Below are 72,089 nucleotides of genomic sequence, written 5' to 3'. Positions count from 1 at the left end.
CCCATTTCTCTGTAGTAAGCTTGGTTCTGCTCCCATATCTCTGTAGTAAGCTCCAGTCAGTTTCCTTGTCTACGTAGCAATCTTGGTTCCGGTCTCGTGTCTATGTAGTCAGCTTGCTTCTGTTACAGTATCTATGTAGGCAGCAAACTTGGCTCTGCTCCCATATATATATGCAGCTAGCTCCGTTCTGTTCCCATATCTATGTACCAGCCTGTTATTAAAGCCTATTATCTCTGCTGCTTTAATGCAGCGGCCAGAGATAAGCAGGGCAAAAGCACCGCAACTGAGGGCCACTGACTTGTGATTGCCCCCCAGGCTGAAAAGTGCCAGCCAGCCCCTGCCCCGGCCTTATTGTCACTAAAAAATTTTTTTAGGTTTTCCACCTGGTGTGGTTATCTCCTTCTGAAGACCAAGAGAAATGATGCCGAGAACAGCGGGACAGAAGTGAGTATGGAGATCTCCACTGAGACACCACAGTACACAAATACGCTGGGATTTTCAAAATTCCCCATTTCTGTAGTGGGTTGGGGTGAAGAAGAATTAGATAATGTGCTTCTTGACCATGACCATGACTACCACCCAGCAACACTGTTACATTAAGCGTAGTTGGCAGGATGCGAAGTCCTCGCATCAAAATAACAGGGTGAACAGGAACAAGCAAGAAAATTCTGGATATGGACCTTAGCAAAAATGCCCCTGGCACAGGTGGGGTGCCTGAAGAATCAAAAATAATGGAATACAAACAAACCAAAATGGTGGATGACAGCAATGATCCCAAGATGGCAGCCAGCAATGTGGGTCCCAAGATGGCGGTGACTGGAAGTCTCAGTTGCAGAAGATTGACCTGTTGTCATGGTTCCACCCATCAGGGTGTCTGGGATGCAGTTACTAACAGGTCGGCCATCCAATGCGGTACAGGGGAGTGTTGAAGCTGTCAGTACTTTGATGGACAGCATGCCATACAATCTGGTTCAGGGGCGTGCTGAGCTGTCAGTATGTTGATTGACAGCTCAGCTAGCCAATCTGTGACTGGAAGGCATCGGTTGTCTCAGTTGCTCACTATCCCAGGTAATTGCAATGCCTACTTAACTGAGCAGCTTCTCCCAGACCACTGCCAGGTTTGTGCTCTGTGCTCTCCTGTGCATTGTGTTCTGTTTGCTTGATCTGTGCCTGACTTTGGACTTCGTTCTGACCATCCACCTGTTTAACCCCTTCAGTTTTGTACCATTAAGCTCCTGGTACTCTGACCTCGGAATGTTACCTGACTCCGCTTTTGTCTCTTCCTTCTGTTTATGACATACCCTCCTGGCTTCTGTCCTGCTGCTCTCAGGTGCCAGTTCCAAAGAGGCCTTTCCAAGATTTTCAAGGATGCTCTGGTCCTCCATGATGCCCCTTGTTCTCTGATGACTCAGGCCATACGAATGGACCACAGAATCCGTGAGAGATATGGTGAGCAGCAGGCCACATGTATTACTCCCCTGGAGCAGGTCCATTTACCCGAGGTTAGAGTTGCCTGTCTTCAAGTTGCAGAGAAAAGACAAGTCATCGCCCTTGACAAGACACGGTTAGCTCACAAAGTGGTCAAGGAAGCAACGGTGGATTTCACTCTCCAAGTGGGAGCACTCCATTCTGAATCCATCTCCTGTTTTGTGTTGGATAATTTACCTGCTGGATTGGTACTGGGGTTTCCATGGCTGCAGATTCATAATCCAGTTATTGATTGGTGTGAGAAGGAGATTGTGAAATGGAGCCCCAAGTGTTAAAAAAATTCTAAAACATGTACAAATATGCTCCACTATTCTGGAGGGTCTTCCATGGTACCTGAAGGACTTTGAAATGTGTTCTCAGAAAAACAGAAAAAGAGGTAGAGATACTACCTCCCCATCGTCCCTATGATTGTGCTATTGTTCTTATTCCTAGCGCCAAGTTGCCAAAAGCTCGCCTTTACAATTTGTCGGGGCATGAACGAGCAGCCATGAAAGAATAATGAAAGTTTACTGAAGCGTCATATCCGTCCTTCCTCCTCCCCATAGCTGCTGGATTTTTCTTTATTAAAAAGAAAGATGGGGGTCTCTGTCCTTGCCTTGATTTCCGAGAACTAAACAATATCACTGTTAAAAATACCCACTTCCACTCATCCCCGACCTATACAATCAGCTTCTGGGGCTCAGGGTGTGTTCTAAACTTGATATTAGAGGGGCTTACAATTTGATACACATCCGGAAGGGTAATGAGTGGAAAATGGCATTTTTAACATCTGAGGATCTTTTTGAAAACCTTATCATGCCTTTTGGATTATCTAATGCACCTGCTGTGTTTCAAAATTTTATGAATTATATTTTCCCTGATTGCATTGGAAGATTTGTTGTTATTTACCTCAATGACATTTTTAATTTTCTTGCCAGACTTGGACACTCACTAGGTACATGTCCGTGTTGTGTTACAGAGGCTAAGGGAGAACTGTCTGTTTGCAAAATTAGAGAAATGTGGTTTTTCTGTGCCAGAAATCTCTTTCTTGGGGTCTATTTTGTCAGCAGAACAAAAAGGTTTAAGATGGACCCTGGGAATGTGCAGGACATAATTGATTGGGTTCAATCTCGTGATCTTAAGGCTTTGCAGCATTTTCTGGGATTCGCCAACTATTGCAGAAAATGTATCAAGGGATTTTCACAGATTGCTAAACCACTTACTGACCTTACAGGTAAGGGGACGAATCTCAAGGTTTGGTCACCAGATGCTATCAGGGCTTTTGAAAGATTAAAAGAGTGTTTTATGTCAGCACTCATTCTGATCCAGCTTGATCTTCAAGAACAGTTTATAGTAGAGCTGGATGCTTCGGAGATCGGGGTGGGGGCAGTCTTATCGCAGGGGCCCAAAACTTTGACTCACCTGCGTCCATCTGCTTTTCTTTCTAAAAAAATTTTCACCAGCAGAGAGAAATTATGATGTGGGTAATCGGGAGTTACTTGCTGTCAAATTGTCCTTTGAGGAATGGAGGCATTTTTTGGAGGGGGCGGTTCATCCAGTTACGGTGATCACGGATAACAAAAATTTAGCTTACATTGAATTGCCTAAAAGGTTAACTCCTAGACAGGCCAGATGGTCCTTGTTTTTCTCTTGATTTAATTTTTCTATTACATTCAGGCCTGGGTCTAAGAATGTGAAAGCTGATGTTTTATCTCGCAGTCTAGATTCCATTTCTCATCCAGAACCCCCATCCTCCATTTTGTTTTGTGGTGTCTATGGTAACCTCGGAATTGGAAGAGGAGATTCGTAAAATCCAGTCATTAGCTCCTTCCATTTCCCCGGAGTCCAAATTATTTGTGCCTGTGTACCTAAAATTCCAGGTGTTACAGGAATTTAATGATTCTGTTTTTAGTGGTCGTCCTGGGGTTACTGCCACAAGGAAAGCTGTTGCTAGACTTTTTTGGTGGCCGTCCATGCATAATGATATTAAAGATTTTGTATATGCTTGTGAAGTTTGCGAATGCACCAAAGTCAGTCATAGCCAGCCGGCTGGGGAATTGGCTCCATTGCCTATTCCTGAAAGACCTTGGACTCATGTGTCCATGGATTTCCTTACAGATTTGCCTCTGTCTGATGGGAAAACTGCTATTTGGGTGGTAATTGATTGATTCAACACACAAAGCAAATTTTGTTCCTTTGTCAGGATTACCTAATGCAGAGGCACTCTCCAGGTTGTTTATTTCTCATATTGTAAGGCTACATGGGATCCCTCTGAACATTGTGTCTGATAGGGGAGTATAATTTGTCTCTTTTGCAGTAAACTAGGGATTGACTTGTCATTTTTATCTGCTTTTCACAACCAAGCCAATGGTCAGACTGAGAGGACAAATCAATCATTGGAACAAATTTTAAGGTGCTTTGTGGGAGAGCGACAGGAGGACTGGTCTTCGTTTTCACCTCTAGCTGAGTTTGTTTTTTACACTCGAGTAAATCAATCTACTGGAACCTCACCATTCATCTGTAATTATGGTTTTCATCCCCATTTTGGTGAATTTTCTAGGATCAGTTCTGAATGCCCTGGGGTGGAGGTCACTGTACAGAGTCTTGGGGATGTCTGGAGGGAGGTTCAGAAGAATATTGGGACTGCTCAGATTCGCCAAAAACAAAAGGCCGATAGAAGACGTTCGGTGGGTCCTGTTTTTTGGATTGTGGATAAGGTTTGGCTGTCGTCTAGGAACATTAAATTTAAAGTGCCATCAGCGAAGTTGGGTCCAACGTTTATTGGTCCAGATGAGGTCCTAGAGGTGGTCAATCCTGTGGCACTTAGATTAAAGCTTCCTCCATCCCTTCGCATCCCTAACGTATTCCATAAATCCCTATTAAAGGAGTATGTCCTTTCTACATTGTCTCCTTCATCCCCACCTCCTCCGCTTTCAGTAGATGGTGGCCTGGAGTATGAGTTTCAGAGTGTTGTGGATTTTTGTAGGGTCCGCAATTCCCTCCAGTACCTCATCCACTGGAGGGGATATGGACTAGAGGAGAGATCCTGGGTCCCTGCTCGCGATGTGAAGGCCGATCAGTAAGTCAGGGCCTTCCATCTAAAATTTCTTGGGAAGCCTGGGGGTCCGGTGGTCCCCCTAGAAGATGGGGTACTGTCACAGTTCCACTCCTCAGGGTGTCTGGAATGCAGTTACTGACAGCTCAGCCTTCCAATCCGGTACAGGTAAAAGGAGAGATACAGGGCGCATCCACTGTGTGAAATCCGTATAAAACAATTAAAATTGTGGAACAGTAGGGAAGGTGCTCACCTATTGGGGTTGTGAGGAAGTCACAACACCCATGAACGCTTGAGAAGCAGCAGCAAGTCTGCACAGGGTCCTAGGACAGAATTGCAGAAATGACGTGGAAGTGCAATAAGGACTGCGCTTGCTTCTGGTAGAGTAAAGGGTTCTTTATTCAGCCAACGCGTTTCCTGAGCCTGCTGGCTCACTTCATCAGGGCAGATTACATTGGAAGACAGTGAAACATACTTATAGAGAAAAAGGGCGCCAATACAGGGTCAAACAGAATCAGCAAAGGTCAAAGAAAAAAAAAACAAAACAAAAAAAAAAAACAAACAATGAAACTTTATTACAAGCATAAAAAACACAACAATAAAAGTATATATAGAAAAGGAAAAAATAAAAATATGTAAAAGTACAAAAAATTAAAATATAAAACAGAGTGCTATGGATCACGGGGTTAAAACATGGCTATAGTTAAAAAAGGTGAGTCCTCAAGGGGTATTAGAACCTGGCTCATAAAATGCAAATGGAAGGTATTAGTCCACTAGACTATTAAGCTTGACTGTGGTGGTGTGAAGAATAAATTGAGGGGTTGTTTGTCACTTTATTTAGAGAAAAAAAAAAAAATATAAGTAAAGGTCAAAAATGGTAAAGAATAAAAACAATGAGATTTAATCACAAACATAGAAAACACAACAATAAGAGTCTATATAGAAAAGAAAAAATAAAATTATGTAAAAGTGCAAAAAATATGAAACAGAGTGCTAAGGATCACGAGGTTGAAACATGGCTATAGTTAAAAAAAGTGAGTCCTCAAGGGGTATTAGAACCTGGCTCATGAAGTGCAAGTGCAGACTACGAAGTGCAAATATAAGGTATTAGTCCACTAGACCATTAAGCTTGACTGTGGTGGGGTGAAGAATAAATCCTTTCCCCCTCTTCTATCAAATAAAAGCATCATTGATAATATGAGAGTTCATTCTACAGTGAAGGATGCACATGATAACTATCAGGCCAACTTTATCACTACTTATAACTCCCAACATAAAGAGATAAAAAATATGTTAGGTGACCTCTGGTATATTATCAAAAAAGATCCAATACTCAATAAAGTTCTGCCTGATAGACCTACTGTCACTTTTAGGAAGGCCAGATCACTAAAAAACCATCTGGCCCCTAGCAGATTGACCCAGTGTACTCCTGATAACTGCACTGGCTTGACACCAGGCATTTTCAGATGCCTGAAACCCAGGTGCAGCCTATGCAGTAATATTGCTCATAATACATTCATCTTTTCACATCCATTCACCTCAGAAAAATTCACCATCACTAACCACCTGTCCTGTGTGTCTTCCTTTGTCATCTATGTCATCCTTTGTCCTTGTCCTAAACTGTATGTTGGCAGAACCACACAACCCCTTCACTGTAGAATGAACTCTCATAGACACAACACTAAAACTGGGTACCAAAAACACGGTTTGTCACGTCACTTTGATTTATTTCACCAAAGAGATTTTTCTAAAGCTATCATTTTTCCTATAGAACACATCCCTGAACACGTTTCCAATAGAACCCAAGCACTGAATAGAAAAGAGGTCTATTGGATTTATAAATTAAAGACAATTGGTCCCTATGGCCTCAATATTATCAATGATGCTTTTATTTGATAGAAGAGGGGGAAAGGATTTATTCTTCACACCACCACAGTCAAGCTTAATGGTCTAGTGGACTAATACCTTACATTTGCACTTCATAGTCTGCACTTGCACTTCATGAGCCAGGTTCTAATACCCCTTGAGGACTCACCTTTTTTAACTATAGCCATGTTTCAACCTCGTGATCCTTAGCACTCTGTTTCATATTTTTTGTACTTTTACATAATTTTATTTTTTCTTTTCTATATAGACTCTTATTGTTGTGTTTTCTATGTTTGTGATTAAATCTCATTGTTTTTATTCTTTACCATTTTTGACCTTTACTTATATATTTTTTTTTTTTTTCTCTAAATAAAGTGACAAACAACCCCTCAATTTATTCTTCACACCACCACAGTCAAGCTTAATAGTCTAGTGGACTAATACCTTCCATTTGCATTTTATGAGCCAGGTTCTAATACCCCTTGAGGACTCACCTTTTTTAACTATAGCCATGTTTTAACCCCGTGATCCATAGCACTCTGTTTTATATTTTAATTTTTTGTACTTTTACATATTTTTATTTTTTCCTTTTCTATATATACTTTTATTGTTGTGTTTTTTATGCTTGTAATAAAGTTTCATTGTTTGTTTTTTTTTTTTTTTTTTTCTTTGACCTTTGCTGATTCTGTTTGACCCTGTATTGGCGCCTTTTTTCTCTATAAGTATGTTTCACTGTCTTCCAATGTAATCTGCCCTGATGAAGTGAGCCAGCAGGCTCAGGAAACGCGTTGGCTGAATAAAGAACCCTTTACTCTACCAGAAGCAAGCGCAGTCCTTATTGCACTTCCACGTCATTTCTGCAATCCGGTACAGGGGCATGCTGAAGTTGTCAGTACTTTGATGGACAGCATGGCCATCCAATCTGGTACAGGTGCATGCTGAGTTGTCAGTGTGTTGACTGACATCTCGACTAGCCAATCTGTGACTGGGAGGCGTCGGCTGTCTCAGGTGTTCACTATCCTGGGTAATTGAAATGCCTACTAAACTGAGCAGCTTCTCACAGATCACTGCAAGACATACATTCATCTTGTGAGGTTTGTGCTCTGTGCTCTCCTGTGCCATGTGTTCTGTTTGCTTTTTCTGTTGCCTGACTTTGGACTTCATTCTGACCATCCACCTGTTCAACCCTTTCAGTTCTGATCCGTTAACCTCCCCGTACTCTGACCTCAGAATGTTACCTGGCTACGCTTTTTTCTCTTCCTTCTGTTTATGACGTACCCTCCTGGCTTCTGACCTTGGACTCCTTGACCACTCTGACTCATAGCTTGGCCGTGAGAAATGACTTGTGACACACCTGTCATGGGTCAAGACAACCGGTGCAGGGAGGAACGAAAATACCCACAACTCTGTGGGAGGCTGGTCCTAAGAAAGGGATCTCCAGAAGCCAAGGTTCGGCCCAGAAGGGAGCTGTTCAAGATAAAGAATGTCCCACTGAGTAAGAGATCATGTGTGCATGGGACGTGGTCAAAGGTGAAGTTGCTCAGAGTGAAGAGTGACACAGTGACTGTGCCAGCTGGTTGGCCCATGAAGAAGTGGAGTCTAACTCACTGGAAGTAGACTCTGAGATACCAGGTGCTGCCATTCCTGCTTCAACACGTGAGGGAAGAGGAACACTGTGGGTGGACTTCTGACAGCATGGCACGCTACATGGAAACCTCGAAGAAGGGGATCGCAGTCAAGTATCTGACCATCGGTCAAGAGAACGTGCTGTACCTCAAGATCCTAGGAGTCGTGATGGAGAAAGGGGTTGTAGATGCAGTAGATTGAGGCTGGGAAGCCATGATGATCGTATGAGAATACTGGTTATACTCTGGGAAGAACCAAGTGGCCCCAGAAAGCTACAGCCCCCAATGGATGACAGAAATGAGCTTAGGTCCTGTGTGGAAAGAGCCCCCTCATCCCCCTATCCCTCACACAGGAGTGGGTGCGGAAGTTATGGGGAGCCCCGAGGCATACAGTGGAGAGAAGGAGGTAGTGGTTCCTGACACTAGTAAAGGGCCAAAACTGCAAGACCTAGGACCTAATCTGGGACCCACGCAAGAGCATGGGTGGGAGATAGCAGGGATATAGATCCCCAGTCCCAGTATGCTAGGTGATGGTGATTCAGCGACGAGCCAGATTTGCAGCCCGACCTGTGCCCTGAACCTGCTCATCCCAAGACCTGGCCGTTCGGTCCCAGGCCATCAGAAATCAAGGAGAAGGCATGTTGTCCCAGTATACTTTAGAACCACTCCCCACCCAAGGTGAGGGTAAGGGAAGAATTACCAAGATGCATAGCATTCCTCCAGGTAAAACCTTTCTTTTTTTAGCTAAGAGGAGAAGTCTGTCCAGGGACCACGAGTCCAAGTTGGTCGGCCATGTGGGCATAGGCAAGTTCTCCAGAAACAAGCCCACCAAGTCCCTTCTGCCTCTGTCGGATACTTCTGTCCCTGTGGTTCTTTCAGATGTATTTGAAGTGAACGAGTTTGGCTATGTAGAGTGTTCTGAGACGTCTGTCGAGAAAATTTGTGACCCTGCCCTGGCTTGTTTTCTCATCCTGTCTATTCTCTACACTCCTGACCTTGGCTTCATATCCAGAACCAGTGCTGTCATCTCTGACCATGAACAATATGGCTATGCTTCTGTCTCACCCATCTGTACCTTGCATACCTGCTCTGACTCGTGCTGCTGCAGCTCTGGACACTATCCAGGAGTGGCATCTGGTGGATATCCTGCCAATCAAGCCTATCTTTGCAATCAAAGTTGCTAGTGAAGACCAGATAGCAGCTTAGTCACAACCCTCCAGGGTAAGTCTGGCTAGTGGTAGAGTGGGTTCACACCTACCAGCGTTACAACGAGCAACCATGCTTATTATGGCTAATTGCAGCATGTAAAATAGTAATGCATTGCATTATAAATCTACGTATATATTTGAGGAGGTAGACACAGACGCTGTCATGGCCAGTATGGATTCGACAACAATCTAGAAAGTAGAAAAAGGGCGCAGTGTCACCAGATACAAGGTATATATAGTATAGTTTCAACATCCAAAATCTCCGTATTTATTTCAGGAGTCAGACACAGACGCTCTGAGGCCCAGTATGGATTACACAACAATATAAAATGCAGTAAAAGGGAATGAATCCCAAGCGTACTGCTGGATACAGTGTTGGGGTCATGGCGATCTACATATGTATTTCAAGAGTACTACACAGCCTCTCACAGGCTCAGTGTGGATCACACCATAATATAAAAAGAAGATCCGCAAGAAATAATCACACATGTGTGCCAATGTTCCAGGTGTCAATGATGCACTTTGAGTGGTGGGTGGAGGATGAATTTCAGGCACAAAGAGTACTGGATCAACAGATACAAGGTATATATAGTCTACTTAAAATACAAAAAATTTTCCATATGTATTTCAAGAGGCAGACACATATGCTCACATGCTCAGTATGGATTTGACAATAATGTAACAAGTTGAAAAAGGGTACAGTATGACCAGATACAAGGTATATATAGTATAGTTTAAACATTCTAAATCTCCGTAGACATTTCATGAGGCAGACACAGACGCTCTCAGTCCCAGGATGCATTAACCAAGAATATAAAAAGTATAAAAAGGGTACTGTATCACTAGATACAAGGTACATATAGTATTGTTTAAACATTATAAATCTCCTTATTTTTTTCAGGAGGCAGACACAGACGCTCTCAGGGTCAGTATGGATTACACAATATAAGAAGCAGTAAAAGGGTAATGGATCAGAAGCATACAGCTGCATACAGTGTAGGGGTCATTGTAAATCTCAGTATATATTTCCAGAGTCAGAAACAGACTCTCACTGGCTCAGTATGGATTAGACCACTATATAAAAAGCAGTAAATGGGTAAGGTATCACAAGCGTACAGTTGTATACAGTGTTGGGGTAATCATAAATCTACAAATATATTTCTGGAGTTACAGACAGACGTTCACAGGCTCAGTATGGATTACACCAAAATCTAAATAGCAAAAAAGGGTACTGTATCATTAGCGTACAGCTTTTTCCAGTGTTGGGCAAATTTTACATCTTGAGATCTATTTCCGTAGTCACCCTCAGACGCTCACTCACTATGGATTTGACCGTAATACAGAATGTCGATGAAAGGTACTGTATCACAAGATAGGAGGTGTATATAGTATAAGGTAAACTTTTTATCTATGTATATATTGAAGGACTTAACCACACACGCTCACTCACTATGGATTATACCGTACTAAAAAATTTAGAACAAAGGTGTAGTGAAACCTCCACCAGGGGGAGCTGGTGAGGGAAGAGAGGTTACACACTAAGAGCAGCAACCCTGAGCAACAGCACAGGTGCCACAGGTAACGAGAGAGAATAGTCAGACGAACCGAGTCAGAAACTAGCAGGAGCAAACGTACCAGAAGGAGCAGCAATACACGTAGTCAAAATACCAAGCCCAGAGTCAGAAAGCCAGAACATGAGCACGGGGTCCAAAACGTGAGGCGAAATACATGGTCAGGGTACAAGCCGGGGAGTCAGATGCCAGAAAGGGAACGTAACAGCAGAGACGAATACCAAGAGACGGGGTCAGAGATCAGTCCGGGTCAAAAACATGAATATCAGTCAAAGGCAGGAGGATCACCAAGGTACAAGGGTCAGAGGATCTAAACTGGAAGCTTGAGCTATCACTAACACTGGTCATCAGGCTGTAAGAGACTGAATTAGCCCAGCTAGCTCCAGAACGAGGCTGAGGAGATTAACCCCCGCATGACCAGTCCGGAGTGAAGACAGCAGAAGATAAACTCCGGACTGGACCATGACAGTACCCCCTCTCAATGGGGGGCCACCGGACCCCCAGGCTTCCCTGGATAATGAGCGTGAAAGGCCTGGACCAACCGATCTGCATGGACCGAACGCGCCGACACTCATGACCGATCCTCAGGACCGTATCCTTTCCAATGGACCAAGTACTGAAGTGAACGACGGAGCATACGAGAATCCACCACCTGTTCCACCTCGTACTCGGTCTGACCATCTACCATAACAGGCAGTGGGTGCGAGGGAGACTCATCAGAGGAAGGCACCGACGGCTTCAGAAGCGCCTGATGGAACACATTAGGAATCCGTAATGACGGAGGCAAACGCAGGCGAAAGGCCACAGGATTAATCACCTCTAAAATCTCATACGGACCAATAAACTGGGGACCCAACTTAGCAGAGGGAATTCTCAGCCTTATGTTTTTGGTGGATAACCATACCTTATCCCCCACCTGATAAGTCGGCCCCACAGAGCGTCGTTTGTCCGCAAAAAATTTATATTTGCCCTGAGCCTCACCAATGTTTCTCTGAACCTCCCTCCAAACCTCTTCCAACCGCAAAAAGGCCGAATCAGCCCCTGGACACTCCGAATCTAGTCTGGAGAATTCACCAAAATGAGGGTGAAACCCATAGTTGCAGAAGAAAGGAGAAGTATCAGTAGACTGATTGACACGATTATTGAAGGCGAATTCCGCTATAGGTATCACAGAGCACCAATCATCCTGTCTGGATGTGACAAGACACCGCAGGGTCTGCTCGAAAGACTGATTGGTCCTTTCAGTCTGACCATTGGTCTCGGGATGGTAGGCCGATGAAAAGGTAAGACTGATGCCCAGCCTTTTACAAAAAGCTCTCCAGAATTTTGCCACGAATTGCATCCCTCTATCAGACACCACACTGACAGGCACACCATGCAGCTGAATCACATGCTCAATGAATAGCTTAGATAGAGTCTCAGCATTAGGAAGGCCCATTAAGGGTACAAAATGTGCTTGTTTACTGAACCTATCCAAAACTAGCCAGATCACGGTTTTGCCATTAGAGGGTGGGAGATCGGTGATGAAATCCATGGACAGGTGAGTCCACGGGCTATCCGGAATTGGCAGTGGCACCATTTCGCCGGCCGGTTGTCGGAGGCTTTAGCGTGGGCACAAATTTCACAGGAGGACACAAAACCAGTGACGTCAGAAGTCAACGAGGGCCACCAGAACAGCCTAGTGATGGCTTTATGAGTGGCTGAGATTCCAGGATGCCCACTCAGAGCTGAGTCGTGGAACTCCCGAAGCAGTACCGGAGCAGTCATGAAATGTTCTTTTAACAAAGAAAACGCCGCCACAGCTGGAGCTTACCAGTTTTTGAGATCTGCCCCCTTTTGGGTGAGATCAGTGATGGGTTTGACCACTTGAGAGAACCCCTTGACGAATTTTCTATAATAATTGGCGAAACCCAGAAATCGCTGAAGACCCTTGAGATCTCTGGGTTGCACCCAATCCACAATGGCCTGTACCTTCCTAGGGTTCATGCAAAACCCCTCAGTGGACAGGATGACCCCTAGAAAGGACAATTCTTGAGTAAAAAATGAACATTTCTCCAATTTGGCAAAGAGTGAGTTCTCACTGAGCCTCTGGAGAACCACATGAAGAGGACCCATATGACTTTGTCTATCAGAAGAATATATGAGTATGTCATCAAGATAAACAACTGCAAAGCGTCCAATAAAATCAGAAAAAACATGGTTAATGAAATTCTGGAATACCGCTGGTGCGTTAGTCAAACCGAAGGGCATAACCAAATTTTCAAACAGACCCTCAGAGGTGAGAAACGCAGTTTTCCATTCATCCCCCTCCCGCATACGGATGAGATTGTACGCTCCCCTGAGGTCCAACGTAGAGAACCACCTGGCCTCCGACAATTGATTGTACAAATCAGGTATCAATGGGAGAGGATAAGTGTTTCTTATGGTTATTTTATTCAGTTCTCGAAAATCGAGGCATGGGCGTAAACCACCATCCTTTTTTTTTTACAAAAAAGAACCCCGCTACCACGGGAGAGACAGATGGCCGTATATGCCCTTTACGGAGGCTCTCAGAGATATACTCCTTCATAGCAGACTGCTCAGGGCCGGAGAGATTGTACAGCCGGGCTTTGGGCAATTTGGCACCGGGAACAAGATCCACGGCACAATTGAATGGGCGGTGTGGTGGTAGAACCTCAGCTTCTTTTTCAGAGAACACATCCTCAAAATCCTTCAGGTACTCCGGAATACCCTCAAGACTGACGGATGACATAGACACAGTAGCAAGACAATTTTCAGAACAACCAGGTCCTTATTTAACAATATCCCGGGACACCCAGTCAATAACCGGGTTATGCCGTTGCAGCCAGGGAAACCCTAACACCAGGCCAGCAGGGAGGTTAACCAAAACAAAGCATGACATGCGCTCCTGGTGTAGGGTCCCCACCCTGAGGGTGAATTCTTTAGAAACGAAATGGAGACCATCCTTAGTGAGAGGTGTAGAGTCAATAGCCACAATTTTTAAGGGAGTCCCCAACCTAACTGTCCCTAATCTACAGCGAGCCACCAGCTTAGAGTCAATCAGGTTCAGGGATGACCCACAGTCTACAAAAGCCGACGTATGGAAAAAGCCGTTCTCAACACCAAGTTCCACCTTTAGCGGTATCTTTGAAAATGAAGAAAAAGGTACCTGACAGTCTGGGTAACCTCCACGATTATCACCCAGACTTAGCCGCTTGTTAGTTGGAGGACAGGAGGGGCAGTCTTTTTTCCAATGTCCGGAATTTCCGCAGAAAAAACACAACTTTCCATCACGTCGCCGTTTCCTCTCCTCCTGGGGGTTGGTGGCTCCCACCTCCATAGGTTCAGATGGAAGCAAAACATCAGAGTTAGCAGGGAAAAACGGAAACCATCACTGAGTAACACCTCTCTCCCGCAGTCTCTGATCCATATGGATAGCCTGAGTCATAGCCTCCTCCAATGAGCTGGGAGGTGGATGGAGAGCCAGAGCTTCCTTCAAGCAATCCAACAGTCCCTTCCTGAACAGACATCTCAGTGAGGAGTCGTCCCAGGACACCTCAGTGGACCATCGACGGAATTCGGAGCTGTACCATTCGGCTGAGTGCTTCCCTTGCCCCAGACCCATAATAGTGTCCTCTGCCACCCTAACATGGTCTGGTTCATCATAGATAAGTCCTAGGGCCTCAAAAAACCTATCTACCGACATCCGTTCAGGGGCAGTAGGGGGCAACGAGAAAGCCCAGGATTGGGGCCCCTCCCTAAGTAAGGAGATAACAATCCCCACCCGCTGAGTCTCATCCCCAGACGATCAGGGTCTAAGAGAAAACCATAATTTACAACTCTCCTTGAATATGTGAAATTTATCCTTTTCGCCAGAAAATGTGTCACGAAGTTTAACTGAGGGTTCAGGAAAGTGCAAAATAACATCTACAGAGTCACCTGGTGGACAAACAATATGAGAGGTGTTTCCCTGCATGGTCTTAATAGTCTCAGTCAGTTCTTTCTGTAAGTGGGTATGAGACATGACAAGGGACTGATGATTCACAGAAAAGTCCTGCGCCATCTGCGTCAAACTGGACACTTGATCTGCCAAGATATGCAGCAGATCCATGACCAAAGAAAAAAAAGTGCAAAATCCCGTTTAAATGTGTAGGTTAGCGATAATGTAGTGAAACCTCCACCAGGGGGAGCTGGTGAGGGAAGGGAGGTTACACACTAAGAGCAGCAACCCTGAGCAACAGCACAGGTGCCACAGGTAACAAGAGAGAATAGTCAGACGAACCGAGTAAGAAACTAGCAGGAGCAAACGTACCAGAAGGAGCAGCAATACACGTAGTCAAAATACCAAGCCGAGAGTCAGAAAGTCAGAACATGAGCACGGGGTCCAAAACGTGAGGCGAAATACGTGGTCAGGGTACAAGCTGGAGAGTCAGATGCCAGAGAGGGAACATAACAGCAGAGACGAATACCAAGAGATGGGATCAGAGATCTGTCCGGGTCATACACGTGAATATCAGTCAAAGGCAGGAGGATCACCAAGGTACAAGGGTCAGAGGATCTAAACTGGAAGCTTGAGCTATCACTAACACTGGTCAGCAGGCTGTGAGAGACTGAATTAGCCCAGCTAGCTCCAGAGCGAGGCTGAGGAGATTAACCCCCGCATGACCAGTCCGGAGTGAAGACAGCAGAAGATAAACGCTGGACTGGACCATGACAAAAGGTACTGTATCATCAGATACCAGGTGTATATAGTATAAGTGAAAATGTAAATCGCCCTATATATTTCCAGAGTCACATACAGATAGTCAGCATGTATTTCTCCGTGATACCAGCCGGTACACGTTACTGTGTGAGGAGCATACAGCTGTATATGGTGTGTGAAATAATGAACATTCCTTCACTATGCAGAAAAAAAGAATAAAAGTATTAGTGCTGTGTAAAAAGCTGTCTGCACAGCAGTGTACCCACAGCAATACTGCTATAAGGCAGGCTAATAATCGGCGCTGCTGCAAACAAGAAAATCCTCCCCGGTGACTGCACCCTAGCTGTACCCAGCAATTGTGTTCAGCACAAGCACATAAGAACTTCTGTTTACAGGCCTAAGTGTCTCCCTAAAGACAAGGGCCAGAGCGAGCCAAACCCCCCTCCCTCCACAGAGGCATAAGTGGAGGCCCACATGACAGTGGGTTGGAGGGAGGGGGTTAACTGTCCCTGGGGGGTGGAGTATGGAAATAAGGGGGGTATTTTAAGTCAGCTTATGGGGCGGTTACCACAGTTCCCGGCACAGAGCCGCAGAGTGTCAGGAACACCACACTGCACTTGTTCACTGAGCCAGTGCGCGTGTCCTGAGTACAAAAACAGCGCTCAAAGATACCTGTGGAGCAGGGCGGCAGCAGTGATGATGTGTGCTTCAGACTATCAGGACCTGAAGCACGTGACTGCTGGGGTGTGGCCTAAGCTCCACAGAGCTAGGAGCTGCAGGGAAACTCCTAGAAAGGTAACTACGGGACAAGTTACCAAGGGGCATAGACAGGGACGGATCAAGCCGGGGTCAAAGCACGAGATAGCAGGACAGTATCAAAGGGTTAACCAGAGTGGATAGTCAGGACGTAGCAATAGATCAGAAAACCAGAACGGGCAATAGACGGTACAAAAGGGGCAAACGGTAATGGAGTAACAATAGCCAAGCCAGGAGGTCAGAACCAGAGAAGACAATACCAAAGCGTGAGACAGAGAACAGAGTGAGGGGACAGACCGGGTCATACACAGGAATCAAACATGCAATGCAGTATCCACGCACACCAGGGGGATCAGTCACACAGCCAGAATAACAGTATAGCTGACAGGGAATCCTAGTCTGGAGTGAGTATAAATACCCCTCCCAGATCAAAAGAGAGGCCAGCAAAATTAACCCTGAGCACCCAGGACATTAACCATGTCCTAACCATTACACAGAGACTGTCCCACGCCCAGACGGCATGGAGTCCATATCAGCTGGATTGGAGAGGCTGCGCACTGCAGCGTAGTTGAAGCCTGTCGGCGTGGATCGAGGAGCAGGTCGCGGGGATCATCAGGGAAAGCAGCAGGTCGGCCGCTGGTGTCTCTTCCTGTGCGAGGCGCCGGTCAAGGGCCACGGAGCGTTTCTTCCCCGACGTAGATCGCAGGACCCTGCGCTGGCAACAGAGCCCCTTCCAGGGACCCTCCGAGTCGGGTGCCTGCTGGTAAGCGTGCGGGCAGGCCCCGTGCTGGGAGGAATCCAAGAGCCGTGCTGGGTCCCGTGGCGGTTGCAAGTCCTCCCCAAGCAGAGCGGGAGGCGGGGCCTGCACTTGCCGCGTCGGCGATGAACAATGACGTCACGGCAGGCCGTCATGGAGCCGGGCGATCTGCCTCCTCTTCTTGGGACGGTGGTGGGAGTTACCCGGAGGGGGGGTCGTCGGGCAGCAGCCCCCATCACCCGAGGCTGTCAGCTATGCCCAGTACCTCGGTCACCGTGACCGGAACAACGGCGGTGGATCAGCATGGATGGTGAGGGTTGCAGGGGGTGGGTGTCCGCAAGCGGAAGCCCCCGTGGCTGTGCAGCCCGCTTGCCTCAGCGGGGGACGGAGAAGCAAACAGACCTGAACGTAGTTCCCCGTGAGGGCAGTGTCGAGAAAGCTTGTTTCACAAGGTGGCAGACCTCTGGGGACAGAGGGTCTGAGGGGAAGCTCCGTAGTCGATGCCAAGCAGGATACGGGATTGGCGGCTGGAGGAGTCAAAGCGTCATCGCCACCCAGTGAGTATGGCTCCATGTCTTGTTTGTCCTCATCTCTAGTGAGGTCCCCTGCAGTCGGGAGTGGGTTGGGGTGCCGGCCAGTGGCGTTAGGTCAGGGAGTTGTGGACCAAGTTCCTTCATGGATTGGGGGCTGGGGGAGATGTTGACTTCCATGCGGGATTTGTTGTCTCGGATGGAGTGATTTGGAGTGCACCCGGCGCATTTAGCCGCTTGCGTGGGGTCGCAGGAGCGAGGGACCAATTTGTCGGGGGTGGTTATCGGGGTGTCAGTTGGCCGAGCTGACCCTGTGTCTGTTTCGGGTCAGACTGAGAAGGAAAAGGAATGTCAGATCAATGTAGATGACAGGGCACATGGGGAGGTATATGTATGATTTGAGGGCCCACTGGGCGCTCATCGTAAGAAGGAGGTGCGAGAAAAGATATAGACGGACGAATATGTCACGATTTTGTCACTGCTTCCTTTGGAAAAGTTGAACTTGGACAAAGGGAAGAAGGATGATAACCAAAAAGAGGAGGAGGAAAAATGGAGATGGCGATTGATTCCGCACAAATTATCTAATTGGCTACAGGCATTTGATATTTTGGCTAGCGTGTTAGGAGAGAAGGTGCCTGAGAATTGTTCTCTTTTCTGTTTTTTGGATTCGATTGGGGAGGCTTATAGGGTGCAGGGGGTTCAGGTTTGGCTCCGTTACGACAAACAGTTTAGGCATAGGAAGGCGTTTCATGCGGCAATTCGGTGGGAAGAGAAAGACATACGTCTGTGGTTGAAGGTTATGACGCCGACTAAGTTCGGCCATTCCTTTCCTGGGGGTGCCGGTTCGTGAACTGCACAAAGCAGTGGACAAGGGGCAAGGGGGTCAGTCGGGGCAATCGGTCAGCCAGAAACAGGGTCTCTGCTGGCAATTGAATGATGGCCAGTGTAAATTTGGGGCTACATTGCTGCAAATTCAAGCACCTTTCATCCCATTGCAAAGGAACCTCGCATGGTGCTTCCAGATGCTTTAGGAAGCAGAAAGGAGAAGCAGAGTGAGAGCGCTAAATCAAAAGGGGTATCCGCCATTGAACCTGGCCGCGACGGTCCCTTATGTAAGTTGGTTTCCGGATGGGGTTAAGTCGGAACTGTTGTTGTCCGTTTTCAGTGACAGGTTTAACCTTCCCGCCCCTCCTTTTGAGATACCACTGGTGATTAACAATCTGAGGTCGGCTGACAAATATGCTGAGGTGGTGTCATAACAGTTGGGGAAGGAGGTTAAGTTGGGAAGGAGATCTGAGCCATTTAGAGATCCTCCGTTTTATGATTTGGTAGTCTCGCCCCTGAGTGTAGTGCCTAAGAAACAGCAGCATAAGTTCAGGCTCATTCATCTTCTGTCTTTCCCTTGTGGTAGGTCGTTGACTGTTGGAATTGACCCGGAGCTGTGCTCTTTGTTTTATAAGTCATTTGAGGAGGCAGCAAAGTTTGTCCGGAAATGTTGGAAGGGGGCACTTTTGCCTAAAACGGATATTGAGCCAGCGTTTATGTTGATCCCTGTTTATCCTGATAGTGTTAAGTTGTTGGTGTGTTACTGGGGTGGTGTTTTTTGGGTTGATAGGTGTTTGACAATGGGTTGATCGGTGTCTTGTGCATTTTTTGAGGCATTCAGCTCTTTTCTCGAATGGGTTGTCCGTGAAGTATCGGCTTTTGATTCCTTGATTCATTACCTGGATTATTGTTTGTGTATCGGTTGGGCTAATTCTGGTTGTTGGGAGAGGTTACTTAGAGTGGCAGAATGGGTGGCGGAGCGGATTGTTGTACCGCTTGCTCCCATTAAAACAGAAGGGCCTTGTACGTGCCTAGCGTTTTTGTGAATCGTGATTGATTCGTTAAAATATGAGTTCTGTTTAATGGAGGATAAGGTAAAGGCATTGCGGGATGCGGTGTCTGGGGCAAGACAGTTGAAGAAATTGTCGTTGACATAGGTGCAGTCACTACTTGTGAATTTGACTTTTGGTTGTCACATTATTTATTACAATGGGTCGGGTCTTTTGTCGGCGGTTGGCATTCGCTACGGCGGGAGTGAGGGCTCCGCATCATTTCATTCAGCTTTACAGTGAACATAAGGCTGATTTGGAATTCAGGGACTATTTTTTGGAGCAATACAAAGGATGTTTTTGGCTCATGGAGGAGGCAGTTGTAAATGATGACTTGGAGTTGTTCACAGATGCGTGTGATGGAGTGTGTTTTTGGTCATATTTTCATGGCCTGTGGTGTGCGGCTGCGTGGCCTGAGGAGTGGTTTCAGCTGGACCTTGTTAGGAATATTGCTTGGTTGGATATTTTGCCTATACTGGTGGCTGTGAAACTATGGAAGGAGGAGTTTCGGGACAAAAGGATCCGTTCGTGACAACATGGGAGTTGTGTGTTCCATTATCAGCTTGACAGCGTCCTCTCCTCCAGTGATTCGAGTCCTGCAGCACTTAATTTTGACTTGTTTAACGCTTAATGCTCATGTGACGGCTTCTCAGGTGGCAAGTATTAGGAATTCCATTTGCTGCTTCTTGATCTCGTTCACAGTGGTAGCGTTTTCGGTAATTGTCCCCAGATTCGGAAGAAGCGGGTTTCTTGAAGTCCAGCCGGGCTTTGGAAGGTGGTCTCAGGGCTGCAGAACCTATCATACGGGCATCTCTGTCTTCTATTACTTGGTCGATCTATCAGTCAGTATGGATTTAACCGTAATACAAAATGTTGGAAAAAGCGACTGTATCAGCAGATCACAGGTGTTTCCAGTCTAGGGGTAATTGTAAATCTCCATCTATACTTCAGGCTTCATACAAGAATACTCAGAATTCGCAGAGGTGATGCGGACCCTCAATAACTTTTACAGTGGATACAGCTAAAACGCAAATTATTGATGAAAGGGTTGCTGTATCGCAGTAGCGTCGATCCCATCACCGTTACTCGTCTCCATCAAATTGTGATCACAGGGAGAGCTGTAGACATGGTCCTCACTGCCTATCATGATCTGTCTGGTCACTTTTGAGTGCAAAACACAGAAGCCAGAGGCCATAGGGGATTCTATTGAATTGCCATGAGAGGATACATTGAAAAATGGTGGCAGGAATGTCACACGTCTGTGACTATGAAAAATGTGAAAGGTGATCAAAAAGCACCACTGCATCCGATTGGGAGTTGACGTCCATTAGATATGTTAGCCATTGGTAATCTGAAGGTAGAGGCCAGCAGGACAGGACATAGTTGCATCTTAACCATCATCGATCAGTACACCAAATTTGTAGTGGCCGTCCCTGTGAAGGATTTAACTGGCCAGACTACACAGCGGTGAAGCAGGGAGAGGTAAGTATTGCAAGTGCTGTGTCCCTGAGCAAACAGGGGGGACCCACTCATGGGTGCCGGTACTGGCACAGGGCCCCTTATAGTACGCCAGTGTGTCTGACAGCGAGTGGGCCCTCCCACCATCAGAGACACTTTATTGTACTATGAGAGGCCTTTTGCCAGCGCCGTCACCCAAGGGTGGGGCCACACACCTGTTCAGGGCAACAGCACTTGCCCGGGTGCGGCAGGTGGTGACCCTGGTCCTGGGGTGCGGGGGCAGCTCATTTAGGGAGGTTTAAAAAATGGCTTATGTTGATGTGTAGGCTGGACTTTCAGCTGCTGCAAATGGAGGAATTGGAGAAGTCAGGAAGAGGAGGACAAAAGCTAGCCTTTTTTCTGGCAACCTATGTGTTATCAGGGGAGGGTGGGACAAAATCTTTGGAAACCCATGCATGGTTCATTTTTATAAAGGTTAGATCATCAACATTTTGGGTTGACAGATGGGTTCTTTTTTCTGTCAGGATTGATCCAGCAGCACTGAAGACTCTTTCAGATAGCACACTACCAGCAGGGCAAGCGAGCTCCTGTAAGGCATATTGTGTCAATTCAGGCCATGTGTCCAGTTTTGAGGCCCAATAGTCAAAGGGGAATGACCTGTCAGGGAGAACCTTGATATGGAAGGAGAAGTAGTTTGTAACCATAGTTGACAACTGCTGTCTCCTGTCACTTGCAATCGATTTTGTATTAGCTGTCGTGTGTGCGGGACTTGAGAAATCAGACCACAACATTGTCAGCAAACCCCTGTCTCCAATGCCAGTTTGGCTGTGTGCACCACAAACACCTCTTCCATTTTGCCCACTATGGCTCGTGGGAGAACCAGCTCCACTGCTGTGTGCTGGGAATGCCTCAAACAACCAGTTTACCAGAGTTGCTTGTTTGTTAGCCAATATTAGCTCTAAGTTCTCCTGTGGCATGATGTTGTGTAATTTGCCTTATAGTGTGGATCGAGGATGCTGGCCAACCAGTAGTCATCATCCCTCATCATTTTCGTAATGCGGGGGTCCCTTTTTAGGATCCGCAAGGCATAGTCACACTTGTGGGCCAATGTTCCACGTGTCAATGCTGCACTGCCAGTGGTGGGTGGAGGAGCACTTTCTGGCAAATCCACATCCCTACAGTCACGCACAAACCCTGTACCTGACCTTGGCACGCCCACAGTTTCTCTTGCCCCCTGAGAAGCATCCTCCTCCCCAAAATAATCATCCCCCTCATCTTCCTCTTCTTCCTCCACCTCGTCCACACCAGTTCCCTGACCAGACAATGGTTGACTGTCATCAAGGCTTCCCTTCGCCTCCTCCTCCTCCTGAGCTCCTCAGCTGCAGACACCTGATCCTTAATGTGCGTCAAAGTTTGCATGAGCAGATGCATAAGTGGTATGCTCATGCTTATGATGGCGTTGTCAGAGCTTACCAGCAGTGTGCATTCCTCAAAACACTGAAGGACTTTACAGAGGTCTTTCAGCTTTGACCACAGCACACCCGACAATTCCATGTCTGCCCTCAAACTGCCTGCCCGTGTATCCTCCCACAACTGCATTACAGCCTGCCTCTGTTCGCACAGCCTCTCAACCATGTGCATGGTTGGGTTCCATCTTGTAGCAAAGTCTATGAGTAGGCGGTGCTTGGGGAGGTTGAGTGATCGCTGCAGCTTCTGCATACCACTGGAGTGGATGCTTGAGCGACTGATGTGCGAGCACAGTCTTCGCACCTTATGGTGCTGTTGACTCCGGATAATTATTTAGGAAGCACTGCACCACCAGGTTCAAGGTGTGAGCCAGGCAAGGTATGTGTGTGAGTTTTGAAAGGGCTATGGCTGCCACAAAATTCTGCCCATTATCACTGACTACCTTGCCTGGCTCAAGATGTAGACTGCCCAGCCATGACTCAGTTTGTCGATGCAAGTAGTCAGCCAGTACCTCCGTGGTGTGTCTGCTATCGCCCAAAGACATCATTTTTAAAACAGCCTGCTGCCGCTTACCACTAGCTGTTCGATAGTGGGACACCTCGTGTGCAACACTGACAGATGTGGATGGAGTGCTCGTGCGACTGCGCTCTGTTGACGAGCTTTCGCTTGTGGAGGAGGAGGGTCGAATGACTACAGCCAATTGTTTCCTATACCGTGGGCTAGGCAGCACTGTTCCACCACTGCTGTCCCCTGTGGAGCCTGCATCCACCACATTAACCCAGTGCGCAGTGATGGACACGTAACGGCCCTGGTCATGCCTACTGGCCCATGCATCTGTTGTGAGGTGCACCTTTCCACTCACTGATTGTTTTAGTGCATGGACAATGCTGTCTTTCACATGCCAGTGGAGGGCAGGGATGGCTTTTCAAGAAAAGAAGTGCTGACTGGGTAGGTCATAGCGTGGGACAGCGTAGGCCATGAGATCTCGGAAAGCTTCGCTTTCTACCAAACGGAAGGGCATCATCTCTAATGAGATCAGTTTGGCAATGTAGGCGTTCAAAGCCAGTGTACGTGGATAAGAGGATGAGTACATTCTTGTCCTACTCAGACTGTCTGGTAGGGTGAGCTGGACTTCAGAGCTGCATATGGGAGAACTAGCATTGGACATGACAGACTGAGAAGGGGTCGGTGATGGTGAAGGTGTTGATGGCCTAGATTCAGTGTTTCCTCGCAAAAATATTGTGATTGCCTGACTGCTTTGGCCTAGCGACGACACCTCAACATTTCTTGATGGTGGTGTGCTTAGCGTTGGCCTTACAGTGGGGGAAGCGATGGAGCGTTGCCGGCTAACTTCAGTCGGAGAAGGTGCACATTTGCTACCTGAGGTTTTGTAGTCCGTCCACGCTTGAAAGTGCATGTTGGTTAAATGTCTAATCATGCAACTGGTATTCAAATTTCGTAGATTTTTCCCTCTGCTAAAGGTTCCTTTGGCACTTCTTACAGATAACCTTTGCGTCATCAGTAGGATTTTGTTAAAAAAGGGCCACGCTGCACTCTTCCTACTATGGTACAAATTTTCAGGGCTTGCACACTGTGCTAATTTGACCATCTGGCCAAGCTGTCCTGCAACTCTTTTAGTTTTCTTGCCAAGTTTTTTGACAGAAACGGGCCTGCCGGATAACCGCTGCTGCGATGACGATGCCTGCTGCGGATCCTTCTCCTGTTCTGACCTATTGTCACCAGCACCCTCTTTCCCCAGTGGATGCCAATCCGGGTCAACAACTGGGTCATCCATGACCTCGTCTTCAATGTCATCTGCACCTTCCTCTGTACCTTCCTCTGTGTCACTGTGTAAGGTGGTATAGTATGTGGGATGGGGCACCTGAGTTTCATGAGGGTCTGATTCGGGCTCAGTAGACTGCGAGGGCAATGTACTGCTGTTGGTGAATGTACCAGCAGATTCATCTAGTAGTGGCTGTGCATTAGTGCACTCCATGTCAGATTCATCTTGGACTGGGGAATTCAGGATTTGACTTGATAACCTAGGAATGGTATGTGAAAAGAGCTCCATGGAGTAATCTGAAGTGTGTGCTGCAGCATCCTTCACTTTTGGTGTGGGAGAAGGACACAAGGAAAGGTGTTGTTCCGGACCAGAGGCCTGCACTGACGACTCTGTGCTTGCAGTTTTTGGAACTTCAGAAGAGGAGGCAATAGAGCTGGAGGCTGTTTCGGCAATGTAAGCTAAAACCTGTTCCTGATGCTCCGGCTTTAGAAGCGTTTTACCTACTCCCAGAAAAGGAAACCTTAAAGGCCTTCTTGTGCCAGACAATGACGCAGGCTCAACACCTCCTGCCTTAGCTGCTATTGTGCTTTTGCCAGAACCAGTCGATGCACCACCACCACCATCAGTACCAGCTGCGCCCCACCACCCACGTCCGTGGCCTCTTCCACCAGACTTCCTCATGTTTGGGAAAATGTACCAAAAATACCAGCAGAGAAATGGTACTCTATTAGTAGCGTACAGCTATGTAAGGTGTATATAAGAAGTATGAATTTCACCGTAATCCAAAAAGCAGAAATACGGTACTATATCAGAGGTGTACAGCTGTATACGTTGTTGGTGAAACTGTCAATCTCCGTATATGTATTTACGGAATGTCACACACACGCTGACTCTTTGTAGATGTGACCGCAATAAGAACACCAGATATCTGATACTGTTTGAGAATCGGACCGCTCAATACGGTGTATAGAGAAATGGAAATGTCCGTATATGTATTTATGGAGTGTCACACACACACGCTGACTCTGTGTAGATGTGACCATAATAAGAACACCAGATATCCGATACTGTTTGATAATCAGACAGCAGCTCAATATGGTGTATGGAGAAATGGAAATGTCCGTATATGTATTTACAGAGTCTCACAGACACACGCTGACTCTGTGTAGATGTGACCGTAATAAGAACACCAGATATCCGATACTGTTTGAGAATTGGACTGCTCAATATGGTGTATGGAGAAATGGAAATGTCTGTATATGTATTTATGGAGTGTCACACACACACGCTGACTCTGTGTAGTTGTGACCGAAATAAGAACACCAGATATCCGATACTGTTTGATAATCGGACACCTCTATACGGTGTATGTATGGAAAAATGTTAATCTCCGTGTATTTTTTTACGGAATCACACACATATAGTATTTCTCCGTGATACCAGCAGGTACACGTAGTGTGTGGGGAGCGTACACCTCTATACGGTGTGTAAAAAATGTACGCTCAGTATCTACTGTACAGAAAAAAAAGGAATAAAAGGATTTTTGCTTTTAAAAAGCAGTCTGCACAGCAGTGTGCAAACAGCAATGCAGCTATCAGGGAGCCTTATAAGGCAGCCTAATAACCAACAGAGCTACTGCACACAAATATATTCTCCCCTGTCACTGCACACTATACTGTTGTGTTGTGCAGTGACATTCGCTATCAGCAGAAGCATTTTTTTTTTTGGCCTGCCTAAACACTCTCCCTATTGAGGACAAGCAGCAGCAACCTCTCCCTATGCTAAGATCGGCAAAAGTAAGATGGCGGTCACGGCCTTTTATAGGCCCTTCTCTAACATGATGGCGGCCGCTGCATATGTAATCACGTAGCCCATGGTGTGCGTCCTTGATGATTGGATGAGAAAAGGTGCTGGAAGCATTGTGGGTAATGCGACTTTGGCGCTCAAGTCTTTAGCCAAAGTTGGCGGATTCTGAATTTCGCAGACCCGTTTCGCTCAACTCTAATGCCTAACTAGCTTGATGTGCTACCTTTATATCAGACACACAGTGAGACATGACACCTACATTGCCCATCCCTGTAACACCTCCATATTATGATACCATCCAATCAGGTCGCAGTCTTTTTATTTCTCCAGAAACATGCATAGACTTTCCTGAAGGTGGTGTTCTTAGGTCCAGAATGCATAAGAGGGTCATGGATCAAATGTGATTGCAGAGGTCTTCATCTTCCTGCAGGAAAACACCTTGTATATAGCCAAAAGGTCTTTGTATCAAGTTGCCTAAAGACAGGTTCAAATGCATTTGGGTTGGAGATAAGAAGTCGAGTGTTGGTTTAGACAGGCACAGGCAGTGTAGGGTGGGAACTCCCGCTTGAACTAAGCATCTGCACTGAGTGTCCTCAGGCGTGCGTGCTAAAGCACACCGTGCGTCAGAGCAGGGTCAACCACTAGCTTAGTCTTCCCTGGGGGGTTAAGTCATAGGGACCCCAATTACTATATTTCTATACACCTGTGCAGTCTAACAGGGAATAGTCTTTTTGCTTTGCTTCATAGTACCGCTTTGTGCTGTAACAGAGCTTGTTACTGTTATGATTCCACCACACGGCAGGGGAAGAAGGTGCCACTGAGCTCCACCCACCACTGACCCTACCTACTTGCCGGTCCCACCCTAGCCGGTGGGCGACAACTGGGCGGCGGTACCTACCTCGGCGTAAGTGCAGGGAGCTACAGTGAGGGTAAACCGAGGGTGGAATGAGTGCAGGACAACCTAAGGGAGACAAGCAGCAGCAAGAAGGACTCCTAGAGTGAAACTAAAGAGTGAATGAACCTGAAGGGTAAAACCACGAAACCCCAAACTAACACAAAAAAATACTAAGATTTCAGCAAAGACAAAAGCGGAAAGCTGGAGTCCCAGAGGTACTCAACGAAAGAGAGACCGGGAGGCTGTCAGAGGTTGCACCGGACAGCGCTGTAGGGAAGACAGGAATCCGTACCACAGAAGAATCACCGGCAAGGAGTGAGAGCCCTGTGGAGTGCTAAATAGGAAAAAGGCGGAACATAAGCACAGGAAACAGTGAAGCAGCCAATCACCAGAACGGAGGAAGAACGATGAACGAAAAAGAACTAGTTGATCAGAAACTGTATATTAAGACTGGTTGTGTGGCACAGCCAGTAAGGCAGCGAGACTTGCTGTGGAACACAGACTAGACCCCGGTACGAATCCTGACATTACCCCCTCCTTTATGAGGGGCCCCTGGACCCTCACACAGGAAAGGCTTCTCAGGAAAATTGATATGGAACCTCTAACATAACCTGGGAGCATGAACCTCAGAATGAGACACCCACGACCTCTCCTCAGGGCCATACCCCTTCCAGTCCACCAGGTACTGCAGGACCCCACGAACTTTCCTGGAATCCAAGATCTTTTTTACCTCAAACTCGGGGTGACCAAGTACAACAACAGGAGCAGGAGGTGTGTCAGCCGGACAAACTGGAGGTACATAAGGTTTTAGGAGAGAGACATGGAATACCTTATGCACTCTCATCGCCTGGGGGAGATCCAATTTGACAGAAACAGAGTTGATTATCTGAGATATTTTAAAAGGACCAATGTACCGGGGAGCCAGTTTACCAGAGGGGACTTTTAGTTTCAGATTTTTAGTAGAAAGCCACACTTTCTGCCCAACTTCAAAGGAAGGACTTCTCCTCCTTTTCATATTAGCAAAGGGGCATTGTGACTCATGAGCCTTTTTGATGTTGCTTTGGACTTGCTCCCAAACTGACCGCAGATCAGAGGAAACAATCTCTACCTCAGGACTGTCCGAGGGGTCCTCAGAGAAAGAGGTGGATTTAGGGTGAAATCCCATGTTGCAGAAGAAGGGAGATATCCCTGTGGAAGAGTTCACCCTATTATTTATGGCAAACTCTGCCAGGGCAATAAAAGATGACCAGGTCTCTTGCTTATCAGCCACATAGCAACGTAAGAATTGTTCAAGGGCTTGATTGGCCCGTTCTGTCTGCCCATTGGTCTCCGGGTGAAAGGCCGATGAGAAAGCAAGGGAAACGCCAATTTTACTACAGAAAGCTCTCCAGAATTTGGAGACAAATTGGGTACCCCTATCTGACACAATATTAGAAGGAATTCCATGCAGCCGCACCACATGATTTAGAAACAAGGGGACCAATAAAGGAATAAAGTGCGCCATCTTACTAAAGCGATCCACCACAACCCACAAGGTAGTCATTCCCAGGGAGGAAGGTAAATCAGTAACAAAGTCCATGGAAAGATGGGTCCATGGCTTGGAGGGAACAGGTAGAGGACATAGTTCACCCAAAGGCCGTGAGCGGTTAACCTTAGACAGGGCACAAATGTCACACGCCTTGACATAGGCAGTGGCATCCCGGCGTAAAGTCGGCCACCAAAAATTTCTGGAGATTGACTCCATAGTACCAGAGATACCAGGGTGACCTGAAAGAGGAGAGTTGTGGTGTTCATTCAGCAGTCTCAAACGCAAATGACAGGGAACGAACCATTTATTATCAGGAGAGCCGGACGGAGACAAATGTTGAAATTGCTTAACTTCAGCAAACAAATCAGAGGAATTAGCAGCCAAAAATACTTTATCAGGTAAAATGGGAACAGGTGGGATGTTTGACGGTTGTTCAGGCAAGAAGCTTCTAGATAGCGCGTCTGCTCTGGCGTTTTTGCAGCCGGGTCTGAAAGAAATCACAAAATTAAAACGTGAAAAGAACAACGCCCACCTTGCCTGTCTTGGATTAAGCCGTTTGGCCGTTTTGAGATATTCAAGATTTTTATGGTCGGTGAGGATAGTAACAGGATGTTTGGCCCCCTCCAGGAAATGTCGCCATTCCTCAAAGGCCAATTTTATAGCGAGCAGTTCCCTATTCCCAATATCATAATTTTTTTCAGCTGGGGAAAACTTCTTTGAGAAGAACGCACAGGGTTTCAAATGAGTCAAAGACGAAGTTCCCTGTGAAAGTACTGCCCCCACCCCTGCCTCCGAGGCGTCAACCTCAACAACAAAGGGTCTCTCCTGATCAGGCTGGGTAAGAACAGGAGCAGTGGCAAAGCTCTCCTTAAGAAACGTGAAGGCGTCCACTGCATCTTTACTCCAGTTTACCAAGTCGGAACCTTTCACAGTAAGATCTGTGAGAGGTTTCACCACAATGGAGAAGTTTTTTATAAACTTGCGGTAAAAATTGGCAAACCCCAGAAATCTTTGAAGAGCTTTCAAAGATGCAGGACGAGCCCAATTAAGAACCGCTTTTACCTTCTCCGGCTCCATTGTGATGGCCTGGGGTGTCAAAATATGACCCAAAAAAGATAGACTTTGGACCCCGAAAATACACTTTTCTTGCTTGGCGAAAAGTTGGTTATTGCGGAGTACCTGGAGAACATCCCTTACATGATTTAAATGTGAGTCCCAGTCAGGAGAGAACACTAAAATATCATCCAGATAGACAATTACATAGCGGCCAATAGCATGTTGGAAAATATCATTGGTGAAATTTTGAAAAATCGCCGGAGCATTGCACAGCCCAAAGGGCATAACTAGACACTCGAAGTGGCCCTCGGGGGTATTGAAGGCGGTCTTCCACTCGTCGCCAGCCTTTACACGAATGAGATTATACGCCCCTCTCAGGTCCAACTTCGAGAACCATCGAGCCCCCTGAACCTGGTTAAACAGGTCCGGAATCAATGGTAGTGGATATTGGTTACGGACAGTTATTTCATTAAGACCTCGGTAGTCTACACACGGCCTAAGTCCTCCATCCTTTTTACTGACAAAAAAGAAACCTGCGGCCAGGGGTGAGGTGGACGGACAGATATGCCCCTTTCTTAGAGCCTCTTGTACATATTCACGTAAAGCTTCTCTTTCAGGAGGTGATAAATTATATAGGCGTCCCTTAGGGAATTTACAATTGGGAACCAAATTGATAGTACAGTCATAGGAGCGATGAGGTGGCAACCGCTCAGACTCCTTCATAGAAAAGACATCTGCGAATTGGCCCAAAAGATTCTGAAGAGAAGCTTGTACGGAGACGATACCACAAACGTGTGTTAACAAGCATTTCTGTGAACAATCTGCACCCCACTTCTCCAATTCACCAGAAACCCAGTTAATGTTGGGGTTATGGAGCTGGAGCCATGGAAGCCCCAGTATGACACTAGTTGGGAGGTCATGCATAACCAAAAATGACAGCTGTTCCACATGCAGTACACCAACCTGAAATGATAGCAATGGAGTACAGAGACTAATCTCCCCATTTGCTAGTGGGGTGTTATCAATACCAACTAATTTAGTGGGGTGAGCGAGTGGAATTAAAGAAATACCCAATGAGACAGCAAACTCATAACACATAAAATTAGCAGTAGCCCCTGAATCAATCATGGCAACGCCTTCTCCCTTAGAGGAGGTGAAAGCAATAGAAATTGGCACTAAGAGTCTCTTAGAACTTAAAGGAATTACCTGTCCACCCACAGGCCTAGGTGGTGTATTCCGAGAAGATTCCTGTGGAGTGCCAGGGCGCCGCGGGCAATCCTTTATCCAGTGCCGAGGATCTCCGCAGTAAAAACAGGTTCCAAGTGCGTGGCGTGGACGGCAAGGACTTGGATCTATGGTAGCTTGCATGGCTCCCAATTCCATAGGTTCGGCAGCTGGCAGATTTGGAACAGCCGGAGTGACCCTAGAGAAAACGGAAACTTGCGCTGCTGCCTGCTCCGATATCCTCGCCCTTAACCTGCGATCTATTCTGACCATTAAAGCCATCAGCTCCTCCAGAGACAGGGGCAGAGTGTAGTGTACCAATTCATCCTTTAGGGCTGGTGAAAGGCCCCACTGAAATTGATTCCGAAGGGCGGGATCATTCCAACGGGTAGCTAAGCTCCATCTACGAAACTGGGTGCAATAAACCTCTACCTCCTGATCACCCTGGGTCAGGGAGGTAAGGTTTGCCTCGGCCAGAGCGACTTGGTCAGGCTCATCATAAATATTCCCTAAGGCTTGAAAGAAGTTGTCTACTGAATAACGGAGATTTGAATCTGGCGGCAGAGAGAAGGCCCACTCTTGGGGTCCCTACTGTAAGCGAGAGATTATGATACGGACTCTTTGAGCTGGGGGGCCAGAAGAAATAGGTCGTAATTGAAAATATAATTTACAATTTTCTCTAAAAGAAGCAAATTGGCTTCTATCTCCGAAAAATGGCTCGGGTAAGTTAACTCTAGGCTCAGAATTAGTTGTCCCTGCAACGGCAGCTGCTTGAATTTGCTCCTGACGCTGGACCTGCGCAGAAAGATCTTGCACCAGCTGTGTAAGACCCTGCATTTGATTGACTAAAGAGGTCATAGCGACCATAGGGAAGGCCGGTGATTCTGTTATGATTCCACCACACGGCAGGGGAAGAAGGTGCCACTGAGCTCCACCCACCACTGACCCTACCTACTTGCCGGTCCCACCCTAGCCGGTGGGCGACAACTGGGCGGCGGTCCCTACCTCGGCGTAAGTGCAGGGAGCTACAGTGAGGGTAAACCGAGGGTGGAATGAGTGCAGCACAACCTAAGGGAGACAAGCAGCAGCAAGGAGGACTCCTAGAGTGAAACTAAAGAGTGAATGAACCTGAAGGGTAAAACCACGAAACCCCAAACTAACACAAAAAATACTAAGATTTCAGCAAAGACAAAAGCGGAAAGCTGGAGTCCCAGAGGTACTCAACGAAAGAGAGACCGGGAGGCTGTCAGAGGTTGCACCGGACAGTGCTGTAGGGAAGACAGGAATCCGTACCACAGAAGAATCACCGGCAATGAGTGAGAGCCCTGTGGAGTGCTAAATAGGAAAAAGGCGGAACATAAGCACAGGAAACAGTGAAGCAGCCAATCACCAGAACGGAGGAAGAATGATGAACGAAAAAGAACTAGTTGATCAGAAACTGTATATTAAGACTGGTTGTGTGGCACAGCCAGTAAGGCAGCGAGACTTGCTGGGGAACACAGACTAGACCCCGGTACGAATCCTGACAGTTACTTTCCGCTTTAAGTGTTTTCTCACAGCCTTTCTCTGCCATTGTGCTAGCTGCGGTTTCTCCATCACCGCACGGTGGACCCCAGGTTGCGAACACACCTTATTATAATTTTTTATTTGGTGCATTCCGCCAGTCCTAAGAAGATGTCTATCACCCATGTCAGTACTCTCTTTAGTCACAGAACAAAAGGCACCACACCACAGGACACACAATTGTCTTCATGCCTCACAGGTTTTATGACTCCCCACAGCACATGGTCTAACTCTTTGATGAATTTTTTGGAAGATCTTAAGTGCTATACAGAGTTTATTGAAATTGTCCATGTTGGGTTCCAACACCATGCATGAAAATTAAGTTTAGCAATAATATAAGTAAGCTTTTTCAGATCAAATTAAATATACAGTATAATTAATCTAATATATAAAGCTCAATGTGTGTGTGTATGTATGTGTGTATGTCCGGGATTGGCATCTGCACTGTCGCAGCTACAGCCACAAAATTTTGCACAGTCACACGTCTGGACCCCGAGAGCGTCATAGGCTATGCTGTGAGGTGAAATTTTAACCCCACATGTTCCAATTCACCAAACAATTTTGCATATTATTCATATCATTTCTATGGTGTTATCATCCTTCTGTAAAGCTGGAATTAACACAATTTATTACCGTGCCAACACAGACAACCCTCTGACACAGACTGCAGGGGGAGCCCAGTATCACACAGGATAGGATTAGATACACGGCTCAGCAGTCAGTATCACACAGGATAGGATTAGATGCACAGCTCAGCACACAGTATCACACAGAATAGTATTAGATACACGGCACAGCAGACAGTATCACACAGAATTGGATTAGATACACGGCTCAGCAGTCAGTATCACACAGGATAGGATTAGATACACGGCTGAGCAGTCAGTAACACACAGGATAGGGTTAGATACATGGCTCAGCAGACAGTATCACACAGGATAGGATTAGATACACTGCTCAGCAGTCAGTATCACACAGGATAAGATTTGATACATGGCTTAGCTGTCAGTATCACACAGCATAGGATTAGATACACAGCTCAGCAGTCAGTATCACACAGGAGAAGATTAGACACATGCCTCAGCAGTCAGTATCACACAGGATAGGATTAGATATACAGCTCAGCAGTCAGTATCACACAGGATAGGATTAGATACACAGCTCAGCAGTCAGTATCACACAGGATAGGATTAGATACACAGCTCAGCAGTCAGTATCACACAGGATAGGATTAGATACACAGCTCAGCACACAGTATCACACAGAATAGTATTAGATACTATACATGGCTCAGCAGTCAGTATCACACAGGATAGGGTTAGATACACAGCTCAGCAGTCAGTATCACACAGGATAGGATTAGATACACGGCTGAGCAGTCAGTAGCACAAAATAGGATTAGATACACAGCTCAGCAGAAAGTATCACACAGGAGAGGATTAGGTACACAGCTCAGCAGACATTATCACACAGGATAGGGTTAGATACACAGATACACATGTTGTTTATCAAAAGGCTCTTGAATGAGTTGAAAATAAAATACTATCAATACTTGGGTAATCGTTTAGTTAATTTGTGTTGCAAATCTGTAGTGTTGAATATATGATGTGAAATGTTTTTATGTGCAATATAATCATTATAATTTGTTATAACCAACCACAGCTGGTTACTATGCCCAGGGCAACGCCGGGGTCTTCAGCTAGAATAGAAATACAAATAAATGTATAATAATAGACAATGAATAGATAATCACCAAAGCTATGCTGATTTATAAAGTCAGAATATGGAATTTATAGCTAAAAATATTCGCTAAGGAACAAAAATATTAGAAAATATATAAATGCCATTTAGTATAATAAACCAGCTAATATATAACATTCATATTAAGTGTGTCAATTGCACTTATTAGATATACATGGGGCACCTGAATGGCTTGTACCTATATGGAGTTTTCAATTAAAATTGAGTCAGTTTCAAATATCTTATTTCATACCTCAGTGCTTTTGAATACGAAAATACTGTAGCATCGAGATTCATTTTGAGAGGAAGCCATGTTTTCAATAAAATTGCTATGTAAAATTTGCATAATTAGGTGCAGTTTCTTTACTTCAACAAAATATTCAGTATTTATAGGTGTCTGCAATTCACAGGTAGGATTTAATTCTCTGGATAACAGACAACAATAGTAATAGTAGCCATTTATTATTAGAATAAAAGTTTTTGATAAATGATGCTCTATTACTCAAGTCCTTCTAATGACTGATTTGTGCACTTTGTTCTATTTCTGCATACTGCACAATCAATAAATACACTATATACAATAATGAAAATGTCATTGTCAGTATCTCTATTGTTCACAAGATAGGTCGGGAAAGAAGTTTTTAAAAAAATGAAAAAAGAACACCATGACTAAGTATTACTAAACATAATCTATTTAACTTTGACATATTGCAAAAATATGCCTGAATCCTACTAGAATAAAATTCAGTAACCTTTACTAAAATATTATTTTAAGAAAAGACCCAAAAAAAGCATTACTCAAACAGTAATATTAAACAAATATTATGGACACTGAGCAAATAAAATCTTTGAAAGGATTTTATTAATATATTTATGTACACTCTTACTTTGAGATGTTACATAAAACTGAACATTTTCTAAAGTGCTATTTCATGAGTCATTTACACTTTGAGTAGGAGTTTTTAAAGGATTTTCTCTATATATATCTTTATGGAATGACATCTCTAAGCATTGTGCTAATTTACTTGAATTTATATGTGAGTAATAGATTTGAAGAGGGCTGGATTTGTAGAAAAAAATCAAATTGAAATAAATTACTAATTATTTTAATGATGACTTTTGCACATACTGAATTGTTAAGGACTTGATTTGGCTTTCACTGTTATCTTTAAATGAAAAAAAATAATTACAGACTATGGCAACAGAAAACAATAGGACTAAACAAATATTATATATACAGCACTGGCAAAAATTAAGAGACCACTGCAAAATTTTCACTTTGTCTGATTTTTCTCTTTATAGGTATATCTTGAGTAAAATGTAAATTGTTCTTTTATTCTATAAACTACTGACAACATGTCTTCAAATTTCCAAGCACTAAATTTTGTATTTATTTTCAAAAATGAGAAATGGTCAAAATACCAAAAAAAGCAGTGCTTGTAGACCTCAAATAATGCTAAGAAAACAAGTTCATAATCAATGAGAAACAACAATACTAATGTTTTAACTCAGGAAGAGTTCAGAAATCAATATTTTGTGGAATTACCATGATTTTTAATCACAGCTTTCATGCGCCTTGGCATACTTTCCACCAGTCTTTCACACTGCTTTGGGGTGACCTTATGCCACTCCTGGTACAAAAATTTAAGCAGTTCTTATTTGTTTGATGGCTTGTGACTATCCATCTTCCTCTTGATTACATTGCAGAGGTTTTCAATGGGGTTAAGGTCTGGAGATTGGGCTGCCCATGACAGGGATTTGATGGGGTGGTCATTCATCCACACATTGATTGACCTAGCTGTGTGGCGTGATGCATTGTCTTGCTGGAAAAACCAGTCTTCAAAGTTGGGGAATGTTGCCTGAAAAGAAGGAACCAACTGTTTTTCCAGGATAACCTTGTATGCGGCTTGATTCATATGTCCTTTACAAAGATTAACCTGCCCAATTCCAGCCTTGCTGATGCATCCCCAAACATCACTGATCATCCAAATTTCACAGTGGGTGCAAGACACTGCAGCGTGTACGCCTCTCCTGGTCTCCGTCTAGCCATTAGATGATCAGTTGTTGGGCAAAGCTGAAAATTACACTCAGCAGAAAAAATTACCTTACTCCAGTCCTCTATGGTCCAATCCTTATGGTCTTTGGCAAACTTCAGACTGGCTCTTCTTTGCTTCTCATTAATGAAAGGTTTTTTCTACCTTTACATGACTTGAGCCCTGCCTCTAGGAGCCTGTTTTGAACTGTTCTTGCCATGCACTTGACCCCAGCTGCCATTTCTTTTGTAGGTCACTTGAAGTCATCCTGCGGTTGCTGAGTGACATTCGAATAAGATGACGGTCATCCTTTCAGTGGAGAGTCATTTTCCCCCTCTGCCGGTCTTTAGCTTTGTTGTCCCCAGTATCTGCTGCTTGACCTTATTGTAATGGACTGCTGTCTTAGAAATTTTAAGGATGGAGGAAACATGACGCTCACTGTATCCCTCTGCTTGTAAAGCCAGAATTAAGTCCTTCTTTTCCTCACTCAAGACTTTCAACAACTTTGGCATGGTTGAAAGTTATTTTTTCATTCATATTACTTTTGGGATATTACTAGCACTTGTTTTGCCATCCAGCTTGTCCTATTGCAAGAGGATTGTAAACACCACAGCAGGGTTTTTTATACTTTCCTTCGTTAAATAAGATTTGGTTCAGGTGATCACCTAATGAGAAGCACATTAAGTAGAATGAGGTGTACTCTGGTTGGAATTCAACAGACACTGGAATGGAATGGCTGTCAGACATGTAGAGAAGCTAATTTTTATAAAACTGTGCAGTAGTCTCTTAAATTTTGCCAGAGCTGTACATGGTGACTAGGTTAGACACTGAATTTCAGTTTTTATAGGGAGAGGAAATTGACACAAAATAATTCAGGTTCAAACAAGGAGACTTTTATAAACAAGTGTAATTCCTCCATATTCTTTATCAACAGACCTTGTAATATAGGAAGGGAAAAATACTCATTTATATGACAAAAAATATGGCTCAACTGTATGAAACTCTCCATGTAACTGGAAAGATCTGTCCATCCCTCTATACCAATATCGCACACATTTTTTTGTGTCATAGTTAGCATGGTCAGCATGTTGTAGTAACCCTGGTCAAGTCACCTGGTAGGTAAAGAGACTTTGGAAAGAGGAGACAGCAGCCCAGCACTGGAGGAAAAGAAAGCTAAACATAAGGGGAGAGGCATATATTGCAATTAGAGATGTGGCTGAATTGCATATTTGGACTTTACGCTGCACTACATATTGGGGGTCACCTCACCTATCTAAACTGTTTTTAAAGGTATGTAGATCCGCTTATGGCGGCATGTAACCTCACTTGAGTAGAAGAAAAGTGGCTTAGGGCAACTTTCCTGTGCGCTCGTGAGGTTATGGTGTAATATGTACACTATTTTAATAATTGTAAAGTTTAAAAGATTTAAGACAACATATTGATATTGCTAGAATCAAAGCAGGAGTGGTCAGAACAGCCAGGCACAGCTGTACTACTCCAGGACTGTGAATGGATGCCAGCTCCGGGACCTCGGGTGCCACTCCACATAAAGTCAAACAAGCAAATCTCCAAATGCAAATGCGAAGAAGTGACAGAGGCACTCACCATTCTATTAATGTCCTTTATTTGGAAATCACATAAAAACAGCAAGAGAGTGTGAAGAGGAGACGCAATGGATGACGGCCGTTTCGCACTGGTATGTGCTTCAACTGGTCCACCAGTAGAAGCACATACCGGCGCAAAACGTCCATCGTTCGTTGCGTTTCCTCTTCACACTTCCTTGCTGTTTTTATGTTATTTCCAAATAAAGGACATTAACCCCTTTACCCCCAAGGGTGGTTTAAATGTTAATGACCAGGTCAATTTTTACAATTCTGACCACTGTCCCTTTATGAGGTAATAATTCTGGAACGCTTCCATGGATCATGGTGATTCTGACACTATTTTCTCGTGACATAATGTATTTCATTATAGTGGTAAAATTTCTTTGATATGACTTGCATTTATTTGTGAAAAAAATGGAAATTTTGCAATTTTCCAACTTTGAATTTTCATGCCCTTAAAACAGAGAAATATGTCACACAAAATAGTTAATAAATAACATTTCCCACATGTCTACTTTACATCAGCACAATTTTGGTACCAAAATTTTTTTTTGTTAGGAAGTTATAAGGGTTAAAATTTGACCAGCGATTTCACATTTTTTTTTAGGGACCACTTCACATTTGAAGTCACTTTGATGGGTCTATATGATAGAAAATACCCAAAGATGACACCATTCTAAAAACTACACCCCTGAAGGTGCTCAAAACTACATTCAAGAAGTTTATTAACCCTTCAGGTGCTTCACAGGAATTTTTCAAATGTTTAAAAAAAATGAACATTTAACTTTTTTTCACAAAAATTTTACTTCAGATCCATTTTGTTTTATTTTACCAAGGGTAACAAGAGAAATTGGACCCCAAAAGTTGCTGTATAATTTGTAATTTGTCCTGAGTATGCTGATACCCCATATATGCAGGTAAACCACTGTTTCGATGCATGGCAGAGCTCGGAAGGGAAGGAGCGCCGTTTGACTTTTCTATGCAAAATTGGCTTGAATTGAGATCGGATGCTATGTTGCGTTTGGAGAGCCCCTGATGTGCTAAATAGTGAAAACCCCCCACAAATGACACCATTTTGGAAAGTAGACCCACTAAGGAACTTATGTAGATGTGTGGGGAGCACTTTGAACCCCCAAGTGCTTCACAGAAGTTTGTAATGTAGAGCCGTTAAAAAATATATATATTTTTTGCCCCCAATTTTTTATTTTCCCAAGGGTAACAGGAGAAATTGGACCCTAAAAGTTGTTGTGCAATTTGTCCTGAGTATGCTGATACCGCTTTTGTGGGGGTAAACCACTGTTTGGGCGCATGGCAGAGCTCAGAAGGGAAGGAGCACTGTTTGACTTTTTCAATGCAGAATTGGCTGGAATTGAGATCAGACGCATGTCGCATTTGGAGAGCCCCTGATGTGCCTAAAGAGTGGAAACCTCCCAATTCTAACTCCAACCCTAACCCCAACACAGCCCTAACCCTAATCCCAACAGTAACCATAACATTAACCACAAACCTATCCCTAACACACCCCTACCCATTATCCCAATGCTAACCCTAATCCCAACCCTAACTTTAGCCCCAACCCTAACCCTAACTTTAGCCCCAACCCTAAACCTAACTTTAGCCGCAACCCTAACCCTAACTTTAGCCCCAACCCTAACCCTAAATTTAACCCCTACCCTAAGCCTAACTTTAGCCTCAACACTAACCCTAACCCCAAACCCAACCCTAACCTTAGCCTTAATGGGAAAAAGGAAATAAATACATTTTTTATTTTATTATTTGTCCCTAACTAAGGGGGTGATAATGGGGGGTTTGATTTACTATTTACAGTGGATTTTTATAGTGAGTTTTAATGTTTGGCAGCTGTCTCACACTAAAAGACGCTTTTTATTGAAAAAAATAGTTTTTGCCTCACAACATTTTGAGAGCTACAATTTTTCCATATTTTGGCCCACAGAGTCATGTGAGGTCCTGTTTTTTGCGGGTTGATGTTTATAATACTACCATTTTTGGGTACATGACATTTTTTGATCGCTTTTTATTCCGATTTTGGGAGGCAGAATGAACAAAAACCAGCAATTAATAAATTTCTTTTGGAGGAGGCGTTTATACCGCTCCACGTGTGGTAAAATTGATAAGGCAGTTTTATTCTTCGGGTCAGCGATACCTCATTTATATAATTTTTTCATGTTTTGGTGCTTTTATACAATAAAAACTATTTTATATAAAAAATAATTATTTTTGCATCGCTTTATTCTGAGAGCTATAACTTTTTTTATTTTTCTGGTGATGGAGCTATATGGCAGCTTGTTTTTTGTGGGACAAGATGATGTTTTCAGCAGTACCACGATTATTTATATCTGTCTTTTTGATCACGTGTTATTCCACTTTTTGTTTGTTGGTATGATGATAAAGCATTGTTTTTTGCCTTGTTTGTTTTTTGTTAATGGTGTTCACTAAAGGGGTTAACTAGTGGGACAGTTTTATAGGTTAGGTCATTACAGACGTGGCAATACTAAATATGCGTACTTTTATTGTTTAGATTTTTGTATTTAAATATTTATTTATTGATGGAATAAATATTGATTTTTTTATCTTTTTTAATATTTTGACAATTATTAAAAAAAAATTAATTTAATTCTATGTTTTATACTGTGTCCCACTATGGGACACTTATTTTCTGCAGGCTGATCGCTTATATGGCATGCAGATCTACAAGCCATAAAAGCTCTCAGCGCTGCATGTAATTTCTCACTAACCTCAGAGACTTCCTGACATGCACTGCGCATGACAGGAAGTCTCTGAGCTCTTGCAACCCGGATGTCGTCATGACATCGGGTTACCTTGGAAGCGATCGGGACACCACGTCATGCCGTGAGGCCTCCGATCCAAAGGCAGAGGGGCTGTGAGAATCAGCTGATACCCGGCTGCGATCAGCCGCGCTCCCCCCGTTAGCACGGCTGATCACGTATGACGTACTGTTCCGTCCATGGGCATTAAGTCCCAGGGCACATGGACAGAATAGTACATCCAATGTCAGAAAGGGGTAAATGGGATTGTGAGTGCCACTGTCACTTTTTCTTGGCATTTGCATATTGATATTGCTCTTCACTTACTTGTGCAGTGTAGCTTGAAAAGATGTTATGTAGTTACCCCAGAAAACACTGTTTAACAGCATGAAACCAAAAGAGAAACTGAGGTATAATTAATAGAAAGAACAGATGTTTCTCTACATGCCATGTGGATACTGAGCATGAAAGTGAGATTAGCTTGGTAAAATGACGGATTACTAGAGCCTTCTGCACATACTGAAGTGGAAGATCAGTCGTCTTTTCTCCCATAGGCTGTCAAATGTTCTTATTTCTCCACCATATATCAACAGTAATACAAATATGTATTTTAGAATCAGATGGAGATGGGATATTACAGTGACAGGCGCTGTCTCAACAAATGTAACTCTTCCCATTATACATTCTATATTTTCACAACTGTCAGGATGATATAAAAGACTGATTTTGGGAAATTCAGATGAGACTTGCAACTTTTCTTTTTGGATGTGCCGCAACTTAAGTATTAAAGCATATGAAGGAATGTATATTTTCAAACATGAAAAGTGACTATAATATTGAAGTTCTGTTTTAATTCAGTACAATTAGATTTCTTAGGCCACAACCACACATTCAGTATTGGACAGTATTTTATATTGGTATTTGTAAGCCAAAATCAGGAGGAGAACAGAGGAAAAGTATAATAGACACAAGCGCACCACTTCTGTATTTTCCACCCACTTCTGGTTTTGGCTTACAATTACTGACGTAAAATACTGATCAAATACTGAATTTGTGAATGTTGTCATAGGCTGAGACTAAAAGGTGATGTCACATGATGACATGTCTTACCTTGTGCTCTACTAGGGTAAATAATATAAAAGAGCAGATCAGGCAAATATTGAATTCATCTGTTTGTGCTGATTTTTCATTGAAAATCAATTAGCAGAGAAGTTATTCTACATATTTTTAATGTCCCTTACCATGATATAGGTTTTCTCCTGACCCTAAACTATAACAAATGTAATATGTAAAAAATGAAAAAAACCCTTATACTCACTTCACCGTTGACCTCGTTAAGTCACTTGTTCAATGCTTGTTGGATCTTCTAACTACAGGCGTGACCTTGCATGTGTATGTGCAGAACCATCCTGGGCCTCATTAGTGCCAGATGTTCTGGTTATAGTGAAGAGTAGAGGGGCCAGAGATGTGAGCAGTATGATGAGTATAATTCAATTCCACTAGAATCTTTTCATTCATCCTTAGAAAATAGATGTCATGGACATGATCCCCAGCTCAAGAGACTTTTCGATTAACCTGCACAAAAAGAAGTCAAGTACAAGAAGCTCCTGCTCCTTATAATCTGGTTCATCCATGCATTACAAGCTAAGCCATTCATTTAGAATACCATCCTACATTACTCTTCCAGTGGAAATGTATTAAGCAATTGTTGGAATGGTAGAATAGCTGAGGGCCAGAGGTTATAGAAGTTATTCTACATAAATTTAATGTCCCTTACCATAGTTTGGGGTCTCTCCTGACACTAGGCTATAAGAAATGTAATATGTAAAAAATGAAAAAAAATCCTTAAACTAACTTCACCGTTCACCTCGCCAAGTCACTTGTTCAATCCTTGTTGGATCTTCTGATTACCAGCATGACCTTGCATACATATGTGCAGAACTGTCCTGGGCCTCATTAGTGCCAGATGTCCTGTTGATATTGAGGAGAATAGGTTCCAGAGATGTGAGCAATATGGTGACGTCATGGACAGGATCCCCAGCTCAAGAGACTCCTTGATTAGCCTGAACAGAAAAAAGCTCTTGCTCTGGAGGATCTGGTTCATCCATGAATTACATGCTAAGCCATCCATGTTGGATACCATGCAACATTACTCTTCCAGTGGAAATGTATATAAATGAATGGCGAGCCACTGTTAGACTGGTATAATATCTGAGAGTCAGGTGTTAGAGAAGTTAGAGTGTTTATGAGAACCTGTATCTTTAATATTTGTACAACAAGAAGTTTAGCCTTGATATTTTAGGTGGAAGAGCTAAGGCTATATGCACACGATGCAGATTTTGCACAATCCGCAGGTCAAAAGACCTGCAGTTTACCTGCGGATTAGCCTGTGGTTTATCACCTCCACAATGGAGGAGATGGCAAACCGCAGCAGAATCCGCAGAAAAGAATGGCATGTCAATTCTTTCTGCGGATTTGAAACCGCATGCAATACCGCGTGGAAAAATCCGCACCGTCTGCACAGCGGTTTCAATTTTCCATAGGCTAGAATGGTACTGTACATCACCTGCAGTTCTGCTGCGGATCCGCAGGGCCAAATCCACTGCGGATCCGCAGCAGAATCCGCACCGTGTGCACATAGCCTAAAGAGTCAGTCCAATATTTTATTTTACCAAACATCCCAGCAACGCTCCAAAGTGTTCAGAATGTTAAAATATATATTCTCCAGGTTCCCAGCTAGTCCCAAAACCTATTTTTTCACTGTAGACATTTTGTTACTGCTGCAGTAAATCAACAGCAGTGAACAGCATATCAAAGCTGGTGCCACTGATTGGCTGCAGTGTTTGCATGTCAGTACAGATACTTACAATTCTGTGCAGACATGTGACTCCTGCCGTCAATCACTGCCCGCAGTGGTGAAGCTTTGTTCAGCGCTTCAGAAACTGGCTATTGCTATCATATGATGTTCCTGCGAGGGAAGTCATATAGACCAGGGTTCCCCAACTCCAGTCCTCAAGGCCCACCAACAGATCATGTTTTCAGGATTTCCTTTGTATTGCACACTTGAAACAATTATCACCTGAGCAATACTAAGGAAATCCTGAAAACATGATCTGTTGGTGGGCCTTGAGGACTGGAGTTGAGGAACCCTGATATAGACCATCTGGGAGTGTTAAGAAAAGGGATCAGCAGGTATTTATGCTGGACTGCGTGGTACTAAAGAAAATGCAACAGACAACTTCTTTAAGATATATATGTAAGCTAGTATGTTTGACCCCTTCATGACCGGAGCTTTTTTCGATTTTTTGTTTTCATTTTTCGCTCCCCTCCTACCCAGAGACATAACTTTTTTATTTTTCTGTCAATATGGCCATGTGAGGGCTTCTTTTTTGCGGGACGAGTTGTACTTTTGAACAACATCATTGATTTTAGCATGTCGTGTACTAGAAAATGGAAAAAAAATCCAAGTGTGGTGAAATTGCAAAAAAAGTGCAATCTTACATTTGTTTTTTGCTTGGCTTTTTTGCTAGGTTCAATAAATGCAAAAACTGACCTAACATTATGATTCTCCTGGTCATTATGAGTTCATAGACACCAAACATGTCTAAGTTCTCTTTTATCTACTGCAAGTGGTGAAAAAAAATTCAAAAGTTTGCTAAAAAAAATGTGCAATTTTCCAAGACTCATAGCGTCTTCATTTTTCGTGATCTGGGGTCGAGTTAGGGCTTATTTTTTGTGGGCCGAGGTGAAGTTTTTAATGATACCAAGTATGTGCAGATTTGTTCTTTTCGTCACCCGTTATTGCATTTTAATGCAATGTCATGGCGACCAAAAAACCATAATTCTGGCGTTTTGAATTTTTTTTATCGCTACACTGTTTAGTGATCGGGTTAATGCTTTTTTTTATTGATAGATCGGGCAATTCTGAACGTGGCAATACCTAATAACTGTATGTGTGATTTTTTTTTTTAATAGTTTTATTTTGATTGAGGCGAAAGGGGGATGATTTGAACTTTTAGGTTTTTCTATTTTTTTTAGTTTTAAACTTTTTTTTACTTTTGGCATAGTAGCCTCCATAGGAGGCTTGAAGCATGCACAACCCGATCAGCTCTGCTACATATGGGCAATGAGCAGATAGCCCATATGTAGCAGATTTACTGCAGTGCTTTGAGCGCCGGCCACCGGCCGGCGTTCAAAGCGATCTGCCTGCAACAACCATAGAGGTCTCTATGAGACCTCTGGTTGTCCAGCAATGCGTCGCCAACCCCCGATCATGTGACAGGGTCGGCAATGAGCTCACTTCCAGTCCGACGGCCAGAAGCGCTAGTTAAATGCCCGCTGTCAGCGCTTGACAGCGGGATTTAACTAGTTAATAGGCGCCGGCGGATGGCGATTCCGCTCGTGCCTATTGTAGGCACATGTCATGTCACCGCCGGAGCCCACCTCAAAGCAGGAGAATCTGACTGCTGACGTACTATCCCGTCAGCAGTCAGAAAGGGGTTAAGGTACAATAATTTAGGGTGACAATCAGCAAAAGAAAGTATCTTGACTCAAGGAAAATGATTATAACATAGACATCCGTTAGAAACATTACAAAATAATTACTGATTTAATTTTATTTTGATGCCAGTGCTACTGTCAACAATGAATCCAATAGTACATGAACCGTAAAAGGACGGAAATGTTATTTGAGAAATAACTACCGAATATGGGGCTAAACTCCAGCGACAAATTCTTCATTCCACAGTGAAGTTATTTTTGCTTGACCTCATGAGTGCTATTGTGGATAGCCTTGATAACTGTGTCAAAGGTAATGACAAGATGACTACCCAACACCTCTCCCTGGTGACAGCACAACTATCAGCACAGAAATCCATATGCCCTATCTTGGGCTTTGCTTTCCATATTTGTTTCAAATTAATAGTTAATGTTTTTTTTATCAAAATAATAGACAATGCTAAATAATACTATGGAAAATACGGATTTTAGGGTCATAAATCCTAATATAGGGTGAATGAACTCATAGCGCCCAATCACAGTGTATACTGTATTTAAAATAGCTACTCAAGACACTTGGTATAGCCATGCTAATTACAGTACAGTATGTTATATTGTTAAGTCATCAGTAAGAATGCATCTGTCCAATTTGTATTACTTCCCAGAACAATATAGGGTACTTAGGAACTTACAGGGTTCTGAAATTCTTTCTATATTGGCACATTTACTGAGACATCAAAATGATTAATTGAAGACTTTTCCGATCCGTGGAGACCCTAATTCCAATAATAAAAAAAAGAAAATGCCAAGTTTGCAAATTGTCAAAACACTTACATAGACTTCAGAAGTTCACACTGGATCAGTTAGGGATTATTGCAATTTAACTGAATTAAATATAGATGTTTATGGAGGCTGCAAAATATCCCAGGCTAATATAAAGAGAAATAATAATTGGTCTCGAACAAAATGAAAAATCTTGTCAAATGAGTAAATTAAAAGATATATTTTTTGTAAGCATACATTTTTATTTTGTTGTAATAAAACGCTGCAATCATTGTAATTGATAGCAGATTAAAACAATAATGAAAGAACATTTCTGTAATCCAATAGATACGTAATTATACCATTAAGCAGTACAGCACTTAAAGAACCAACAACCAAAGCATTACTGTTCGTCTCAATAAAATTAAAACTTTTTACAAAATTTGGAATACTTTGTTAAATTCAAATTTGTAGGAATGAGTGGACCCGTGGAAGTTTGGGTTCGTCGGGTTTGTCCGAACTTTAGCCAAAGTTCGGTTTGGGTACCCTAACCCGAACATAATATAAGTCAATGTGGACCTGAACTTTGGTGCTGTAAAACGGCTGTAAAATAGTCATAGTAAGGTCTGAAATAAGAAGCAAAATGGGGGTAAGAAAAGGGCAATTGCCCTGAAATCCAATGACTTAAAATAACATAGAATATAGAAAATAAAAAAAATAATATTCTTGAACCAGGAGAAAGAGGTCCAAGTGGAGGAGTGGAGCAGTCTTGCATGTGTATTTTATTGTACTTGTTAATAAAGAAGAGATGAAAAAAACAGCATGGAGCACCCCCCACACATTCTAATAACAAGCCAAGGGAGAGCACACAGCGGTGAGCTGGTTTTATTATGCTAGGAAGGAAATAATATAGACCTTCCCAGCCTATTAATATCAGCCCCCCAGCTGTCTGCTATGCCTTTGCTGGTAATTAAAAATAGTGGGACCCAAAAAAATTGATTTTGGGTTCTCCTATTTTCAATAACCAGACAAAGCAAACAACTGGGGCTGATATTAATAGGCTGGCAAAGGCCATGGATATTGGCCACATATCAGGATGAGGGCCATATGCCAGGATAGGGTCATATGCCAGGATGCATTCTATGGGGCCTTTATATTATGGAGCACGTTATACTATGAGTCACTATATGGGGCCATTATACTGTGGTACACTATATGGGGCCATTATACCCCTTATATTGTGAGGCACTATATGAGGCCACTATATTGTGGATCACTATATGGGGCCATCATACTGTGGTACACTATATGGGGGCCATTATACTCATTATATTATGAGGCACTATATAAGGCCATTATACTGTGGGGCACTATATGGGACCATTATACTGTGGTGTACTACATGAGGCCATTCTACTGTGGCAAACTATATGGAGACATTATATTGTGGTGCACTGCATGAGGCCATTAGTCTGTGGTCCACTATATAAGGCCATTATACTTTTGGGCACTAAATGAGGCCATTATACTGTGGTTCATTATATGGGAGTCATTATAGTATGTGGTACTTTATGGGGCAATTATACTGTGGGGCACTATATTGGCCCATTATACTGTATAACACTATATGAGTCTGTGGAACAGTATATGGTGCCATTATAATGTGGGCCTCAATATACTCTAGGGTACTACATGAGGCCATTATACTGGGACACACTGTATAGTGCCCATTATACTGTGGGGCACTATATGGGGCCATTATACTGTGGGGCACTATATGGGGCCTTTATACTGTGAAGCGCTATATGGGGCCATTATGCAGAGGGTTCAGTGACGCTGATGAGTGCTGTAGTTACTGACATCACCGCTCATCACATTCACTGGGACTCGTGGAACATAGCAGGACCCAGAGTGGCTCCTGGTACAGCCTATGGAGCTTCATTCTCTGAACAAGGCTAAATAGCCTTTGGACGCTGGGTTTGGGTATTGTAATGGGAACACCATGGACTACATTTGACCTACACAGGAACTTTTTGTTTTCTAATAAATTGGTGAACGAAGGAAGGTGTCTTTTCTTTATTTTTCTAGTTTTATTTTTTTCAGGTTTCCATTTGTGGACTACGGCGGATTCTCTGGACTATAGCAAAGCTGGCAGTTTTGTTTTATTTTTAAAAATGAATTGATGAACCAAGGAATGTATGGAAAGGTGTTTTTTAAATCAAATTTGTTTTTCTGTCTGTGTTTTTTTTCTCATTAGTGGGGTAGTAATTACTAATGTCAAGACTTGATGCCATATCTGATTTTTGACAATTCACAGCTGTCATCATTCCCAGCTATCATTACCCCAATTGCCACCGCACCAGGGCAATCAGAAAGAGCCAGGCAAAGAACCAGAATTGGCACATCTAATGTGGACCCAATAACCAGGGACCTAACCAGCCTGATTATATAAGTCCCTAGTTGTCAGCTTTACTTTGGCTGGTTATGAAAGATAGGATGGACCCCTTGTCTTTTTTTTTATTTATTTATTAGGGTAAACATTTTCAAGTATCACATGAAAGGCACTAAAGGGTGCAAGTTTATTATATGTGGGGGGCTTGTGAAATTATATATCTACAGGATGTTTATCTATTTTATTGATATATTCTTGTACACCACTGCTCTCATAGAAGTGGACAGAGCAGGGTTAAACATTTCTAAGGGATCAGTGATGTCATGTGTGAAACCGCTCTGTCCACTTTTATGAAAGCTGGGGTATAATGCGTGACCCCACTCTGTCCACTTCTATGTGAGCCGTGGTGGAATGTGTGACCCCTTTCTTTCTACTTCTATGGGAGTAATAATATAGTGGACAGAGAGGGGTCACACTACTGCTCCCATAGAAATAGATAGAGCAAGGTCTCGCATTACACCAATGCTCTCTTAGAAGTGGACTGAGCGAGGTCACCCATTTTGCTACTGCTCCCATAGAAGTGTACAGAGCAGAGTGACATTTTTAAGGGAGCAGTGATGTAATGTGTGACCCCGCTCAGTCCTCATCTATGGGAGCAATAATATAGTGGACAGAGCAATGTCACACATTACATCACTTCTCCCATAAAAGTTTCCGGAGTAGTGTCACACATTAACCACTGCTTCCATAGAAGTGGATGGAGCAGGGTCACATCTAACATACAGTAGATACCGAGTATCTAATCCTATCCTGTAACATAAACTCTGCTGATCTCAATATCTGATCCCATCTATGTGATAAACTACACTTAGCCCTGTATCTAATCCCAGCATGTGTTACTCTAAGCATATCTGATCGTTCATGTGATACACTCCACGTATCTAACACCAGCTTATGATACAGCGAGCAGCACCTACTAACAGAACTGGTGCTGCCGACCGTCCTCATTGATGCTGTCTACTTGTCAGTATCAATTTGTAGGCACAAAAAATGTCTCTGCACTGTGATCCTAAACGTCATCCTTTCTTATCCTGTTGCAAACACCCAGGAGGGGAGGTAGGTGTGACATTAGACACGTGAGCAGATTCAGCCTACATTTACTGCAGCCTTAATGTGAGCCAGTTGTACACTAGGTTTTCATGACAAATTTCAGCAGCTGATTCCCCTAGTGTTTAAAAGTAGAAATACCAAACCTTTTTAAAGAGAACCTGTCAGCAGGATTGTGCCTGGGGGGAGAGGTGTCTTCAGGTGGTTTTCTGATTAGGTATTCACCATTATGGCTTCTGACAGGTCACAGATCTCTTAGTGACTTGCCCTCTAGTTTACATAATGAATATTATACAGTATATATTTAAAAGAAAATCCCTGTCACCTATGTGACATCAGCGCGAGCGTGGTGGGAAACTTTCACACGGCTCTCACGCTGTCAGAAAGGTGAAGTGAGTTCATTGGCTGTGAACTCGCAAGACCTGTCAGATGGCACCGCCGCAAGCAGCAGAACTTTCTCACGCTCACGGTGCCCGTAGACAGGGAATAGCAATTCACAGGCAGACATTGAGCACATGGTGCTCAGTGTCTGCTGGATTACAGGCTGTATGAATGCATCATGCAACCATGCAGCCTGCCATATAGATGTAGCAGAGCTAGGCCCATCGTGGGACAAATGGATTAGCAGCATCTCTGCGGAAAGGTGAGAAATATTGTTGTTGTCTTTTACCTCTTTTGCAGATGACGAGGGCATCGGGCAATAGGCGAGGTCGTAAGTATGGTTTAATTAACATTATTAAAGGAGTCTGTGTTAGAGTTGAGCGAAACGGGTCGAAAAAATTCAAAAGTCGCCGACTTTCGCCAAAGTCGGGTTTCATGAAACGAAACCCGACCTCAGCGTGAGGTCGGCCACGAGGTCGGCGACTTTAGTGCCAAAGTCGCGTTTCAAAGCATGCTTCAGCGCCCTTTTTCAGCCAATGAGGAAGAACGGACACTGTGGGAAACGTGATGACATAGGCAGTGGTCCCCACCATCTTTGAGAAGGGCATGCAAGTGATTGGCTTGCTTTAGGGGGCGTCACAGGGGGTATAAAAGGGCGTGCACGCCGACATCCATCTTACTTCTGCTGATCTCAGTATAGGGAGAGATGCTGCTGCTGCAGATTCTGTAGGGAGAGCGTTAGGCAGGGAAGAAGAAAAAAAATCAGCTGCTGCTGCTAGTGATTTTGCCTGTACACACCAGTGCAAGGGGAGGCTATATTTTGGTGGATCAGCTCTGTTGGTTGTTAGGCTGCCGTATAAGGCTACCTGATAGCTGCATTGCTGGTTTCACACTGCTTTGCAAACTGCTTTTTTAAAAGCAATCCTTTTTTTTTGTCCTGTGAGATACTGAGCATGCATTTTTTCACACCGTACAGCGGTGTACGCTGCTCTCTCAGTACCGTGTAACGGCTGTTATCATGGCCACAGTGAAGCTAAGGGTGTGACTCTGTAAGGATAAGTCGAGGAGTTGTTCCGTTCTTACAGACCTCCACCTTATAGTTTTGTCTGTTTTTCAAACAGTCTAGTCTATTTGCTGTTTGATTACATTCAAAACTATAGAGAGACATCGTGTGTCAGTCCGTATACTAAAAAAACACGGAGCTTGACAATTTAACATACACCGGACAGCGGTGTACGTGCACGCTGCTCTCTCAGTACCGTGTAACAGCTGTTATCACGGCCACAGAGAAGCTAAGGGTGTGACTCTGTAAGGATAAGTCGAGGAGTTGTTCCGTTCTTACAGACCTCCACCTTATAGTTTTGTCTGTTTTTCAACAGTCTAGTCTATTTGCTGTTTGATTACATTCAAAACTATAGAGAGACAGCGTGTGTCAGTCCGTATACTAAAAAAACACGGAGCTTGACAATTTAGCATACACCAGACAGCGGTGTACGTGCACGCTGCTTTCTCAGTACCGTGTAACGGCTGTTATCACGGCCACAGTGAAGCTAAGGGTGTGCCTCTGTAAGGATAAGTCGAGGAGTTGTTCCGTTCTTACAGACCTACACTCTAGGGAGATTCCAATCCTGCCCTGTCCTATATAACATTTTTCACACCTGCCAAATTCATCCTGTCATACAGCGGTGTGATATACACTGGGCCTGACACAATACATCAGTGTCCAGAAGTGTGTAAGGACATTCCATTTCTCCCGTCCTATATAACATTTTTCACACCTGACAAATTCATCCTGTCATACAGCGGTGTGATATACACTGGCCTGACACAATACATCAGTGTCCAGAAGTGTGTAAGGACAATCCATTTCTACCGTCCTATGTCACATTTTTCACACCAGCCAAATTCAGCCTGTCATATAGCGGTGTGATATACACTGGCCTGACACAATACATCAGTGTCCAGAAGTGTGTAAGGACAATCCATTTCTGCCGTCCTATGTCACATTTTTCACACCAGCCAAATTCAGCCTGTCATACAGCGGTGTGATATACATTGGGCCTCACACAATACATCAGTGTCCAGAAGTGTGTAAGGACAATCCATTTCTGCCGTCCTATGTCACATTTTTCACACCAGCCTAATTCAGTCTGGCATACAGCGGTGTGATATACATTGGGCCTCACACAATACATCAGTGTTCAGAAGTGTGTAAGAATATTCCATTTCTCCCATCATATATCACATTTTACACACCAGCCAAATTCAGCCTGTCATACAGCGGTGTGATATACACTGGCCTGACACAATACATCAGTGTCCAGAAGAGGTAGGAGAATTAAATTCTCCCCTGTCCTATATACACCTTGTACCTTGTTTTACAGTTCCATATTGTTGGTGGAATTGTGGGTACATTTTTCAAAAAAATGAGGAAGTGTGGTGTAAGAGGCCGTGTTAGTGGGCGGGGGTTGCCAGCTGTTAATGATGGTGTTGGTGTTGGATCTGCTGGTAGTGGCAAAAGCAAAATAACACCTAATGCAGGAGGTGTTAAGCTTGCGTCATCGTCTGGCTCCACAAGGCCTCGAAGGCTCCCTTTTCTGGGAGTAGGTAAACCGCTTTTAAAGCCGGAGCTTCAGGAACAAGTTTTGGCCTACATTGCTGACTCGGCCTCCAGCTCTATCGCCTCCTCTTCTGAATTTGTAAAAAATAAAAGCACTGAGTCATCTTTGGAGGCTCATGGTCATGAACCACACCTTTCTTTATGTCTTTCACCCCAACCAAAATTGAAGGATGCGGCAGGCCACACAACAGATTACTCCATGGAGCTGTTTTCACATACCATGCCTGGGTTATCAAGTGAATTGGTGAATTACCCAGGCCAAGATGAATCTGACATGGAGTGCACTGATGCACAGCCACTGATAGATGATTCTGCTGGTACATTCACTCAGAGCACGACATTGTCCTCGCAGTGTACTGAGCCAGATTCTGACCCTGATGAAACTCAGGTGCCCCTTCCCGCATACTATACCACCGTACACGGTGACACAGAGGAAGGTGCACATGACATTGAAGAGGAGGTGATGGATGACCAAGTTGTTGACCCAGATTGGCATCCATTGGGGGAAGAGGGTGCCGCTGCCAATAGCTCCGAAGAGGAGGAGGAGCATCCGCAGCAGACATCGACATCACAACAGCTGTTATCTGGCAGGCACGGAGCAGTCCAAAAACGGGTTACAAAAAGCCAAAAAGTTGCTGGACTGCTTGGTCAGACGGTCAAAATAGCACAGCGTGCAAGGACGCAAAATGTCTTCCATAGTAGGAAGAGTGCAGTTTGGCACTTTTTTGAACAAAATCCTAATGATCAGGCCAAGGTTATCTGTAATAAGTGCGCAAAGACCTTTAGCCGAGGGAAAAATCTGAAAAATTTGAATACCAGTTGCATGCTTAGACATTTAAACACCATGCACTTGCAAGCGTGGACGGAGCACCAAACCTCAAGTACCACATGTGCAAATGCTCCCAAAGAAGGTAGTCAGCAACGCTGCATTGTTTCCCCCACTGTAAGCCCACCGGTTAGCACAGCAGCAAATGTTGAGGTGTCGTTGCAAGGCCAAAGCTGTCAGGGAATCACAATGTTATATCAACGAAAGACTGAATCTAGGCCATCAGAAAGAACACCAACTCCATCACCATCAGCCACCCTCTCTCAGTCTGCCCTGTCCACCGCTAGTTCCACCATAGGCATCGCTCAAATCCAGCTCACCCTGCCAGAGACTATGAGTAGGACAAGAAAGTACTCATCCTCTCATCCGCGTACACTGGGTTTGAACGCCCACATTGCCAAACTAATCAGTTGGCTGTAGGCGTTCGACCCTCCTCCTCCTACTCCTCTAGAAGCGAAAGCTCGTCCCCACAGCGCAGTCACAGCAGCACTCCATCCGCAGCTGCCAGTGTTGCACACGAGGTGTCCCCCTATCGATCAGCTAGTGGAAAGCGTCAGCAGGCTGTGTTGAAGATGATGTGTTTGGGTGACAGACACACTGTGGAGGTACTGGCCGACTACTTTCAATAACAAACTGAGTCATGGCTGGGCAGTCTATATCTTGAGGCAGGCAAGGTAGTCAGCGATAACGGCCATAATTTTGTGGCTACCATAGCCCTTTCAAAACTCAGACACATACCTTGCTTGGCTCACACCTTGAACCTGGTGGTGCAGTGCTTCCTCAATAATTATCCAGAGTTAACAGGCCTGCTCCAGAAGGTTCGAAAACTTTGCTCGCACATCCGCCGGTCGCCCGTACACTCCAGTCGTATGCAGAAGCTGCAGCGATTGCTACACCTTCCCAAGCACCGGCTAATTATCAATGTTGCAACAAGGTGTTACTCCACCCTGCACATGGTTGAGCGGCTGTGCGAACAGAGGCAGGCCGTAATGCATTTGTGGGAGGATACCCGGACAGGCACTTTGAGGGCAGACATGGAGTTGACAGGTGTGCAGTGGTCAAATCTGAAAGACCTCTGTAAAGTCCTTCAGTGTTTTGAGGAATGCACACGGCTGGTAAGCGCAGGCGACGCCATCATAAGCATGAGCATCCCACTTATGCATCTGCTCATGCAAACTTTGACGCACATTAAGGAGCAGGCGTCTGCAGCCGAGGTTGATGAAGAGTAAGAGGAGGAGGAAATCCTTGATGACAGTCAGCCATTGACTGCTCCGGGACCTCTCCTGGACGAGGTGGAGGAAGAAGAGGAAGAGGAGGAGGAGGGTGATGATAGGGATGATTATTTAGGGGAGGAGGATGCTTCTCGTGTGTCCAGAGAAAATGTTGGCGTGGCAAGGTCTGATACAGGGTTTGTGCGTGAATGGAGGGATGTGGATTTGCCAGAAAGTGCTCCTCCACCAAGCAGTCGCACTGCATCATTAACACCGGGAACATTGGCCCACATGTCAGATTATGCCTTGCAGATCCTAAAAAGGGACCCCCGCATTGCCAAAATGATGAACGATGACGACTACTGGTTGGCCAGCATCCTGGATCCATGCTATAAAGGCAAATTCCAAAACATCATGCCACAGGAGAACCTTGACCTAATATTGGCTAACAAACAAGCTACTCTGGTAAACCGGTTGGTTGAGGCATTCCCAGCACACAGCAGCGGTGATGGTTCTCACACGAGCCGTAGGGGCCAGGGGCAGCTTGGAAGAGGTGTTCGTGGTGCACACATCAGAAGTGGCGTTGGAGACAGGGGTTTCATGACCATGTTGTGGACTGATTTTTCAAGTCCCGCTCACACGACTGGTAATACTGCATCGATGGAAAGTGACAGGAGACAGCACTTGTCAACTATGGTTACAAACTACTTTTCCTCCCATGTCGATGTTCTCCCTCACAGGTCATTCCCCTTTGACTATTGGACCGCTAAACTGGACACCTGGCATGAATTGGCACAATATGCGCTACAGGAGCTCGCTTGCCCAGCTGCAAGTGTGCTATCGGAAAGAGTCTTCAGCGCTGCTGGATCAATCCTGACAGAAAAAAGGACCCGTCTGTCGACCCAAAATGTGTATGATCTAACTTTCATTAAAATGAACCATGCATGGGTTTCCAAGGATTTTGTCCCACCTTCCCCTGATGACACATAGGTTGACAGAAAAATGGCTTGCTTTGGTCCTCCTCTTCCTGGGACTTGAACAATTTCGCCTTTTGCATCAGCTGAATGTCAAACATCAACATATGCCACTTTCTAAAACTCCCTAACTGTGCTGCCTCCCCCCCCCCATGGCCGGGGTCACCACCTAGCGCACGAAACCGTGCGAGTGCCGTTGCCCTGGACAGGTGGGTAGGCCGACTCTTGGGCGCGGGCACTGGCACAGGGTCCCTCATAGTGCAATCAAGTGTCTCTGACGGTGGTGGTGCACACCCGCCGTCAGACACACCGCCGTACTATGAGGGGCCCAGTGCCAGTACCGACGCCCACGAGTGGGCCACCCTTGCTTGGGCAGGGCCCCAGCATTTGCAATCTTTACCTCTTCCTGCTCCTCCGCTGTGTAGTCTGGGCCGTCAAATCCATACTGGGCCTGATACCGTCTGAGCCTGCCTCCTGATCTATAGACATATATTTTGAATGTGTACACTATGCTATCCATACATGTTATCCGGTGATACAATACCCTTTCTCACCTTTGTGCAATCACGTGTAATCCATACTGGGCCTGACACCATCTGAGCCTGCCTCCTGATCTATAGACATATATTTTGAATGTGTACACTATGCTATCCATACATGTTATCCGGTGATACGGTACCCTTTCTCACCTTTGTGCAATCACGTGTAATCCATACTGGGCCTGAGAACGGCTGGCGAGCTGTTAAGCAAGCTACAGCACCTGTGGTTTGCACACGTAAGTTTTTCATTTTTTCAGGAATGACGGTTAGGCCTAATTCAGGAACTGCGGTTGACCTGCACTTACTGGGAAATCATCGTTCGCGGGTAATAATTGTAATCCCAGATCCCCATCACTAACGGTGTTCAGCGGGTTATCTGCACCTGTAAGCGACAAACGCTGGCCCTTTCAGTGTAGCGCACATGCAGCCACGGACATGTAAGGGCATGACACACCAGTTATTGGCCAATCTCACATGCCAGAGCCTCGCGTGTCCCTCTAGTAAGCCGGACTCGGACCGCGGGGCATGACGGAGTCTCGTTCGTTAACGGAATTAAGGTTGCAATATGTGGATCTTTTTTGTTGCTGGATGGTTGAGGTTGCCCGTGTTGAGTCAAATTACGCCGCAGGCTCCACTCCTGGTGGTGCCCTTCTGGACATTCCTTTAAGGTTCAGCTTTGCAACCATACTGCCCACGTAAAACAAACACTTTGCCTTCATGAACGCTGTTTGGAAGGTCGTGACTTGTGGGAATAACGCCGCCCAATCAGTTAACCTGCTAGAGAGATCCTTCGTTGCTCCCAAGCATGACATCACACTCCCTTGGAGGAAGGTAATGCCACTGTGGTGACCGTACTCCTGCGGGCGACACAAGTGCACTGATGCCCAGCCACTGCTCGATGAATCTGCTGGTACATTGACCCAGACCACTACATTCCCCTCGCACTCTACACGGCCTGAATCTGACCCTGATGAAACTCAGGTTACCCTTCCCATATACTGTTCCATCTTACACGGTGACAAAGAGGAAGCTGTAGATGAAAGTGCAGGTTCGGCCCACCCGCCGTCAGACACACCACCGTACTATCAGGGGCCCTGTGCCAGTGCTGTCGCCAACGAGTGGGCCCCCCTGCTTGCTCAGGATCACAGCACTTGCAAGGTTGAAATACTGTGCAGTGAGATGGAAGATGGGGACGACGAGGAGTCCAGACTAGTACAGGGATTCCCTAGCGAGGAGACTTATTTCATTGTTTTCAATGTTGGGACAGCAATTTTTGGGGAGCACTATACTCTGGAGAATGATAGATGGGGCCCACCATACACTGGAACATTCCAAACGTGGACATCAGACACTGGAGCAGCATTTACAGGGCCCATTATACACTAGAGCATTAGAAATGGGGCCCATTATGTATGGAGCATTATTTGGGCCCATAAGACAGTGGAGCTTCATCCATGGGGACCAACATATACTGTAGCATTATGGAGAGCTCATCATATACTGTTTCAAACATTATATGGGACCAATGATTCTGTATGGAGAAATAGATGGGCCTCGTCATGAGATGTAAAAAGTGAAGTATTTTTCTTTGTAGTATACCACGATTACTCTGCCGTATCGGAGCAGCATGAGTTGTGGTATGTGTTAAAGGGGCGCTCTTTTGCCCATGGCACATGAAAACCTGGAGCCAGCCCTACCCCCCCACAACTTTAGCCAAATAACCCCCATTTTTCAGTGCGTAACTAGTATTATGAAGTAAATAAAGGGTGACAAGCTTCAGTAATAAGAATTTATGCTTTTGGCATTCAAATGGGCACTGTAAGTGTGTTTCCTGTCCTCCTCTCACTGCCGACTTTTCTTCCCCAACTCGACCCGAAAAAAGGCAAAGTCGCTCATCTCTAGTCTGTGTCATTCTTTCAATTAAAGGACTTTTTTTCTGGGTGTCTGTTTTCTTATAATTTTACTATGGGGTTAGTAATGGGGGTGTCTTATTGATGCCTCTCCATTACTAACCTCGGGGCTCATGTCAACTGAAAATACAAAGGTGACATCAACCCTCCAACTCTCATCCCACTTGCCACCGCTACATGGCAAGTGGGAAGAGAGCAGCTAAGTGCCAGAATTGTCACATCTTAGAGATGCGCCTTTTCTGGGGCGGCAGAGAGCTGATGTTTTTAGTCAGGGGGGCAGTATCTAAGACCTCTTCCTAGGCTATATATATGAGCCCACAGCTGTCTGCATAGCCTTTGCTGGTTATTAATTATAGGGGAATTCCATGTAATTTTTTTGGTGCTCCCCCTTTTTATTAGCCAGTAAAGGCTAATTATACAGCTGAGGTGATATTAATTGTCTGAGAAGCTCCATGGGTATTACCCCCTTCCCAGGATATAAACATAGGCCCCCAGTGGTTAGCTTTCCCTCTGCTGGTTATAAAAATTGCATGGGAGTCCACGCCATTATTTTTCCAACAAATAATCTTTTATTAATTCAATACATGTACAGTAAGCTGCACACACACTGTACTAATTATATTTGTCACAGACATCTATATAGCTACCTATTTTATTTGTATTTACTGTATGTAATCCATGTCTTCTATCGTGTCGGCTCCTGCAGTGATTTTACAGTACACTGCACATAAACTGCCGGCTTTTCTTCTATCTATCTATCTATCTATCTATCTATCTATTTAATATAAATACATACATATATGCTCTGTGATTTTACTGCACACAGCACATGAACTGCCGAATTGCCGGCTTTTATTCTCTCTATTATATACTGTATATATATATATTCCCTTTATAAGACACTCAGGATTATAAGACACACCCCAAATTTTGAGAAGAAAAATAGGAAAACATTTTTGTAATAAAATGGTGGTGCTTCTTATAATCCATGCGTCTTATTGCGGGCCGAGCGCCACTGCGAGTGTCCGATGCTGCCACTGTGCTCTGTCTCCGGGTGTTGCTGTCACCACACTCTGTCCCTGCTGCTGCTGGGTGCTGCTGCCATGTTCTGTCCCCTGGTGCTTGCCACTGCCACGCTCTGTCACTGGTGCTGCCGCCGTGCTCTGTCCCCCAGTGCTTGCCACCGCCGCGCTCTGTCCCGTGCTGCGTGGGGGGCTCTGCCATTCCATTCATGCTTTCCTGTGCGTGTGTAGTGGATTCCTTCTGGAAAAAAGGCCACCGGGAGGCGGCGCATGCGCAGATGGAGATCTCGTCACTGAAATCTCGGGAGATGTGACTTCAGCGCTAGTTTTGCTAGCTTTGGATTTCCTAGCTGCTGTCTCACGTGTTTTTAATTTTATTGTTTGTTTTACATATATGTAATCACCATCCTGTAGCATGTAAGCCCAAAAGGGCAGGGTCCTCTCTCCCCTCTGTATCAGTCTGTCATTGTTAGTTTTTTTACTATAAGTGAGATCTGTAATTTGTATGTAACCCCTTCTCATGTACATCACCATGGAATCAATGGTGCTATATAAATAAATAAATAATAATAATAATATGTTAATTACCATTACTGTGTAACCAATCAAATGTATAGGAGATAGCCCCCAACCATATATAGAATTGTGTAACTCAGTCATTAGGTGAGATCATGACTAAGACACATGTTGAAACGCGTTGATCTTTCCTTCCAGTTTTTTATGTGTTTAAGTGCTTGACAAAGGATGAATATATTATTTTATCATTTCAATAACTTTAAATAAAAGCTACTCTTTATATATAGCTGTCATAGCCTCTTCGCTCGATCAAACTTTGTTTTTCCCTTTCTTGTTACTGCTGTGGCTGCTTCACCTTGATCTGTGCATGGCTTTGGACTACAACAGCAAGAACACACCCATGCTGGTAAGCTGACATCCACATTTTTCCTTTACAATAAAAATAAAATCAAATATTCACATGAACTGGTGCAAACCCTAAAGAAAACATGAAACTCCAGGGTGTGGGGTAGGAAAACATGAAAAACGACAACTGCCTGAATACTTTTACAAGCCACTGAATATTTTTAGCACTGTGTAAAACGTTCATAAATAGAAGGGGGAACAGACAAAACACTTGTCTGTTCTGCCCTCTGGATAGAGGGCAGTCTGTTGAGTTATGTGCTCTGAATAAAGCAATATGTTTATATTATGCGCTGGGTTAATTATAGCACCATCTAGTGGTGGCTGAATTTATAGCTACGTCTTAAATAGCTTTTAAAGCCTGTGCCTTTAACAGAAACAATGCACTTGGGATTGAAGCAATGCATTGTGGTAGCGAAGCAATGTATTCTGGGATGAGGGAGATGCCATTTTCCTTTTGTGCATCTCATAGGACACACATGTGATTTTTGTTCTCCTGTTTATCTTTGCTTTCCTGTGACTTCTCTACTTGAGTCGCTATCTGGGTAAAGCATATCTGGTAAGGATCAGTGTTTTCTTGCAATGCAGTGATTTACAGAGGTGTTATTTACTGTTTAGCAGCCAGGAGATGTCATTAATTGTTTAGTTGCCAGTTCACAGTGAATGTAATCAGAGATTCATGTATTCTTATGTAATGTTTGCATCACGGTACACTTTCTATAAATGTGTTAGCTGTGTGATCACCTGCCCAATACTTACTCATGTCATTTGTATTCCTTGTAGTTTTACCGCGCAATGTTCTATACTGTTCACCAAAAAACAAGTTAGACTACAGAGAACAGTCTGCTTATTTGGAACACAGAACAGGGGTTTATGCTGAATGCTGAATTGCACAGCGTGTCAACATGTATGAAGGCAGAACAGTAAAACAGATGCTAGATGCCTGCGATAGCAAATATGAGTAGAACGGAACCACCGGTCGCAGGCGGTGGTTACGCAGACTGTAAGGGACCACTATCACCCAGACTGCACTGCATACGGGTATTACAGCAGCCGCCATACAGCCACAGGGAACATGAGCCCAGGGCTCAGTAAAGGACCGCCAGTCGCATGTGGTGATTGCATAGACTGTACGGGACCACTAACACCCACACTGCTTCGCATACAGTGTTGGATAATGGATAAGCATCTGTCTGTATTTCTCAGCATTGTAGACACCATTAATCTTGATGAAATTTGCAGCTCATTTTGCTGAAATGCTGTCAGAACTTGCCAATAACCGCCACTATGTTTCACTATTGTCTATAGATGCTCACTATTGTACCTCCCTCCAGCCCTCCTGTAAATAAATTGTCATCTGTTACAGTTAAATATTTCAAATTTTGACTCATCAGTCCAGATCACTTGATGTAATTGTAGGGAGGTTGAACTGATGGACAGATCTGCCTGTAGCGAGAAGCAGAGGGATAGCGCAGCGTAGTTGTGAAAGCGCTGAGATAAAGAAAAAGGGTGCCGTATTATAGTTTGACCAGTAGAGGGCAGTGGAGAGTATAAGAGTGGGACTGCATAACTGCCATTGGTCAAAGAAACTGTCAGGTGATAGTGGGCAGAGCTACCAGGACTGGGAGTATAAAAGGTTGAGGGAAGGTTCTGGAAGTTCCAGTCAGCGACGGGAGCACAATAGTAAGGAGTTTCTGCTGTAGAGAAAGAGACGGTAGAAAGGCTCCAGAGAGGACTGACAGTTGAGGCGGGGTGGCCCAGAGGACAGTAGCCGCAGACGAAGATGGTATGGGAGTACCAAACGGACGGCAGACTTTGATTGCTAAAGCGCTGTGGTGGATGGGCCTAGGGCAGTAGCCGCAGACGAAGATGGTATGGGAGTACCAAACGGACGGCATACTTTGATTGGTAAAGCGCTGTGGTGGATGGGCCTAGGGCAGCCGCAGTGAGAAAAGCCACAAAGAACGCCATGACGATAATAATAAAGAAGTGAAGGTACCTGGGTCTGTGTACAAAAGAAGTGTGAAATCCCTGTGGTGAATTGCGGTGGTCGTCAGAAAGGCGGCCAATAAAAACGGACCTGTTGAATACAACCTCTGTCTCAGTCTCGTATCTGTCGGCGGCAAGAAGCGGGTCACCCCCCATCCCTGTTGGTTAAACTTTCCCTCTATCCTACATAATTTTTCTGCACCTTATTTCCTATCATTTCACTTGAAAAATCCCAATTAAGGGAGAGAGGGAAAAAAGACAGGTGCGTAATACGTTTTTACCAACATTTTAAATATTCTGTTCAGTTGTGGTTATGCTCACCTCTAATCAGTAAGAAATACACGTTGAGATTGTCGAGGATTCAATTCTTTGGGCACCTCTCCTCCATGTCTTGTATATGCCAATAAGGTGTGCAGCTCACTTTGGAGAACTATGTTCTGATCTTATTTCGGATCTACATAGGTAATAAAGTCTATATGAGGAGCAACTCCATGCAAATGTGGCGCTAATCACCTTAGGATTTCTTAAATATATCCAAATCCGAGGAAATTCTATTTCAACAGATTAATTTAATTTCTTGAAGAAAAATTATGAAAATTATTAAAATGGAGTACAACACATTTTGGCTCCTATTCTTACAGTGCAGCCTTCATCAGGTAACAAAAAAAAGACAACATGCAAAAGCACTATAAAGTGGTGTTACAACCTGAAGGCTTTCTTGTTTATAAAGGTTCCCATAAGGGATTAGCAGGGCAGGACCCGAAATCTCCTCCCTAATGATTGTCTACATAGTTGCGTCTAAAGAGACTTAGTTTTCTTAATGAAGTAAAATGACAATATAGTACCTATATTCTATCCAAAATAAATTTTTAAATACCTGGTGGTAGATTGTTGTGGAGCGCTCACCAGGGCAGTGGGGAATACTCGGTACCGGGATACTTCTTAAAGGAGCAGTGTCACAGCAACGGTGACCCGGTCCGTGGCCCTGGGCGTCCAATAAAAGGGGATATATTTACAAGGGATGAAAAATAAAGAGTTTTTGTATTAAGTGTTCGTGACGCCACCTGTGGTATCAGGTCAGAGGCGACCAGCGCTGCAGTGCAGATCTTCTGGGACAGATAGCTCTCCACAGGCAAAGCTGAGTCCCAGGGCACATCAAAGATGTTGAAGAATGGTGAAGTAGTGTGAAGCAATAGATGTAGCAGTGCTGAGTAGGTGACACAGGAAGAAGGCAGAAGACACAGCTGAATGGAGTTCCAAAGCTTTACTCAGTTCTGGTGCACACAGATGCCTGCTTGGTGCCATGTCCTCCAGGTGAGGGATCCAGCCAACTTCCAGGCAGATAGAGAACACCTTTCCAGAACTCTCTGTCAGTATGTGCCTTCCCTGGCTGTCTCTCAGTGCTGCTTTCCACTTTCTTTCCTTTTCAGCACCTCACAGTCAGTGTCCCAGGCAAGCTGCTGTAAACCATGTTGAATAACGTGACCCAAAACTTTCCTTGATCCTTTATGACTGTCTTTCCGGAGAAGATAACTGTGGTAGTTGGCTGTGGACCCTAAAGTTGCCACAACCATCGGCTTTCTAGCTAAGTCCTGCTGTCCACTCCACTAGGCTAGGGGCTGAGACCCTTCTGCGACCTGGATTTTCCCCTTTCTCTTGTCCGTCAGCGTGGAACGAGCCCCACAGGGAGCACTCTCTACCCGTGCCGCTGGGAAATCCCTTTCCCCTTCAGGGAGCTTCTTTCAGTCCTTCAGTCTGTACCAGCAGCCCCTCAGACCAGGGGTCTGCTGTACAATTCTATCTCTTCCCACCTTCCCCTACGGGAAGGCTGATCCTAACTTCCCTTCTATTCTCCCGCTCTAGCCTTCCAGCTCCACCCTCCTTCTAACACCCTTTCCTAGCCAACAGGGATGGTGAAGCACATCACCTGCTGCTGTGGTGTGTGGTGGATGCAGTGTTGTGTCAGAGTCAGGTCATGTGTCTCCATCTTACCTGAAAGGTGGGATACTACACCTCTGGTTGAGGTGCAGTAACTCTGTGGTGACTGGACCCTCAGGGGTGCCACAGTTTCAAACAATCATAAAATACAAAAATATTTAATCAAAAATACTACTATAAATAAATTGATTCTTCCCATTCTGAAGCAAGCAGTGCTAAAAATGATAATGAAAAAGAAGTAATGAAAGAAAAGAAAAAAGTAATTAAAAAAATTGTGAAACTTTGTATTAACCCATGCACAAAGAACTGTCTCATCCGTGACTAACCCTTACACATTTTCTACGACGTAATTGAGTCCGTTTGGATAGAGGCTTTGTAGCCTATATATCCAATAGGGCTCCTTTCGGTTTAATAATTTATTCCTATTATTAGCCCCTTTTGGTATATGTTCTAGCGGTGTGACCATGATGCAGAAGCATTTATTATGCTTCAGCAGAAGATGACGGAACAGACTATGTTTAATCTGCCCATTCTTTGCATTATAGCGGTGATTGTTCATCCGGGCACTCAGTTTCTGGGAAGTTCGTCCCACGTATTGAAGCCCGCAACTGCAAGTCACTACGTGGATAACAAAATCCTTTCTACATGTAAGTCTCTGTTTTATTGTGATTTTTTTCCCCAGTACTACTACTGTAGATCGGATACTCCTTGCTCCATGGTCAATGATCTTACAACATTTAGGGTGGTTTCACATTAGCGCTTTTTAAGCGCACGCACGGCCGGGGGTAGCTCCGCCCCGAGCCGGCTCTCTGCCCGGCGTGCCCGCCCCTTGCTTGTAGCACCGCCTCCTAGCACACAGCGGCGCCTGCGATCGGCGCACCCTATCTTTAGCATAGGGTGCGCAGATCGTGCGCAGGCCGTGCGCTAGTTGCGCTTTGACCTGCGCTGCGCACTTTTGACGGTGCGCCGTGCGCGCCAAAATCAAACTTTTCGGATTTTGGCGCGCACGGCGCACCGTCAAAAGTGCGCAGCGCAGGTCAAAGCGCAACTAGCGCCCGGCCTGCGCACGATCTGCGCACCCTATGCTAAAGATAGGGTGCGCCGATCGCAGGCGCCGCTGTGCGCTAGGAGGCGGCGCTACAAGCAAGGGGCGGGCACGCCGGGCAGAGAGCCAGCTCGGGGGCGGAGCTACCCCCAGCCGTGCGTGCGCTTAAAAAGCGCTAATGTGAAACCACCCTTACATTTGTTTTAAGAGCATCTATATACTCCTGTATTTACCTTCCCTCCATTCACATTGGTATTTTTTCCTATTATATTTTTTGCTTTTGTAACCTCTTTTAGTTTACTCTGAGCTACAATGTTTTTCACTGTCGCCCCACTCCTGAAAGTTATTCCTGGTTCACACAGTAACATTTTCATAAGAATCATATCTTTTTTTTTTTTTTTTAAATATGCCAATATTTGTTAAAAATTCTTCTTATCAATAAATTCCCTTTATTAAAAGTGGTTATAAAATTAAACTTCCAAAGATTTCTCTTATTATCTCCAATTTTTGTTGTCCCTTCTTCCCCTCTATTTTCATCTGCATTACGATTTTTTCCTAGTTTACTTGGGAGACAATCCTCCTGTTCTTTGTCCAAATTTTTTCTGTATGCTGCCTCAATTAGTTTTTCTGGATATTTATTACCTCTGAACCTTTTCTTTAGTATTGCTGATTGGGCCATATAATCGTTAGTGTTTGTACAGTTTTTTAAAATCCTTAAAAACTGACTGAATGGTACATTAGTTTTCCACTTCTTGTAATGAAGTGTGTTTTTATTATAATTTTACCCGCTTTATGACACAATTCAAGGTCCAAGACACAATTTTTTCCTTTCTCATACATTATGTAAAGGAGATGCCCCAGTTATTGCTATTAAGGTAATTTATTAATTTACAGGCTTCATCCTCCGTTCCAGCCCAAAATATAATCAAATCATCTTTGTATCTATGGTATAATATTATTTTTTCTTTATATTCAGATGCATACAACAGTGATGAGGACTCGAAACACCCCATGAATAGATTTGCAAAACTTGGCGTGACCCGAGTCCCCATTGCTGTATCAACGCGTTACAAGTAGAACGGGCAAAGGGGAAAACAAACGATCACACAGTCCATAATATGTGCAAAAAGTAGAAAATCATTTTATTAATAGACAAAATTACAAGTACAGGTAACAGACACCAAAGTATAATAGCAGCTCAAATAGCGGGACGCCAATGTAATGACCAAGTAACCCCACAGACTTATAATAGAATATTTAATGGTAAAAAACAAATAATTTGATAAACATTCCCCCTGGAGCAATACCCATGAATAATGGTATGGGACTAGATAGTTTAAAACAGAGTTTGCCTTGAAACTCAAAGATATTATGTGTTAATATGAATTTTAATTCTTTCAGCAAAAGGTATTTTGTTCCTCCCACAATCCTGACAGTAGTGGTTGATAATGATCTATTGATCTAATGTGATGAAGCTGTAATTCTCCTGCCATTTTACATCCCTACATTCCTCAATCAGTTGCACCAAGTCTTTCAGATATGAAGGAAGAGTGATCACAATTTCTTGGAGAAATAAATTAATGTAATGCGATAATGAACTTGTTAAGCAGTCGATTCCCGATATAATCGGGCGACCAGGGGGGTAGATAATATGCAAATTGCCTCTTCAGAGAAAAAGAGGACTTGAACTCTATAGTGCCACCTGTTGGTAGTAGCGATCCTACAAGTCAGAATCAACCCTTTAACGAGTCTTGTAATATGACTTGGGATAAAAGCCAAATCAGAATCCTAAGTCATATTGTCATGATCCAGTGTTGGATCTGGCGGTATTAAAATCACTGGGTGAACTTTTTTTACTTTGGAAAGTTCCAAGGTGTCTTGACTGTCCTCGGTGGTGGTTTTGATATTGCACTTTAGGTTTTTGTGCACTTAATCATGTATCTGGTGTGACACCCTATAAAGGTGTGCTAGGGGGGTGCAATCACTGTTGGTGATAGTTGTTCATTTGCAACCAACCTTGGTGGTGGAAGGAGCTGGAGAGATTGCTCAGCTCAGTCTGAGTCCTGGTGTGGAAGGAGTCACAGAAGGGAGTTCTTTGCAGCGCTGACTGAACTTGGTGGCAGCTATTCAGGAGGAAGGCTGCAGTCGGTTGCTGGACTCTGTGCTGGAGCATTTGCACAGAGAGAGCTAAGTTTTCTATTTCCCCTGTTTGTGACTTTCCTTATGTGTGATCTAGTGCAGTGGTGGGATTAGTTTCCGCACCGGCCAATGCCCTAGCGAGGGACTAGGTTCAGGGCGAGTCAGGGCATAAGGTTCACGTGCGGCGACAGGTGAGGAGCCTGTATAGGGAACGTAAGGAGTGTAGGGACGCTGCCTCAGGGGAGCTCAGGAGGTCTCCACATCCCTATTTCCTATTACAGGGCCCACCACTGTAATTGTTCCTGTGTTTCCCCTTATTATTTAAATTCGCCAGCTGGAGGCGGGGTATCCAGTTTTACGTGTACTTTTTAAATTCGCCAGCTGGAGGCGGTGTGTCCGGCTGCACGTCCCAGTATTATTTAAATTCGCCCCGCTGGAGGCGCTGTATCCAGGGTCACGTGTGTCATAAATTCGCCCTGCTGGAGGCGCTGTGTCCAGTCACACGTTGACCATTACAATATTACAAGAGTAATTTTATTTAAATTCCTGAATTCTTCTGAAACGAGATGAAAAAATGTCTCCAGATAATGCCCCCTATGGTACGTTGGATAAAATGAAGAGACAGTCTGTTAGGCACTGGGATTCTTCTGCTGCACGGGACAGATCCCAGGCACTGTCTGGTGCTGTGGTCTCCCATTCAGGCCAGGCCACTGGGTTTGTTGCCCAGCACAGACATCGGTCCCAGTGTCTTATACTGCTTCATAGTGTCCATGTGGTTAATGCTGCCTTTCAAGCTAAGTCTAAGGTATCCAGTGGTATACAGAGGCAGCCCTATCATCTGTAGCCTAAGTCCAGAAATCATCTTACTGAGCATGCCCATTATGTGGCACCTTCTCATTGGTGCTCAGACACCGACTGCTCTGGTGATGTGACAGGTCCAGATTGGCCCACGGCCGATGTCCCATCCGACTGGGCGTGAGTGTTTGGGATGTAACCTAGCGCATAAAAGGCTTCCAGCACCACATGCGGGCATGCTAGCATCATTTGTGTTTTGGTGAATACTCTACCACTCTGTCTGTATGCTTTCGTGTGGTTAGAACTGGTCAGCTTCAGATAGGTAGTTGTTGTGAGTTCATTTTCCCCTTCGTCACTGAGGTCTGGTGAACTCCCTATTCTGGTAAAGGAAGGTAATGAGCCTGATTATCAGGCACTTGAGTCTAATGATGATGACTGGCTGAGTGGAGTCACGGACTGGATATAAGGCTGCCGACGCCCTTCTGCCCTGCGGGTGATTTCTCTGTGGACTTCTAGGAAACCAGTCTGATTCCTGCTCCTCTAAAGCTGAGTTTTCTGCTTTGCCTTTTTTGCATTTGTGTTTTGTTTTTGTTTGCCTTACTTTTCTGGATTCTGCCATTCCCTGCTGGGGTGAGCTGATTCTTCTTTTGCCTGTTGCTCTGTCTTCAGAATATTCCTGAGTACTGACATAGTCTTTTTGAAGCCTAGCGTCTTCAGGGCCTTTTTCACTGTCAGTCTGTTGGCTCTTATTTTCATATGGTTTTTCACGGATTGCAGACAGCAGCCTTCCTGTCCTTTCCTATCTAGTTAGCTTGGGCCCCGTCTTTGCTCAGTCTATCTTTCTGTCTGTGTTGTGTTCTTTCTTCTTGCTTCACCGTCATTATATGTGGGGGGCTGCCTTTTGCTTTGGGGTCTGCTCTGGGGCAGTTTAGATTTCCCTTTCTGTCTTTAGGCTATTTAATTCTCCGGCTGTGATCGAGGGGTCTAGGGCATCGTAGGAACCCCCCACAGCTACTGCTAGTTGTGTTGATAGGTTCAGGGGTCTGCAATCCGATAGCTGCCAACCTCTCTGGTTTTCTGGACTTAGCTAGCATTTCTGTTTTTGCCTCCTACGGTGACTCATTCATAACAGAATCACCCGCCATACCGCAGATCCTAGGGTACTCAATAGCAGGAAAGAATTGAGTTTAAAAAAAAAAAAAAAAAAAGTGTGTTTATTCTTTCCTCTATATCTCTGAGGCCGTAGGGGGAATTTTATTTTTTTCTCTCAATGGAGATAAAGCAATTGTCTGATCGTGTGGAGCAGCTCGCTGCGGAAGTGCGGGGAATTTCCGCCTACCTTGCTCGTTCGCATGCTGTTGAACCAAAGATCCCTACACCTGATGTATTTTTTGGGGATCGATCTAAATTTTTGAGTTTCAAAAATAATTGTAAATTATTTTTTGCCTTGAAGCCTAACTCGTCAGGGAGCTCCTCGCAGCAGGTTAAAATTGTCATCTCTTTGCTGCGTGGCGATCCCCGGGATTGGGCGTTTTCTTTGAAACCAGATGATCCTATTCTGACTAATGTGAACGCATTCTTTCAAGCCTTGGGGTTGTTGTATGACGAACCTAATGCTATTGATCAGGCTGAAAAGACCCTGTTGGCATTGAACCAGGGTCGAGATTCTGCAGAGTTGTGCTGTCAAAAGTTCCGAAAGTGGGCGGTCCTTACTACCTGGAATGATAATGCCTTGGCTGCTCTCTTTCTGAAGGGTTTGTCAGAAGCCGTAAAAGATACCATGGTGGGATTTCCTGTTCCCTCTGGTCTGGACGATTCTATGTCATTAGCCATTCAGGTTGATCGTCGTTTACGTGAACGCAGGATTGCACGAGAGGTGTTGCCACCGGTAGAACAGACGTCTAAACCTATGCAATGTGATAGAGTTTTGTCTAAGGCGCAACGTCAGGAGTTCAGAAGGTGCAATAAGCTGTGCTTTTTCTGTGGAGATGCCTCGCATATTATTTCTGTTTGTCCTAAACGAGAGAAACGCTTTGCACACAAGTTTTCTGTTGGTGGTGTTCAACCTAAGTTTCTTCTGGCAATTACTCTGATCTGCTCTCTGTCCACATTTTCTGCCAATGCTTTTGTGGATTCGGGAGCAGCGCTAAACCTAATGGACTTGGATTTTGCTAAACGTTGTGGATTTCCTATGACACCTCTGCAGACGCCTATCCCTTTGAGGGGGATTGATGCTACTCCTTTGGCGAAAAATAAACCTCAGTTTTGGACCCAGGTGGTCATGCGGGTCGCCCCAGACCATCAAGAAAATTGCAGATTTTTGGTGTTACATGGTCTGCATGATGCCGTTGTTCTGGGGTTTCCCTGGTTGCAAATTCATAATCGAGTCTTGGATTGGAAATCTGTGTCTGTGGTGAGTTGGGGTTGTCGGTGTGCCTGTAGTGAGGCTCCGGTTTTTTCCACCTCTCCTCGCATGATGTTCCTGACTATTTGGTGGACTTTTATGATGTATTTAGTGAGAATGAGTCTGCGTCCTTGCCTCCTCACAGGAGTTATGACTGTGCAATTGAACTGAGCCCGGGGTGTAAATTTCCCAAGGGTCAGCTCTTCAATTTATCTGTACCCGAGCACGAGGCTATGCGGTCCTATATTAAGGAGGTGTTGGAGAAGGGTCATATTAGACCATCCTCTTCACCCTTAGGTGCCGGGTTTTTTTTTTGTGGCCAAAAAGGATGGTTCTTTAAGGCCTTGTATTGATTATCATGCCCTCAACAAAATTACTATTAAATATCAGTATCCGTTACCCCTGATTTTGGATCTATTCTCCAGAGTTAGAGGTGCTTGCTGGTTTACCAAGCTTGACCTCAGGGGGTGTATAATCTTATCCGCATTAAGCTGGGGGATGAATGGAAGACGGCGTTTAATACTCCGAAGGGACATTTTGAGTACCTGGTGATGCCTTTTGGGCTCACTAATGCCCCTTCTGTCTTCCAGTGCTTCATGAACGATATTTTCCGAGACTTTGTCGATAAATTTTTGATTATCTATCTGGATGATATTTTGATCTTCTCCAAGGATTGGGATTCTCATGTGGAACATATTCGGACTGTGTTCCAGATCTTGAGGGAGAATTCCCTGTATGTCAAAGGATCGAAATGCCTTTTTGGAGTACAGAGGATTTCATTTTTGGGATTTATTTTGTCTCCATTAACTATTGAAATGGACCCGGCCAAGGTACAGGCCATTTATGATTGGGTTCAGCCCACTTCTTTGAAGGCCCTCCAGAAGTTTTTGGGTTTTGCTAATTTTTATCAGAAATTTATAGCAAAATTTTCTAGTATTGCCAAGCCATTGACTGATCTGACTAAGAAGGGTGCTGATGTGTTGAATTGGTCTCCGGAGGCTGTTGCTTCCTTTCAGGAGCTGAAGCGAAGATTTACCTCCGCCCCGGTTTTGTGGCAACCTGATGTCTCACTCCCGTTCCAGGTAGAGGTGGATGCTTCTGAGATTGGTGCAGGAGCTGTTTTGTCCCAAAAGGATCCTGTAACATCTAAAATGAATCCCTGTGCTTTCTTTTCCCGAAAGTTCTCTCCATCTGAACGTAACTATGATGTGGGGAATCGGGAACTGTTGGCCATGAAATGGGCATTTGAGGAGTGGAGACATTGGTTGGAGGGAGCTAAACATCAAGTTGTGGTCCTCACTGACCACAAGAATTTGATTTACCTAGAGTCGGCTAAACGCTTGAACCCTAGACAGGCTAGGTGGGCCTTGTTTTTTACACGTTTTGATTTTGTGGTCTCTTTTCTTCCTGGAACTAAGAATGTCAAGGCAGACGCCCTCTCTAGGAGCTTCTTTGCTGATTCTCCTGTGGTGACCAAGCCTGCTACTATCTTAGGCGAAGGGCTAGTTCTTTCTGCCATCTCGCCTGATTTGAGACTTGCTCTGCAAGAGTTCCAGGAGGACAAACCTGAGCTTTGTCCCAGTGGAAAGTTGTATGTTCCTGACCAGTGGAAGAAGAGAGTGATGTCTGAAGCTCATTGCTCTGCATTGGCTGGTCATGCAGGTATTTTTGGTACTAGAGATCTGGTGAGTCGCTCTTTTTGGTGGCCCACCTTGTCTCATGATGTCAGGAATTTTGTGCAGTCCTGTGGGACTTGCTCCCGGTCTAAATCTTGTTCTCGCTCTAGTGGGTTGTTGATGCCTTTGCAGGGTCCCCAGGAGGCCATGGACCCATATTTCAATGGATTTCATCTCTGATATGCCAGTCTCTCAAAGAATGACTGTTATTTGGGTGATTTGTGATAGGTTCTCTAAGATGGTTCATCTTGTACCACTCCCTAAGTTGCCGTCTTCCTCTGAGTTGGTGCCCCTGTTTTTGCAACAGGTGGTTCGCTTGCACGGGATTCCTGAGAACATTGTATCTGACAGAGGAGTTCAGTTTGTGTCTAGATTTTGGAGGACTTTCTGTTCCAAGCTGGGAATTCAGTTGTCCTTCTCCTCTGCTTTTCACCCTCAGACCAATGTGCAGACAGAGAGAACAAACCAGACCTTGGAGTCGTATTTGAGATGTTTTATTTCCGCTGATCAGGAAGATTGGGTTTCATTTTTGCCCTTGGCCGAATTTGCTTTAAATAATAGAGCTAGTTCTGCCACTTTGATGTCACCTT

The sequence above is a fragment of the Dendrobates tinctorius genome, unplaced genomic scaffold (assembly GCF_039654945.1).
Source record: "Dendrobates tinctorius isolate UK_male_01 unplaced genomic scaffold, ASM3965494v1 ptg000250l, whole genome shotgun sequence".
NCBI lineage: Eukaryota > Metazoa > Chordata > Amphibia > Anura > Dendrobatidae > Dendrobates > Dendrobates tinctorius.
Note: the sequence above shows the minus strand (reverse complement) of the source record.